This window comes from Pistacia vera, unplaced genomic scaffold, assembly GCF_008641045.1.
Source record: "Pistacia vera cultivar Batoury unplaced genomic scaffold, PisVer_v2 Contig160, whole genome shotgun sequence".
Classification (NCBI taxonomy): Eukaryota; Viridiplantae; Streptophyta; class Magnoliopsida; order Sapindales; family Anacardiaceae; genus Pistacia; species Pistacia vera.
The window spans coordinates 1,048,599-1,120,687 of record NW_022195685.1 but is presented as its reverse complement, the minus strand read 5'-3'; the positions used below and the strand labels follow the sequence as shown (position 1 = coordinate 1,120,687).

The following is a 72,089-nucleotide window of genomic DNA, read 5'->3' as shown; positions in this document are numbered from 1 at the left end:
TTTAATTTTGCAGTAGTATAACATGCACCAATAAGGCTAAGAACATCATTATTTGATTCAGAGACACTCTCACTAGTATCAGTACTTGAAACAGAAACTGCAGCAACTTTATTCAATTCTTCAGCAGCATTACATACAGTAGTAGACTAACAACTAGCCACATTTGAATCTAGAGCAGCTTTATTATTATCAACAATTTCTGATGAGGACAGAAACACAGCAGCAGTAGAACCAGTGAATTGTGGAGTAGAGGTGATAGCATGAGAAAGTTCAAATTGATACAGTCTATCTTTAACAGTGCCATGAAGCAATATCATTCTACTACTTTTGTCCTTTACCAAACAACAATCGGCATGAAATTCCACAATAACATTATTGTCTCTAGTTATTTGTGAGATGCTTAGCAAGTTCTTTGCAATTTTGGGAACACATAGAATGTCTCTAAGATGAATCAATCTATAAGTATCAAAAAAGGGAATCAATAACATACTTGTTTGTGTAATTGGAATAGCTTCCCCATTACCTACTTGCACCTTGGAATTTCCAGGATAATTGGACTTAACCATCAAGTTGGATCCATCAGCTACCATGTGATTGGAAGCTCCAGAGTCCATATACCATGACTGATCACGTAGTGTTTGTGAAGTAGCTATAGGCTGCAGATGAGAAGCTGAACCAGAGAAAATATCTTTGACATTTTGCGATGGCAGATTACCAGAGGCATCAAGGTTGATGTTATGATAAGTAGGTACAGCCGAGAATTGATTTCCTATAGTTGATGGATAGAAACCTACAGAATTGTTCTGTATTGGTGGACCTCCAGATGCAGATTGATCATGAAACAAACCAAAAAAGGAAGGATTCTGCACTTGTGGATTATTGGATGTGTAACCAGGAAAGTTGACATGATTGGATGCATTTGCAAACAAAGCCTGAGCTGGAGTATTAAAACCTTCATTAGAGACATTTGAAGGAGGAACAGATGAAGTGTAGCCAATTGGTTGTGGTTGAGAACCATAGTTTGGTTGAGAACCATAGTTTGGACCAACAAACCCCTAATACTCTTGATCAAACAGGTGATAGCATTGTACGACAGAGTGTCCTGTTTTCCCACACACTTGACACATTAATTTTCATTTGAAAAACCCTCTACCTCTACCTCTTCCCCTTATTGGATTGTTATTCAGTTGAGCACCTCTAGTAAAGAACTGTTGTGCATTAGGGAAGTGGTAAGGTCTACCAAAAACTTGATGGTTATGAGGACTATTATTCCTAAACTCAACACCTGTTCCTATAGAATAACTCGGTGCTCCTACTGTAGTGCGATTATTAGTACCAGACTAATAACTATAGCTTGATATTTGAGGATAGTTGGATGGCAGTGGCTTAAGTTCAGGTGTTGTACTCATTACAAGATTAGATATAGGTGCACGTGAGTTACTGGATTCTTGTCTAGCAGTAAATAAAGCATATGTCATTTGTTCATGAAAATTGGTCAGACTATTGTGCTGTCGTTCCAGTCTTATCTCATGCTTCTGAAGCATAAATTGAGCCTCTTGAATACTTGCTGTACTACTGTTGTAAGTCAAGTTAGCAACCACTGCATCATACTCTGGACCAAGACCGTCTAGAATATACAACAAAAGCTCCTCATCACTGAGATTAACACCACTAGCTACCAGCTCATCTCCTAACTCTTTCATTTTCAAGACATACTCGTTGATGCTAGATGAATCTTTCTTAGTAGTTTGTAACAAGTTTCTTAGATGTAGAGTCCTAGCCTTTGAGATAAACTGAAAATCTAACTCCAAGGTGTTCCAAATTTCATAAGAGCTCACACACTTTGCTACATGTCTAAACATAGCTTCAGATATTGACGAAAACAACCAGCTTACGAAACATTGATCAGTTCGTTTCCAATTAAAATACTTAGGGTTTGGCCGTTTTATAATATCTTCAGAATTATTAGACTTTTCAATAACAAGCATAGGTGGACATATTTTCTCAACAGTTATAAATCCATCAAGATTATGAGATGCAAGTGCTGGAAGACTTGGAGAACGCGAGTGACTGTAATTCTTTTCCCCAAGCTTTACTGAAACCGTAGGAAGCGATGACTGTATACTGGAATTGACTCCTGTTCCAGCACATGTTTGTTCTATCTCTGATTTTGAAGTGACATTAGAGGATTCAGGAATCACTTGAGCCATTGACGTTTACCTATAGCTCTGATACCATGAAAGTTTTTATCAAGAAAACAAGAAAGGTCTGGAAAAACAAGAAATGAAAACAGAGAAAAAAAGGCGGGTTAACGATTCACAAGAACCACGTGAATGTATATTATGTTTTTGTTAATTTGTTACAGAGGAGAACGATGACTTATATAATAGATATTCTGTTATATTACACAAGCCTAAAACTTCATCGTTTCTTTATTATCCTTTTACTTTGTTTTACAAACACAACTCTTCTATATTTCCAATATTACAAACTCAACCATGCGTACAGCAGCTATCAGTATATTGAACTTCAACAAGTTGTCTTCTATACTGATAAGAAGAGATTGATGACTCTGTCTTTACTCTCATGGTTGAGCTTAAGGTTCTTGATCTTTCTCATTGTTATAGTATCAGAAATCTGCCAAATTCTCTTTCTGGCTTGGTAAAACTCACTGCATTGTTGCTCAAGGGTTGTGAGGGTCTACAACATGTGCCTTCTTAATTTGGCAAAACTTGGGGCTTCGAAGAAGTTGGATCTTGGTGGGACGGGTATTACAGCCATTCCTGATGGACTAGAGATGTTGGTACATCTCAGACATCTTGATCTTAATACACGCTTCATGAAAGAGATGCCTGCTGGAATTTATATTAATGGTTCTTTGTTTAATTAGATATTAAGTTTGAAATAAATTAAGGGCCTCTCTTAATAACAACTTTGGCTTAACATTTATGGTCCATCAACGGACAAAAAACAATTAAGAGCAATTTATGACAAGTCTTTAGAAGTGTAAGAATCTTTGCAGGATTATTACTTACTGAATTAATGTCTATCGTAGCTATCTGTAATGCACAGAGAGAATGTAAATTATGCAACCATTATTCTAGACAGTGTCACGAACACTTAAAAGTAAGTTTTCTTTCACTTTCACTTTGCGTCTCTTATTATTATTATTATTATTATTATTATTATTATTATTGTACTACGAAGAAACAAATGTGTGAAGGTTTTACCATTGAAAGTGTTTGGAGGAGTCAAAATGCAATAGCAAAAGATGGTCAAACGAATACAAACAACATTTAATCCAACAACACAGCTTGCACCAAGAAAATCAATACAAATTACGACAAATCAAATAAAAAAAGGGGAATGAAAGATGAAACTTAATTTTGTAAGAAAGCATATCAACTCTCATTTGGCAAAACAAGGCAATCTTGACCTTGAATTAGCTTTGCAGATCGAATCACATCCCTAGTTTTTTTCCGTAGTTAAATTTATCTCACTACTGTCGTGTATCTATGTATCAAAATACCAAAAAATTGAAATAAATGAAATTATAAAACTTGTGGCTTTTGATATAAACATATTAAAAGTTAAGGATGTTATCTAGAACTGATAATTGACCTTCATTGATAGATAACCCCCCCTAAGCCAGCTCACAGAAGTAGTAAATAAAAATATATGTCATAAGTCGAATAGATGAAAATCCAACAGAATAGATAGAGAAAAAGAAAACATAATGTTAAGACAGAGTTTATGATACAATTAATGAGACCCAGTTGACGCATGGCCGTCAATTTCAAGACTAAACTGGATCTGTTTCTCTAACTTGGAATTTGGAGAGAAATCGGCTTAAATACCAGGTGATTAGGTGGATGATTTGGTGTTAATGCAATACATCGTTCTTAGTTTCAGATCATACAATGGACGGTGGAATTGATGTATTGAATCCATATATTCACGGCTTATTATTGGTTCTGGTACATGAGGTTGTAGATTATGAACCTATGTTATTGTGTATAGGATTATTGTTCGTTTGGTTTTCAATGATGATTTGAGAATCTGGGGATGAGAAATGAAGTCCACATAAGAAAGACAGATTTACAAGATTAAAAAAACATATATGAAAATCCGTTGACTTGATAGTTGATAGGAGGTAAAACGGAACCGTTTCATCAGTAGGCAGTAGGCTTAAAAAAAACATAAATAAATTTGCTTTTTAATGTTAATTATTAATTCAGTTCGGTTTGCAATAGAAGTTTTATCAAATGGTTGCTTAGAATTAACTTCAGTTTTTTTTTTTTTTTTCCTTTGATATGATAAATAAATCAATAATCAAATTTCAATTACCATAATTTTTAAAATTAAAGAAGTTCAGTGAAAAAAAGACTGGATAATTGATTGACTGAATCTCGAAGAGTGAGGCCCATCTCATCAGCTATATTCTGTTGGGAGAAGAAGCCCCAGGTCATGAGAAATGGGTCCCATTTAATCTAGAAGAGACAATTAAAGCCCATTAGAGATCCACATGTTGAAGGATTGAGGGCCCATGGGCTGGCCCACGAACTCCGTGAGAAAGACAGCTACATATATTAAATATCTGTGGTTGGTCAATAATAATAACAACATAATCTAGTAACTTGTAAACCGTTCAAAATTTTATGGCCATAATTGAAACAAGAAGAAGCGATCAGTAAATATTTTTGTTTGTATATGGAAATAGGCAAGAAAATTTGGAATTTTTTCTTTAATGGGTCAATTTGAAATATGGAACTTGCTGTAAATGCTATCTAATTTATTTCTAGTTAGTTCTTCGTACGTCTATAAATATTTATATAAGAAATGTGTCATTTTAAATTGAAAAACATTTTTTTTAATCCTCAAGAGAGGTTATCACATACAACCTACCGCCACAACCCCCAAAGTAAATCATAGATAAAGATAATACATTGTAGGAAATCTAACCTAGAATTGTGGGTTGAGCTCATGTGCAACCCCATTGGTTCACCCTTATCATTGGGCTACCAATGGATGGGTTTTTAAACAGTTTTAGGAAACTTATATTTTTCTTTTCTTATTTTTAATATGAATTGATAAAATGGCTTGTAATTGCTCATTTAAATTGATATATTTGTTTATGTGAAAGGGTTTGTTTTCTAATTTTGAGTCTAAAGCTAAAGTTTTCTTCGTAATCTTTTTAATTGAATTAATAAAAATATGTTATTTCTAATAATAAAAAAATATTATTAGGTAAATCAAGCTACCCATCAATTTACCTAAAATAAGAAAGAATGTTGTCGAACATTAGATTATCCGAATAAAGCAAAATGTGCAAACCTAAGTTTCTAATCAGTAGCAAACAACACAAGTAAATAACATAAAATAAAAGACATAAGAGAAGCTATACACAAGGAATTATAGTGATTCGGTAATCAATTCAATTACCTACATCCACTCTTCAGGGCAGTAAAAAAAATTTCATTATGAGAAAATGAAACCTTACAGAGATTGCAGCTTTCTCTCTTTACATAAAGAATCCCAAGAAAAACCCTCTATAATACACCCGAAAAATCCAGATGTTCCTCACCTCTTATACATATCAAAAACCATAAGTTAATGGACATTTTTATACACAGAGAGAAAGGAATCTGAAAAACAATCTAAACCTACCAACATCGTTTGATCCCATCAACGATCTTCAAGGTTCCAACTCAACCATTTGTAACAAACTTTCTCTCTCTGTAACCAAGAGAGAAAGATCGAGAATGGAGCACACCCACAATCAACCAAACCAATTTAGGTTAGTTTACATAAAAATCCCAATCGGGAAATTCCTCAAATGCCCCTTTGCTTTTAACAATATAACTTTGACCACCCAAGTTATAATTATGACTTCCACTAAGGCATAAATCAATGCCACATCACAACAAATCTCCACCTTGGTATTTGATTTTTGTCATTCTTCACTGCCCTGGAAATCTGTCTCTAACTTTCTTCAATATGCAATAGGCTCTTAAAGAGCCTTAACTTGTCCAAAGAAACAGCCTTGGTGAACATATTTGCTGGGTTTTCTTTTCCAGGAATCTTCTCCACCTTGATGACTTTGTCTTCAATCAAATTCCTGATAAAATGGAGTCTAACATCGATGTGTTTTGACTTCTCATTAAAGACTTGATTTTTGCACAAGAAAATTGCACTTTGACTGTCACTTTTAAATGGACCTTGCTGCTGATTTAGTCTCATCTCATCAAGCATTCCCTTGAGCCACACTGATTCTTTTATTGCCTTTGTAATTTCAACATATTCTGCCTCTGTAGTTGATAAAGTAACTATAGCCTATAAGTTAGCCTTCCAGCAAACCAAATTATCCCATATAGAAAAACAGAAACCAGTCATGGATTTTCTATTGTCTACATTTCTAGCATAATCAGCATCAACACACCCTACAATAAGATTCACCTAATTTTGCCCTCTACTGTAAATAATACCAATGGACAGTGTACCCCTAACATATGATAATTCATTTAACAGCTTCCCAATGACTCTTTCCAAGGTTACTCATAAATCTACTTACAGAACTGACTGCAAAGGCCAAATCTGGTCTTGTACAGATCATCAGATACATCAGGCTCCTTATTGCATTTGCATAAGGAATGCAGGCCATTTCCCTCTTTTCTTCTTCTATTTCTGGACACTAGACTGCACTTAGTTTAAAATGCTGACCTAAAGGTGTTTTAACAGGTTTACAATCATACATGTTAAACTTCCTTATGATTTTTTTTTAGCATATTCTTTCTGAGATAACACAAGTCTTCCAGTTCTCCTATCCATTTCAATATTCATACCTAGGATCTTTGTAGCTTGCCCCAAATCTTTCATTTCAAACTGCCTACTCATTTCTCCTTTAAATCTAACAATTTCAGAAGAATCTTTATAGGCTAGAAGCATATCATCCACATACAAAGTCAGGTAGATATAACATTCACCTTACAAACATTTGAAATAGAAACAACCATCAAAGCTACTTCTAACAAAACCAGCACTTACCATAAAATTATCAAACTTTTTATACCACTGCCAAGTGATTGTTTTAACCCATACAAGGATTTTTTTTAGAAGACAGACTTGGTTTTTGGACCCCTTTTCAAACATCTCAGGCTGCTCAATCAAAATTTTCTCTTCTAAATCACCATTTAAGAATGATTTTTTGACATCTAATTGCTCTAATTCCAAACCAAACTGAGCTATCAAGGGTAAAAGGATTCTAATAGTTGTATATCTCACAATTGGTGAGAAAATCTCATTATAGTCAACCCCTTCAACCTGTGTGAAGCCTTTTGTCATTAACCTAGCTTTAAACCTAGGTGCTTCTACCTTTGGCATACCTTTCTTCCTTTTGAAAACCCATTTACATTTAACAACCCTACTACTTTCAGGTTTGTAAATTAGAACCCAAGTCTGATTTTTTATTAAGGAATCATACTCTTCCTGCATGGCCAGTTTCCACTGTCTAAAATCTCTACTATTCATGGCTTCCTTAACTATTCTAGGTTCCTCATCAATCTCTTCAGCAACTTGAAGGGCAAAGGCAACCATATCAGCATGTAAGTATCTACGGGTAGTCTGATTTGCCTTCTTTCTCTATCTCTCTAGCTAATTTATAATTTTGCAAATCATTTTCATCAACCTCATTATCATCTAAGCTATGTTCATCCACCTGAGTTTGAGAGTTTTCTTGTTGAAAATCTGAATGAGGATTATTAAGGTTTGAAACTTCTCCACCTAGGTCCAGGTTAATCACCTATGTCCTACTTGTACAATCACTCTCTTTTTTACTCAAACCACCCAGTTCATCCTCATTAAATTTAACATCTCTGCTGACAATGCACCTTTTTTCTACTGTATCCCAACATTTGTACCCATTTATTACATTAGGATAACCTAGAAAAATGCACCTAATAGCCCATGGTTGTAACTTATCAGATTTTTCATGCACAAACATAGTACAGCCAAAAACTCTTAGGTTACTATAATTGGCAGAATGTCCAGACCATTTCTCTATTGGTGTTTTGAAATCAATGGCTGAGGAAGGTATTCTATTTATTAAATAAACAGCAGTGTGGGCAGCCTCTACCCAGAATCTGGTGGGTAGTTTAGCACAAGATAATAGGCTTTTGACTTTCTCTAAAATAGTCTTATTCATTCTTTCTGCTAGGCCATTTTGCTAGGGTGTGTGCCTTACTGTTTTATGCCTCAGAATTCCATTTTCCCTGCACAAACTATCAAACTCTTCATTGATAAATTCTAACCCATCATCTGTTCTCGGTTTCTTAATTTTCTTCCCAGTTTGATTTTCTATCGTAACCTTTCATTCTTTGAATTTCCTAAAGACCTCTCCTTTATTCTTCAAGAAATAGATCTGGACTTTCCTAGAAAAGTCATCAATAATAGTAATGAAGAATCTATAGCCTCCCAAAGAAGGATACTTTGTAGGCCCCCACACATCAGAGTGAATATAATCCAAAATAGATTTAGAACAATGTTTTCCAACATTAAATCTAATTCTACTCATTTTTCCATAAACACAATGATCACAGAAGTACGGTTTCTCTATTTTATCCCCTCCTAAGACATTGTGCTTACTCAACTCTATCAAGCCTCTCTTACTAATGTGTGCCAATCTTTTGTACCATATAGAAGTCTTATTTGGCTTCTGTGAAGTCACTGTTGTTGTTCCAGTAACAATTGATCCACTTAGAACATATAAACCATTCTTTTTCTCTCATTTCATTACTACTAGAGATCCTTTAGTAACCTTAAGGACTCCACCTTGAGCCTTATAACTAAACCCATTTGAGTCTAAGTTGCCTAAGGAGATTAAGTTCCTCTTCAACTCAGGTATAAACCTAACTTCTGTAAGAACTCTTGAACTGCCATCATGAAGGTTTAACTTAACATCTTCAATGCCTAAGACATTACATACTGCATTATTCTCCATTAGAACCTTGCCTGATTCTAACTTCTTATAATTCATCAGAATACTCCTATTTGGAGTCATGTAAAAGGTACATCCAGAAGCTAAAATCCACTCAAAGTCAGATTCTCTATCAGAAGCTATCATGACATTAGAACTTTCATATCCATCAGAGGCTATATCTACATTGTCATTAGCCTTTTTTTCTCTTAACCTCTTCTTTCTATCTAGACAATCTTTCTTGAAATACCCTTCCTTATGACTATGGAAGCACTTCCTCACAAACTTAGATTTGGACTAGATCTACCCCTAGAGTGATCTTTCTTAAACACCTTCTTCTCATATCTACCTCTGATATTAAGCCCTTATCTATCTAGCTTACCCTTTTTTTTGAACTCAACATCCTTAGCACTAATGGCTACTACTACTTCATCTAGATTGAGAGTTTGACTACCATATTTAAGTATGTGAACGAAATTTAAAAACATTTTGGGTAGTGAATTAATAAGTATCACAACTTGATCCTCATCTTCAACTTTAACACTAAGACCTTCTAGATCTTATAATAACTTCATGAATTCATTCATATTTTCTCCTAATGATTTGTTTTCATCCATTTTAAAACTAAAAAATTTTTGTTTTAAAACTAGTCTATTAGGAGAAGACTTTGACAGGTATAAAGAGTCTAGTTTCTCCTAAATCCCTACTAGTGTGGTCATTTTCTTAACCTCTCTTAGGACTTTATCCCCCATACCTAGAATTAGAGTACTATGAGCTTTATCTAAAAAATATTTTTTCTCCTTCTCGGATAGAGACTCTGGTAAGCTATCATCACCCTCCAAAGTAGCAGACAACCCATCCTTAATTAAGACAACCCTTATCTTCATCTTCCATAACCCGTAATTGTTACCCCTGTGAATGTTTCTACCTCAAACTTAGACATGTCTAGATTCCTAAACCTCACAGTTACTAGAGTGTGAAAGCCCCAAACTACTCAAACTTGGAGAAACCCTGATCAAGAAATCGCAACTATAATTTCATATCTAAACCCTAGACAACCACAAATTCGAAAAATAATCTCACAACCTAGAATAAACCTAGCTCTGATACCACTTGTTGAACATGAGATTATCTGCATAAACAAAATGTGCAAACCTAAGTTTCTAATCAGTAGCAAACACACAAGTAAATAACTAAAATAAAAGACAGAAGAGAAGCTGTATACAAGGAATTATAGTGGTTCGGTAATCATCGATTACCTACATCCACTCTTCAAGGCAATAAGAAAAATTTCACTATGAGAAAAGGAACCTTATAGAGATTGCACCTCTCTCTTTACAAGAATCCTGAGAAAACCCCTATGTAATACACCCGAAGACCTAGATGTTCTCACCTCTCATACATATCAAAAACCAGAAGTTAATGGACATTTTTATACACAAAGAGAAGGAATCAGAAAAACAAACTAAACCTACCAACACCTTTTGATCCCATCAACGATCTTCAAGTTCCAGTTCACCATTTGTAACAAACTTTCTCTCTCTGTAACCAAGAGAGAAAGATCGAGAATGGAGCACACCCTCAATCGACCAACCAATTTAGGTTAGATTCAATAAAAACCCAATCTAGAAATTCCTCAAATGCCCCTTTGCTTTTAACAATATAACTTCGACCACCCAAGTTATAATTCTGACTTCACTAAGGTATAAATCAATGCCACATCACAACAAATTTGATTTTTGGAATGCTTTGCTTATTGGAGTTGGGATATTATGATGCAACCGGAACACTTAAAAACTTTAGAATGTTCACACCTAAATGATTGTATATCAAACATATTGCACAAAATATTCACCAATACACTAACTATTGAAGTTATTACGATGTAGGGAATCGTCAATGGCCTCGAGGAAACTATCGAAGTTATAAACTGCATAGCTCCTCCCATTTGTAGATACTGGAAATATCGTATGAAATTATTTAAATAAAAGTATTTATGTTGAGAGGATTACTTTTAAAAAACTTTGGTTTACTTACTAGGTTAATTTTAGCAATAATGCTAAACGTATAAAGAAAATTATAAAAATTTCCTATACAAAGTGATGTGGTAGGAAATAAACGAAAGAGTTAATACAAAGTCAAACTCACATATTCATTCTTTCGTTCATTTCCTATCACATCAATCTTTGTAAATTTCTTTGTACATCTAACATTTCCCTGATTTTAGTGATTCACAACAATTATTATAGACAATGCCATGAACACCTAAATAAGTTTCTTCTCCTTTACTTTCACTTACAACTCTTTTTCATCATTTGATGCTTCTTTTATTTTCTACCATATGTATTACCATCATTTGCATGTTAATGTAAAGTTTGTTTGATGATGTAATTTGCTTTAAATATATATATATATAATGGGAAGGTTTTACCCATAAAAAATGTATCAAGCTGGAATGCAATAGCAACATTTAATCTAACAACACAACTTGCACCAACAAGATCAATACAAATTCAACAATAAATAAAAAACAAAATGGAATGGAGATGAAGACATTCACTCTTATTTGGAAAAACAAGGTGATCCTGACTTTGAATTAGCTGTGTTATCATCAATCACATCCTTAGTTTTTTCTGTGGCAGAATTTCTCCCTATTATTGTGTATCTGTGTATCGAAATACCAAAAAACTTAAATAATGAAATATTAAAACTTGTGGCTTTTGATATAAACATGTTCAAGGTTAAGACGTTACCCAAACACTGAAAATTCCCTTCATCAAAAGATAGCCCCCCTAAGCCAACCTATGAAGAAGTAATAACAATATTGTCATACCTCAGATAGATGAAAATCCAAAGAATGGAGAGAGAGAAAAAAAAAAAAAAAAAAAAAAGAGAGCCTAACTATATTTGGGTTCTAATATTGGTTTAACAAACAATGCAATTACTCACATTTCTTCTATCATATAGATAGAAAAACTTATATGGCACTAAGTACTCGTTGGAGACTTCACTATGTGCCATAGCAATGGCTTCATAAACTGATAGTGGAGACTGGCAATCCCCACGAGTAAACGACTTTTTCCACCCAAAAATAGCTTAATGACACTTTCTCACCCTCAGACTTTTAAAATACCACTTTCCAACCCAAAACACAAATCTATTAGTAATTTTTGTTGTGAAGAAGGGCAAGATGGTCAAAGCTAGTTAAAAGGAGGGTAGAATGGTCATATTGTCGTTTTGGCCAAATACCTTTCCGAACCCTAACCGTCGATCAAGCCGTTTAGGCGATTTGGCATGATTCTAGTGCCGTTGATCAGCGCCAACTCCACCCTCAGCTCCCCATCCTTCACTCACAAAAACCCCTCATTTCCTACCACACGAGCAGGCCAATTGCCAGCTAGCACCGGTTTTTTGTTCGCGCAACCATTGAGGTTCCAAGCCAAATTTCGACCGATTTGGTTGTCAAAAATCCACTTGAAGCCACCTGTAGCATTAGCGACACCTCCTCTCTAAAAGGCCCCATCATCCTAACCTTGGTTTTCACTGTTCATCAGACGACGACCATTCAACGAAAGGATTGAACCACGATCGTCAACGATTGAGAGCTATCACGGTCCAAATTGTTAGAGCTATTAAAAGGGATGGTCGGTGATTTGCTTGGTGGTAGAGGGTCAAATTTTAGTGGTTGAGTCGACCAGAATCGCGCAAAAGTTTAATTTGTGCGGCGGCGATTAGGGATTGAAATTGGTGGGGGTATTTTTGTCTTTGCAATCAATATTATTGTATTTAAAGGGAATTATCAACAGAATTTGTATTTTGGGTGGGAAAGTGGTATTTTAAAAGTTTGAGTCATTAAGCCATTTTTTGGGTAGGAAAAAGTCATTAATTTTTCCCCATCCTTTCAAACAAAAATAATAGATTGAGAATAGTTAATCTACAAAAAGATATAAGCAAATTCTAGCTAATAGATGATGCACTTGCACAGTTGTTGGTCTGTACAAGGGTTCAAATTGCCCAGATGGCATATTTCCAAAGGAACATATAACCGTTGTTCTTATCAAACCATTGTTCGTCAAAATGGCTTGTTCGGTGCCACTGAGTCTTGTCCCATCACATGCTCCATTAATCACCTGAAAATTTGTCAAATAGCTTTGTGTATTCTTCAAGAAGAGTGAAGTCCAATATATTCTAAGCTTTCCGTTCAAGGAAAAGAACGATAAAATTTCAAAAAACATCGTTTTTTAACCATGGTATTAGCAGGTCTATCAGAATTTCATGGAAAAGTTAAGCACTCAGAAGAAATCGATTTATTAATAGTCAAGAAAAGGATATAAGGCAATACAAAGCTTTGTTCTAAAATCTGATTACTTACCTAGTTATAATTACATGTAAGTTTAACTCTAAACCTAATTTTCTTTGTAATATTTTAATTGAATTGAAACTTGTAAATTATAAACAATTTTTAAATCCGAAAACTTTTGTCTTTTAGTATTAAACTTCTTAAATTGACTATATGCTTTACTTTATGGCATATATTATTCTTTTATAAATAAAAAGATTTATATTCTTTGCTTCGTCAACCCTCATCCTTGCTTTGTTGATTCTTAATATAATTATCTGACAATACCTTGCTTCAAATTATACTTTTCTTTTCAAAAGGAATTAGCATCTTACTACCTTTTCTGCATTTATTTATTTAAATGCAGAAAAACAATTAGCAGTTTATTTTCTATCATTCTCTATGTGTTCCATATATATATATGTATTCTTTCAATCCTCAAAATTATTTTGAAGCCAAAATTAAAATCCATCCAAAAAACATTCAACAGGGCATTAGTTAATGGATAGGCATTGATCAGGCTAAGGTACATTTTCTTTTAATTTTCTCTAAGAAAAGTAAATTAGCATTTTGATGGAATTTGCATCCTATTATAATTCTAATCTCGACGTTTTTCATCTTAAATCTTAGAATTATTGAAGACAAGCGTTGAACAAGCAGGCGACCTGTGTTAGATCTTCCCATTTATAAATTTACGTCTTAATTACTTGGAAATCAACAGGGAATTAATTGAGCGAGGTATGTTCCTTTTTTTTTTAACGAATTCCTAATTGTATATATGGTTCGCTATTATAATGTTTAATTCAAGTGTTACATATGGTTCGCTTCTCTTTACAATAATTCAATTATTAATCTCCAAAAAAAAAAAAAATATTATAATAGAGTGGTTTTAAGTGAATAATTATTACAAAATCATTTTAAAATTTTAATAACTTATTTATTTTTCTATACAAATTTCAGAATCTTCACATCACAAAGAAAAAATTGATTTGATTTATATACATAGTAATCAATCATGTGTGCGTTATATATATACACACACACACACTTAATTTGAGACACTAATTTCAAGTCATTGACAAATCACAATCCAACAGTTGAAAATGTAATAAAATGGCACATAAAATAGCTGTTTATAACTTTTCATTTATCAACCGTTAAATTATTTCAAATCAAAGACTAATATATATATATAAGGTGAAGTAGGACTGTAAACGAGCCGAACTTTTGGCTTATCGAGCTTGAGCCTGGAGAGCCTTAGAATTGAGACTTGAACTAGAGCTTGCAAGCCCCTATCGAGCTCGAGCTCGAGCTCGTTAAGGCTCGATCAAACCACCATTTCTTCAGGTCTTTTCGAGCCAATTTCCTCTTTTTTACAATAGTCTTCCTACGTACAACATTCCATCTTTACATCAAATGTTGAATTAACTATGACAGTTTTGAACTTTACAAAATGCCTATTACTTTACAAAATAAAAAACAGTTCCGAATATATACAAATAACATTCCAAGATATGAAAATACAGTCCACCAATCAAAATCACTATCCACCAGTAGTCTACAGTGGGCCTATCTTTGACCAAGACCACAATTTCCCCCTGTCTGTATAAAATGTTTAATTTAGTAAGTATTTTTTAAGGTAACTATGACAAGAGAAAAATATGTATAATCATGAAACAAAAGCAAAAAGAATAAAACTTTTACCTATGCATGCCTCTTACCATAGGCAAACCATGCACTGAATCCCAGGAACTTACGAGATAGGAAGGTTGATCTCCAACAGTTGATGCTCTTCCTAAAAATGACAAAGGAGGAGTAATTGAGGTTTAGTTAGTATAAATATAAAGTAATAACTAAATTTAATAAAAACAATATTCAATATAAGTATATAACCTACTTTATATCCTTTCTTCACCCCATTCAAAGTCCTGCTCCAATCACATCCACATAAGAGCATCTCCACCGTGTTGGGAGTCAACGACGATTGGTACGTGTCAATAACCCTACCGCCGGAGCTGAAAGCAGACTTAGAAGCAACCATAGTAATAGGAATGGCTAATATGTCACGAGCCATGGTAGACAAGATAGGGAACTTTGTTGAATTAGCCTTCCTCCACGTCAAAGCATCAAACGCTGTAGGGTCCCCGATACATTTATGGCATCCCTCTCTCAGGTAACAGTCTAACTCTGATTTTGTTGGCTCAACCGTCTCAACCACATCCAGAAACTGACTAAAATCATCCCAATCATCTGCCCTCTCTGCCGCTGCCCCCGACCCCTCACTAACAACCTCAACACTATCCACTGTAGATGCAGAAGCGCGGGCAGCAATCAATGCTTTATTGGCATCAACATATTCCCAATATACCTCATACAAGGCATCTCGAACAACATCAATATTTGCTCGAGCTTCACGCTCATGATACATCTTAGGGAACACCTATTGAATTATCCTCATCTTCAGTCTGAGATCCAAAATAGCAGCCACACCCATTAATAGATTACATTCTCCCCAATATTTGTTAAATTTTTCTTTCATTTTCCAAATCATGGACTGTATAAACTCATCTCCATCCTGACTCTTACTATCCTACATAATTTTGATTGTACAAACTTGTTTTAGAAACAAGTTTGATGTCGGATAATCACTCCCCGATATGAGATTCGATGCACCACTAAACACCTTTAAAATTGAACAAATTTTCTCAACTTTGTCCCAATCCGCCACCTTGGAATAATAATGATAACTCAAATCCCTCTCCTTCAAACAAGGAAAAACATGCCTAAATTTCATTGCCGTTGTCAACATATCATATGTTGAATTCCACTGCGTTTTGCAATCAAGAATAAGCTTGCGAAATGGCAATCTCCGCTACTGAACAATCTCTACAAACACCTTTAGTCTACTCTCCAATGAATTGATATATGCCACAGTATCACGGATGTCCTTAATAATGTGTCTAATATGATAAAGACCATCTTGAACAACCAGGTTCAAGATGTGTGCACAACACCTCACATGAAACATCATGCCCCCACATATGAGCTTCCTCGTAGCTTGGAAATTATCTTTCAACACTTTTACTACAACATCATTGCTTGAAGCATTATCCACTGAGATTGTGTGAACCTTAGCTTCAATTCCCCACTCCATTAAACACTTGAAAATTGCATCAACAATGGCAACACCAGAACGGGGAAGAGGGAAATGAATAAAGTTCAACACCCGTCTATTAAACTTCCAATTATCATCAATCAAATGCCCAGTCAAGACCATGTATTCCATCCTCTAGTTGCTGAATGCCATAGATTTATGGTCAGAGTTATCTTCCTAACACCCTTCAATAGGGTTAACAACTTTTGCCTCTCATTTTCAAACACTCTCATACAATAATTCTTACAAGTATTATGGGATATCGGAGTCCATTGAGGAATCCCGTACTTCATCATGTTGTTCAACTCCTTTTCTTTCACAATAGAAAACGGATGCTTATGCATCAACACCCAATGTGCAATAAGGTCCCTCATCTTCAGCATATTGAATTGGCCTCATAGAGTAGGTATGATAGTAGAGCCACCCTGAGAACTGGAAGGGGGAAATTTATTTGTTGTTGCCTCAAGTTAGCTGTTCTCTTCGCACACCTTTTCAAATGTCTATTGAATTGTGTTATGCTTCCAGTGGCAATCATTTTCAACTTTGTTTTACAATGAATGCACTCTCCCTTCCTTGTACCACCAGGGAGAACCACCTCCCTAAATTCTGATCACACAGCTGATGTCTTTGCTCACTTCTTCCTCTGTAGTGGCCTGTCATTGTCCTCTACATTTTCGGGGCTACTCACGCTTTGCTCCATACCACATGTGCTTCCATAAATGTTACGCCGATCGACTGTTCTTACCGTAACATAATCGTTGACGTCATCCAATGAAGGGGTGCTTGAGGAAATGTCTCTCGAGGCCATACCTACAATTGAAAAACAAGACACCATTACAGAGTAATCCATGTCAATGACAAAAATAAGACGCCATTACAGAGCAATCTTGATTATTGGATTGTAAACTAATAACCATTCAAACGTGTAACATGCATCACCTATTCTTATAGAATTCTCAAACAATCAATCTATTGAAAGCTAAAGAAAGATAAAGCACACACATCGCTTTACATCCAAATTTCAATTCAATTAGAATGTCAAAAATTCTTAATCCAAATTACATTTAACTACAGCTATTACATCACATGCTTTTGAAAGACACTTCAGGGGTTGTTTTATTTTTTATGCTCACTGGCTTTAACACATGTTATCTATTTCTTCTAATCTTGTCCCGTGCCTTTATGTGTTAGTGGACATTTGAAAATAAACTGAAAATTTTCATAGAGTGAGCAATTAATTACCACCTCAATGAATTCAAATAAAAGTCATAATTTGATTATAGGATCTAATGATCTCTTGGCATGTAGAAACTAAGAGAACTTTTAGCTTAATATAGTTTTCCATTTTTTATGGGTCTGGAGTTTTGAAAGAATGTTATATAACTTCTAGCACACATTGTTTCAAGGTGCAGTTAAATTCAACTAAAAATTTTCTAGTTAGTTGAACCTTCCAACAACTTTTTCTTTTTTTTTCGTTAGCCTTTTAAGTTTAAACTTATTGTTAACTAACTTGTGAACAATATTACATCTAATACTAAATAGAGAAACCTATAGCCCTTGTCACAAAAGCCAAACTCCTATATAAGTGAAGAAAACAAAAAGAGAGAGAGAGAGAGAAAGAGAAGAGAGAAATCCAACTTTAAAGTAACATTCTCGAGATTGTTGACAAGATAAGATTTTCCCAACAATTTTTAAAATTAGAACTCTCATCCATGCCGATAATTTGAAAACATTTCAACTATCTGCTTGTTTTGCAAGAAAAATTGAAACTGTCGTCGAGAAGTCAACAATTTGTTTAACACATTTGAAGCTCCATTCTTCTTTTATTTTTTCTTCCCCACAAAATTTTCAGTTTATGTTGGTTCTCGAGAAACCAAACTGTTGATTAGAAAAAGGTTTGCTTCATTCGTTTTTTCTTCCTCACAAAATTTTTTAACTTCTAGCACACATTGAAAGAAAATTGTTTGATGGAGGACAAAGGATAATGTTATTTGGGTAGTCAATGTTCAATAGACAAAGTAAAGTTTGGACTTTGGATCTGTCATATTCAATGCCAAAAATAAAACAACCCCAACAACAAAATTCAAATCACATTAAAAACAAATCATCAACAAAATCTAAATCTATGTGTACACTAATCAAGGCTTTTGTTCAGCAACTTATATCTCAAAGATTACAAGTTACAACAACGGCACCATGCCTAGTCCCTGCCTGGTAGTTTCACGGTGGTGGTTGTCAGTTTCACGGTGGTGGCTGTCAGTTTCATAGTGGTGGCTAGTGCGATTGGGCGATTTCGGGCAGTCAATTTCACAGTGGTGGGCAATGGGTTGCTGGTTGGTGCAATTTCGCGATTTGGGGGTTTGTGTGACTCTTTTTCCAATTGTCGAGATCGGAGACGGTGACAGAGATGACTGATTTCATAGTGATGATTGGTGTCTGGTTCGCGGGTTAGGGTTTTTTGTTTGCGGTTTGGGAATTAGGGCAAGTGGGCAACTGAAATTGATTTGGGGATAATCGTGTATTCGTGTTATATGATTTTGCACTTTGGGGGAGAATTGTCATTTTTCTAAGTTTTCTCACTGAAAACTATCGGTTTAATACCTCATGGTTTAAAAAATCACCAAAGCACCCTACGTAAGTGCACAGTGTATACGCGAGCCAAACAGGGCTGGCTAGCCCATGAGCTGAGCTTCACTATGTTCAAACTCGACTCGGTTAATAAACCGAGTTTGAGTCAAATCGACTAGATAATTGTCGAGTTGAGCTTCAGACGAGCTCTAGATGAGTCGAGCCGACCCGACTCGTGAGCTGGTCGACTCGTCTGACAGTCCTAAGGTGAAAGGACTCCCTCTTTTGTAAGGTGATGTGTTACCTTTAAAAGGGAATACCATAGTGTTGATTCCTTCTTTCTTGCTCTGATACTAGTTGTCACAACTTTATTTGGATTGCATAGCCTTACAGCTTAAATTATAGCGGTTGGCTCTAAGTAAGCCTAAAAACACATACACAAAGAACATGATATTTAACGTGGTTTGACATAACCCACCTACATCCACGAATGGGAGAAATCCACTATAGTTTTAGGAACAATAGTACACAACACTATAAACACTTATATCCAATACCCTGTGTTCTTACATCTTCTTATAACTTAAATCGGTTCTTACCCCTATATTTATTAGGTAGTACATGGGATATTCAATTTCTAATATGATTCATATTTCAATTCCTAATAAGAGTCTCCTAATTACATTCCTAATGGGATTCACATTCTTATAACAATTGTATTCCTTATTAAATTAACTTCCCAAAGAAATAATAATTTTACAAGGAAACAATTAGGAAAACTAGCCACATATACTAACGATCTTCACCTTGCCGCTCTTGTCATGACGTTGCGGAATAAAGTTGTGACACTCTTCCACACCCACTTGTATGCACGCCCTTGTGCATATCATTCTTGTGAATGCCAGCAAGACAATCATTAAAGTTTTCAGCTCGTGGCACTACCCAATGGCTTAAGGGATGCTAGTTACCTTTAAGCAAGACTCTGCCTCGTGTTGACCCATTATGACACATCGAAAGATACATGCTTCCACCTATGGCACATGAGACCACTACTCACTTCCATGCTAGGCTGTTGTCGGTGCCCATTTGCACGTGCAACATGCGTCTCATGCATGCTTCTTCGACTTCACACGTTGTTGGCTCCCAGTATCACTTGTTATACACCATCGCGTCAACTTTCCACTCCTCATAGTGTTTAACATGCGTCTTAGCGACCCCGACGTTTTCCACACAAACTCATAGGAGACCTCTTCGGCCAGGATCGTTTTGAAGGGAACACCATGGTGTTGATGCCTTCTTTCCTACTTTGATATCAACTATCATGACTTTATTTGGATCATGCGGCCTTAGAGCTTAAACAATGGTAGTCGGTTCTAAGTAAGCCTGAAGACTCACACACAAAGAACACAATATCTAACGTGGTTTGATATAACCCGTCTACATCCATAGATGAGAGAAATCCACTATAGTTTCATGAACACGACATAAAATATTACACAACACCATAAACCCTTATATTCAATATCCCATGTTCTCACATCCTCTCATAACCTTGAATTGGTTCTCAAACCTATATTTATACGTAGTATTTGAGATATTCTATTTCTTATAAGATTCATGTTTCAATTCCTAATATGACTCTTCTAATTATATTCTTAATAGGATTCACATCTTTATAACGATTGTATTCCTCTTTAAATTAACTTCCGAAGCAAGGTGGTAGTGCTTAGGGAGGGTAATGATGAAACTAGAGAGATGAGAGTGTATGGAAGGAGAGGTAAAGGAGCTGGCATAAGATAAAAGGGAGTTGGTAGAAAAGTTCCTATTGTAAAAAGGTGTTAAAGAATGTGTTAGGTTGTGACAGATGGCATTTCTTGGTTGACCATGAGGGAAATTTGATTATTGAGAGAGAATAAGTTGGAGAATAAAAAGAAGAAAAGAAAGGGACTATTTCACCAAGAAGGATATTAGGCAAATGGGGAGGAGTTGGCCCTCGAAGTCCAGCATTGTTTGGGTTTTTTTTTTTTTTTTTTTTTTTTGAGTTTTGGTTGTTCATTTGATTGTGTAGTTGGTAGTTTTTGCTAGTTCATTTGTTTGTGTAGTTTGTTTGCTGGAATATCAATACAAGTGACTATTACTTTCTAGGTTTTGGCTATTGTTTACTGATATTTTACTGGGTTTATCTTGATTGTTGTGTGTTGTTTTTATTGTGGTTGGTTGAGTTGGGAGAAGATCCTAACAAATTTTGTCAACCTGTCTCTTTCCCCTCGTTTGACTTCATCTTCATCTTTCCTTCTCATCCATGTTTGCATGTCAACCAAACACTCCCTGACGGTACCAATATCCACCCCAAGCTTTGATATCTCTCTTTCGACATTCTCTACTCTTGCCTCCATCCTCATACCAACCATCCCACATTCGAACCACTAATAATTGAATGGACTTGCATAAAGAGAGAAACTAAACGTGAAGGCTTGGGTGACACCAGTGTGGTGTCTGCCGTAGGCATTTCGATGCCTAAGTCAGCATCATTGAAGGTATTTTACTGAGGATTGAGAGTGAAAAAAGGGTTTATTATAATGTGGCTAGGGCTAGACTAACACAAAGTGGTTGGAGCACAACTTTGCGGTGGCTGAAAGTGGTAAAGTTAGTAAAAAATAAGCTTTACGATAGGGAAAACGGAGATTGTTGGGAGCAAAAATTTAGGAGTTAAAGCTATAGGTGATTTCTGAATAAATAATGAACCAAGAAGGTGAGAGTCCTAGGAGGACTCTCAGTCTTACTTGGTGAAGAAGTTCGAATTAGGAAGGAAGTCTTGTGACTTGCCTTTATCAGATTAGGACTACCAATTTGGGTAGGATCTTGGATCTTAACTGAAGTGGAAAGTAAATAGGATTCTGATTCCTATTTTGGGATGAATGTGGGCTAATGGGCTAGAGCCCGATTTAGCTTAACTTGTAGGAAAGCCTAACTCATGGAGTGGTCAATTTAAAAGGTAGATTTAAACATAGACCCAACTGGAATTGGGTTAAGACACTAGATCGTAGTACGTTTATTTTGTAATTGGACCTCGTTAGGCCCAATATGACTTTTGGCCCATAGACTTAGTATATGAGATATTTTATTTCTAATAAGATTCATATTTCAATTCCTAATTACATTCCTAATAGGATTCGTATCCTTCTAACAATTGTATTCCTCTTTAAATTACTTCCATAAGCAATAACAAATTTACAAGGAATTAATTAGGAAAACGAGCCACATATCCCAACAATCTCCACCTTGACACTTCTTGTCATGGGTTGAAAGTTTCACATCTAAAATGCTAACCTACTAGAAGGAAAAGTTTTACACCCAAAAGGCTAACCTACTAGGAGGAAGAGTTTCACACCCCACTAATAAGCCCAAGATTTCTCCAATGCACTTTCGATGTCCCTCGTCATAGGTGGGCCCCCCTACCTACTCGTCTACCTAACTCTCGAGTGGATCCACCACTATCACACATGGACGCCCCTCTGNCCCATTACGACACCTCGAAAGAATATGCTTTTGCCTATGGCACACGAGACCACTACTCACTTCCATGCTACGTTGTTGTCGATGCTCACATGTTGCATGCCCAACATGCATCTCACGCATGCTTCTTCGACATGACAATTTGCCTGCTCTCGGTATCACTTGTTGTACATCACCATGTCAACTTTCCACTCCTCACATTGGTTAACGTGGATTTTAGCAGCTACAACATTATCTACACAAGCTCACCGTAGACCTCTTCAGCCAATCTCGTTTAGAAGGGTACACCAAAGTGTTGACACCTTCTTTCCTGCTCTAATACCAACTGTCACGACCGTATTTGGATCGCACGCCCTTAGAGCTTAAACAATGGTGGTTGGCTCTAAGTAAGCCTGAAAACACACACACAAAGAACATGATATTTAATGTGATTCGGCATAACCTGTTTACATCCATGGATAAGAGAAATATGTTATAGTTTACAAGAGTACACAACACCATAAACCCTTATATCCAATACCATGTCTTCTCACATCCTCTCATAACCTTAAATTGATTCTAACTCCTATATTTATAGGTAGTATATGGGATATTCTATTTCTAATAAGATACATATTTCAATTCTTAATAGGACTATTCTAATTACATTCCTAATAGGATTCATATCCTTATAACAATTGTATCCCTTTTTAAATTAACTTCCCAAACAAGGTGATATTGCTTGGGGAGGGTAATGATGAAACTAGAGAGATAAGGGTGTATGGAAGGAGACATAAAAGAGTTGGCAGAAGATAAAAGGGAGTTGGCAGGAAAAATCCTATTGTAAAAAGGTGTTAAGGAGTGTGTGGGGTTGGGATAGATGGTATTTCTTGGTTCGTCAAAAGGGAAATTTGGTTATTGAGAGAGAATAAGCTAGAGAATAAAAATAAAAAATAAAGGGATTTTTTCATCAAGAAGGATATTAGGAAAATGGGGAGGGGCTGGCCCTCGAAGTCCAACACTATCTGGGTTTCTTTTGTTTGAGTTTTGGTTGTTCATTTGATTGTGTAGTTGATAGTTTTTACTAGTTCATTTGACTGTGTAGTTTGTTTGCTCAGACTATTGTTTTGATATTTTCTGGGTTTTTCTGATTGTTGGTTTGTGTGTTTTATTGTGGTTGGTTGAGTTGGAGAAGATCCTAACAAATTTTGTCACTCTTCTCTTTCCCTCGTTTGACTTCCTCTCCTTTCTTCTCATCATGTTTGCATTTAACCAAACACTCCCTGAGGTACCATATCCACCCCAAGCTTTGATATCTCTCTTCGACACTCTCTCGCCTCTCCTACAACCTCCCACGGTCGACTGATCTGTTACAAATTTGTTAGGATTCTCTCCAACTCAACCAACCACAATAAAACAACAAACAACAATCAAGATAAACCAGAAAATATCAGCAACATAGCCAAAACCCAAAATAAAGTCACTTGTATGTATTCCAGCAAAAATACACAAAAAAATGAACTAGCAAACTACCCACTACTTCGCAAGGGATATTTATTTCTAAATATTCATATTCAATTCCCATAGGACTTCCTAATACATTCTAATAGGATTCACATCTTATAACAATTGTATTCCTCTTTAAATTAACTTCCCTAGAATACCAATTTTACAAGAACAATAGGAAATGAGACAATCCAAGAATCTCCACCATGACACTCTTGTCACACTCCGAAGTTTCGAAATATATAAAGGTTATGAACACTTATTGTCATGGGTCAGGAGTTCATACCTAAAGGCTAACTATTAGGTGGAGAGTTTCACACCAAAAGGACGGACCCCCTCTTATAAGCCAAGGACCTACCCAATGTGCTTTTGATGTCTCTCATCCACAGTGGGCTCCTTTCCTATTCGTCACCTTACTCCGAGCGGATCCATATACACATGGACACTCTGCGTGGGTACTTGGTGAATATCACTAAAGACGGATCAGGTCAACTCTAATACAAGTCATGGGTCGAGAGTTTCACACCCAAAAATGTTAAACTTATTAGGTAGAGAGAGAGACATCCGACACCCCAGTGTTTTCGTGTGGATCATGACATATATTATATATAAAGAGAGATGATAGAGAGAGTAGAGAAGAGAGATAAAATAATAATCCAATTTATTAGACAACCATATTTGATCATTTTATTTAATAACAAAAATTTTGTACTATAAACTTGCATTCAAAATTCGAGTATAAGACAAATTTATTCAATTTTTTTTTTTTTTAGCTCTCTCAAAATAAATTTTGGTTTTGGCCCTAAATGAAGTTAACAGCATTATGAGAGTAAAGGTAACTACTTGGTAAACATGGAAAGTACGTACTTTGAAGCTTGAAAACAGAATCATTGTTTGATTTTGTTTATAAAATAAGATTTTGAAAGTATGTTCTAAAATTTGTCATGTTGTGATGTTAGTTATTGTTTTTAATTAGTATGATTTGTAAATTTCATCTACCCAAATTGACTAAGTCATGTCCGGTTAATTCTTTTTTTAAATTCGTTCATTTTGACTGTCTTAATACTTCATTTAGATTGGATAGATATAGAAGATAAAAATTATAGCTTATAAATGATGTGATATTTAAAACTTTTTTGGTATGCTACTAAACATAAATTCTTATCACCATTTATATAATACAATGCTGGGGAATTGTCAATGGATCCTGCGCCAATTATTGAAGTTATAAAATGGATAGCTCCTCCCGTTTGTGGATACTGCAAGAACCATAGAAAGTTTAATGAAATCCTGAGTTCTCTGCGAAGCAGGAGAGAGGATCTTAGTTTCCGCATGGGAGATATAGAACAAAGTTTGACAAGTCAGCTTCGTTATAATAAAGTACCAAAAAAAGAAGTGGAAAGTTGGTTGAGAAAAGCGAAAAACGTCATCGAGGAGACACAGAGAATTGAAGATAAATTCAGTAAAGGCAACTATTTTTTGCGTAGTTGGCGAGGAAAACTTCTTGATGAAAAGATTCAAGAAGTGAAAGGAGTTTATGATCAAGGTGTTTTTCCTGTTGATTTGGTAATTGATGCTCTTGATGATATTGGATTGTCATTACCAACTTCAGAAATGGTAGGTGAAGCTAGTGTAAAAGAAAAAATTTGGAAATACTTGATTGGGGATAAGGTATGCAAGATAGGTGTTTGTGGGATGGGAGGGGTTGGTAAAACAACCATCATGAAGCACATTCATAATCAGCTCTTGGAAGAAAGAAATAAGTTTGATAAAGTAATTTGGGCAACCGTATCCAAGGAGTATGATGTTGTTAAATTGCAACAAGACATTGCAACTGCACTGCGGGAAGATTTGTCCAAACATAGTGATATAACCATGCGGGCTGCAGTGTTACGAGAGACGTTGAAAGGAAAAAAGAGATATGTGCTAATTTTAGATGATGCGTGGAAGAAAATATCTCTAGAGGAAGTTGGAATCCCCGAGCCAACTGTAATGGATGGATGTAAATTAGTTTTAACAACCCGTTCCATAGAGGTGGTTCGATCCATGGGTTGTGAGGAAATCAAAGTTGAGCCACTTTCAGAAACGGAGGCATTCGATTTATTCTTGAGCAAAGTTGGATCTGAGCTTCTGGATATTCCCACTTTAAAATCAATTTTGAAACTAATTGTGCAGTAATGTGGTGGTTTGCCTCTAGCAATTGTTACGCTGGCCAGCAGCATGAAAGGAGAGCGAGATGTTCGTATATGGGAGAGTGCATTAAATGATTTGAAAGCACGTATAGGAAGTGTTGAGGATATGGTAGATAAGGTACTTGAACGTTTGAAATTTAGTTACGATCGTTTGAGAGATCCAAAAATCAAATATTGCTTCTTATATTGTGCTTTATATCCTGAAGATTTTGCAATTGACAAGGAGGAGTTGATAGAATATTGGATTGTTGAAGGATTTATTGATGAATTGGAGAGTAGAGAAACTATGTATAACAAAGGCCATGCTAATTTGAAGAGACTAGAAGAAAATTGTTTATTAGAAAGCGCGGATGATGGGGATTCTGTGAAGATGCATGATCTCGTGAGAGACATGGCAGTGCACATTACTAGTCAGAGTCATCGATATCCTAGTCAGAGTCCTCGATATCTGGTAAAAGCTGGGATGCAATTGAGAGAGCAACCAACTGAGCATGAATGGACTGTAGATCTTCAGAAGGTTTCTTTAATGCGCAACGACATTTCAAAATTTCGCTTAGATATGACACTTACTAAGTTTACAGCACTCTCGACCCTGCTTTTGCAAGATAATGAATATTTAACAGAGATTGATGACTCTGTCTTTACGCTCATGATTGAGCTGAAGGTTCTTGATCTTTCTGGTTGTTGGATCAGCAATCTGCCAAATTCTATTTCTGGCTTGGTAAAACTCACTGCATTGTTGCTTAACGGGTGTACTTTACTAGCACATGTGCCTTCTTTGGCAAAACTTGGGGCTCTGAAGAAGTTGGATCTTGGTGGGACGGGTGTTACAGCCATTCCTGATGGACTAGAGATGTTGGTACATCTCAGATATCTTGATCTTTATGCAGACGGTATAAGAGAGATGCCTGGTGGAATATTACCAAAACTTCTCCGTCTTCAATACTTGAGGTTAGATGAGGCAGTTGCAGAAGCAGAAGAAGTTTCAAGATTGAGCAAGTTGGAATGCTTGGGTATTCGTTTCAGAAATCTGCAAGAATACCACATCTACTTTTCTCTAAAACAACAAAGATGCCTCAATTACTATTCTTTTAATGCTGTAGGATTCGACTATTCTTTTCTAGGAGGAAGAAAGGGGAAAAGCGGTAGGAATTGGTGGATTGACAAACTTTGGAGACTCCATTAAGATACCGACTGACATTCAGAGGCTACTCATTCAACACTGTGATGATCTGAGAAGGGTAAGCGATATTTCTTCTTTAAACGATGCAACTGACTGGAGGACCTGCTGGATTTATTCATGCAAACAGATAGAGTGCTTCTATTATTTGTCCTTTTACACAACTGCAGTTCAGACCCTTGAGGATCTGGTTCTTCAGTATTTGGATAATTTAATTGCAATTCTTGGAGAAGAAATAGACGGAGCTAAATCCACATTACCAACACCAATAACACCTGGAATCTTCTCGTCTTAAAACTGTTCAGATAGTCAGTTGTCCAAAATTGAAGAGACTGTTCCCGCCTAAGTTGCTGCGAAACCTACAAAACTTAGAAGATATTGAAGTTTGGAATTGCTCAGGACTTGTGGAAATAGTAGAAGCATCAAGTGATGAAGAAGAAGAAGATAAGGAAGCAAGTAATAATTCTATCAAACTCTCTCTTCCAAATTGATAGATCTCTTCCAAATTTAAGATCTATCAATTTGCAATATCTACCGGAATTAAGGAGCTTCTGTAAGAGTTGTTATGCAATCCATTGTGATTCCCTTAGAAGCATTGGTATAGAGGAATGTCCAAAGCTGAAGACGATCTCTCCCTTGTTTCCGCAACCTGACAATGGGCAGCCATTTCCTCCCGCCTCCCTTGTAAGTCTCGGTGTTTTTCCAGAAGAATGCTGGAATTCACTGGAATGGGACCATCCCAACACGAAGAATGTGCTTGAACGCTTCCTTCTTCGGTCAAGTTAAAATAAGTTGATTACAAGGTCAGTTAAAATTAAGTTTTTATTTTCTCTCTTGATAACAATGATTTAAATGGGTTTTTTAAGACTTTGCTTATTCATGCCTTCTTCATTGAATTTATAAAATTTACATTAAGATAATAAGTTTTCAATGAATTAAGTTACTTAATAACAACTTCGTCTTAACATTTTTACAGTTCATCAATAAACAAAGAACAATTAAGAGCAATTTATGAAAAGTCTTTAGAAGTGTAAGAATTTCTGCATGATTATTTTTATTGTAGCTATTTGTGATTCACTGAGAAATTGTGGCCATTATTCTAGACAGTGTCACAAACACTTAGAAAGTAAGTTTTCTTTCACTTTCACTTTGTATCTCTTATTTATTTTTTATTTTTTTGTTCTTCATCATCTAATGCTTATTTTATTTTTCTTATTTAAATTTTCCTAGGCAGGGCTAGCTGACTAGTTATTCCTTGCGCAGAGTCTTTTTCTTCTATATTTGTTACCATCTTTTGTAATGTAAAGTTTGTTTATGGATGTGTTTTCCTTAATTCATTGTACTATGAAGAAACAAATATGTGAAGGTTTTACCATTGAAAGTGTTTGGAGTCAGATTGCAATAGCAAAAGATGGTCAACGAATACAAACAACATTTAATCTAACAACACAGCTTGCACCAAGAAAATCAATGCAAATTAAAAAAAAAAAAATCAAATAAAAAAACAAAAATGGAATGGAAGATGAAACTTAATTTTGTAAGAGAACATATCAACTCTCATTTGACAAAACAAGGCAATCTTGACTTTGAATCAACTTTACGGATTGAATCACATCCCTTGTTTTTATCTGTGGCAGAATGTCTCTCCCCACTGTCGTGCATCTGTGTATCAAAATAGGACACAAGACAAGCATAAATATTCTTCAATACCAAAAAATTGAAATAAAAACTTGCGGCATTTTATATAAACATATTAAAGATGTTACCCAAAAACTAAAAATTGCCCTTCATCGAAAGATAGCCCCCCTAAACCAGCCTACAGAAGAAGTAAATAACAATATAAGTCGTAATAATGATAAGACAGAGTGTATGATACAATTAATAAAATTAGGGTTCTATTCACCATCTTCATTTTGTAGTAAAAATAAAAAATAAAAAAAAGACTTCACTATGTGCCATAGCAACGACTTCATAAATTGATAGTGGAAGAACAGGCAATTCCCCATCCTTTCAAGCAAAAATAATAGACTGAGAATAGTTAATGTCGAAAAGATATTAACCAAATTCTAGCTACAATAGATGATGCACCTGCACACTTAAGGTTGTTTTGTACAAGGGTTCAAATTGCCCAGATGGCTTTATTTCCAAGGGAACACTATAACCGCTGTCCTTTTCAAGATCGTTATACGTCAGATGGCTTGTTCAGTGCAACTGAGTCTTGTCCCGTCATATGCTCCATCAATCACCTGAAAATTCGTCAAATAGCTTTGCCTATTCTATCAAAAAGAGAATGTATAATCCAATAAATCTAAGCTTTCCATTCAAGGAAAAGAACAATAAAATTTCAAAAATCATCATTTTTTTCAACCATGGTATTAGCAGGACTATCAGAATTCCATGGAAAATTTCAACGCATTAGAAGAAATGCATTGATTAATTTTCAACAAAAAGATCCAAGTCAATAACAAAGCTTTGTTCTGAGAATTTGATTACTTACCTAGTTATAATTACATGTAAGTTTTTGGAGAAGGTAAAGGAGGAAATGAAATGACGCGCCAACAAATTTCATTTTCTTTCACTGTTTTTGAGCAATTTGTATTCTTTGAAAAATTGGTCTTGTGTAGTTAATGAGTCAAAGCATTTTATTCATTGTTTAGTTAGATCAACTGCAATTGTAAATTTCCTCTATATTCATTATTATGATGCACCGTTTAATTATAACAAGGACAAAAATAGAACGTATAGGATAAAGGATGAAAAATCAAGATGACATAATTCATTTACAGAAAGCATAATGAGGCGAAGGCGAGGTTCAACTACCTTACCAGTTTTGTGATATTCCCAGCCGTTAGTGGTAATGAATATCCATCTAGAACAACCTGAATCCATTAATTAATTATTAGCCAAAATTTATATTGCACCTAATAACATTCATATAACTACATACAAGTGCAACCCATTTAGAGTGATACGTGATTGGTCTAGTCATTGTGTTTAGCCATCACTCAAGAGATGATCTTGATGGTAAAAGAAAGAGTCAAAGTCTGAAAAGAGAACAGTAATCAAGATATTGGTCCGTAGGTAACCATTACCATCCAACCACAATGAATTTGAGCGACAACCCATAACTGATGCAACTAGCAATCAACAGAGTTAGTGTGTGACAATAGATGAAGTATGTCCGTGCTTAAGAGAGAGAGAGAGAGAGAGAAACTGGGACAGAGTGAGAAACAGTTTCTGGTGTTGTAAAACATATTATTCACACAGCCCGCCGCTAGAATCATAACAAAAAAGAAGAAGTTAATAAGACTCAACAAACTCGATTTAGCATACCTGGATTGTGGCGGTTTTCCTACTGTTCACCCCCAGCTTCTGGGGAAAATGATGAACCATTTCCTTTCTCAATGGTGAGTTCAACAGTTCCTTGCCCTGTTAGCCTACAAATCTCAGGACAGATGATAAAAACAAAAGGTCTACTTATCTTTCACAACAAAGTTCATCACGTTTCAATCAAATAAGTCAATTTTTTATCACAGAGCAGTTAAAGAAACAAATTAGAATTCTAGCACTGAAAGGAATGGTAATTTAAAAGGGTTCCAGTATAGGAATAAATAGTTACAATAACATCAGTTTCCATAATATGCATATAGCAATGCTAATTGAAATAGAGACTTAAAAATAAACCAATCATTCTTGGAGGTTACTGACCTTAGATATTTCAAAAGTATTGCTCAGGCAACAAAAAGGACAACCCAGGAGCCTGTTGTAAACAATATTCTGTGAGATATTTAACATGCTCACATAGTCCTAATTAAATTTCTACTTGCTATTACTGAATTTATTGGCAAATTTATCGCAGGTAAATATTATTAATGAACTGGTTAAAATTTAAAGAAATTATGACAATTCATCTATCAAATATATATGCTGTTCATGCATCGGAAATGTAATATGCTATTAGCAGAACAACTGCACTTGCCTGTGGCAACTCCAATTCTGCAACAGTATCAGAGATGCCGCAAGGCCAACAGTATCTTTATCTGGGTCTTGATCCTTGATACTTTTTAGGAGTGCTCTCAATCCACCCTATTGAAAAAAGAAAACTGAAATATCATTCCAGTGGGTTCAGCAATGACCCTGTAAAATGAAAATTTTGTAGGATAGATTTTCAAGACATTATTCCCAGGCAGACTAAAATTGCTCTTCCTCGAAAGATAGCCCCCTTAAGCCAGCCTATAGAAGAAGTAAATAACAATATATGTTTTAACTTAAATAGATGAAAATCCAAGAGGATGGAGAAAAAGGAGGACACTGTTAACACAGAGTGTATGATACAATTAATAAAATTAGACTTTTATTTTATTTTTTTCATATGAATTGAGATATTTCTAGTAATAGCTCTTTTTGATTGATATGTTTGCTTATGTGAAGGGTTTATTTTATAATTTTAACTCTAAACCTTATTTCCTTGATAATATTTTTAATTGAATTTTTAAATCCGAAAACTTTTGTCTTTTCGTATTAAACTTCTTGAGGTTCGCACGTGAAATTGACTTAATTTTTTAATTGATCGCATATATTAATTCTCTTATATATATATATATAAAATCAAAAAGCCAACCTATTACGTCGAGAAACTCCTTTCTTTATAAGTCCAAGACCTTCTTAACATGCTTTCATGAGTTTTCTTTAGAAGGGTACACCGTAGTATTAATGCCTACTTTTCTACTTTGATACCAATTGTCAAGACTTTATTTGGACCGTGCAACCTTAGAGCTTCAATAATGGTGGTTGGCTCTAGGTAAGCTTGAAAACACACACACAAAGAACACAATATCTAACATGGTTCGGCATAACTCATCCACATCTACGGACGATAGAAATCTATTATAATTTCATGAACATAACGTACTAGAGTGCACAACATTATAAACACTTATATCCAATACCTTGTGTTCTCACATCCGCTCATAACCGTGAATCGATTATCACCCCTATGTTGGTATGTGAGATATTTTATTTTTAATAGGATTCATATTTCCTAATTACATTCATAATAGAATTCACATCTCAGGCCCGGCTCAAGGGGTAGGCAGGTGCCTCCCCAAAAAAAGGGGCCCAAATTTTTTATAATTTTTTTAATATATTACAAAAATAAAAATGGTGTATGATTTTTTATCCAGGCCAAGGAAAAAAAAGAAGCCAAAAAGGCCCAAATTTATTATAAATTTTTTACATATATTCCCATCCGAAGTTTGATAAAATAGTAAGTTTGTACCTCTAGTTTCATATATTCTAATTTACAACCCTAAATTAACACATTAAATTTCTTTTAACAATAAAAGGCTAAAGTAGTCATTTACATGTCTCAAATTACTCAACCCCAATTCCATCCCAAATTTGGACATTCACATAATTTATCTCCACCCCTCTTTCGTCGCCAGCCATTTGGAGCTGATTCCATCAATTTTCTCACCAAAATTGATTGGAATAATCACTTTATCATTTTCCCAAGTGTTTTTCCAGTCTTGATAGCCCTCGATTTGACCGATTTTTTACGAATCTCATAACCCAACTCCACTGTGCACAACAACCATTTTCGACCTTTTCAGCATGTACTTGGCGTTGTTGGCCTTTCCTGATACCACCATCTTCCTCCCCTCAACCCTCTCACCAAAATCCCTATCATACCTTATTCGTTTACTCCATCAAATCGCAGGCCATCGATACCTTTTGGGTTGCGACTTCTCAAGCCTTTTCTGGCCAATCCAGGTATTGAAAATTACCTATTTCACCACCCATCACTTCTCCAACATCTGCTCTCCAAAACCCCCCACCAACCTGACCTAGTTAGCCTACCGATCACCGTCCACCTCCCCTACTAATTTTGCATCTCAAAAAGCAAGAAAATAAATTTGAAATATTTTTTTTATTATATGCTTATATTATTAGAAGGTCCCAAAGTAATTCTTAACTAAGGTCACAAATATTCTTGAGACGCTCTGTCACATCCTTATATCAGTTGTACTCCTTATTAAATTAACTTTCCAAAGATACATGCTTCCGCCTATGGTACACGAGACCATTCACAGTGTTTAACGTGCGTCTTAGTGGCTCGAGAATTTCCTACACAAGCTCACGGGAGAACTCTTCGGCCAAGGTCATTTAGAAGGGAACACCACAGTGTTGACACCTTTCCTGCTTTGGTTCCAACCGTTCAGACCTTATTTGGGTCGAGCTGTAATACTCGGTATTTTTTTCGGAATTTTAACAAATTTTATTTTGTGATTTTTGGGGGTATAGTGTAAGAAATTGAAACTTTTATGGGGGTAATATTGCAATATCCTAAACGATAGGGGACTGAAGAATTTTTCAGATATTTTGATGAACAGTGTCGCTCAAAATAAGTGGGGGACAAGCAGAGAAAAGGAAAGAAAAAGGAGAACAAGAAGAGAAAGAAAAAAGGGGAGAGAAAAGAAAAGAAAGAAAAAGGAGAAAGGAAAGAGAAAGAAAAGAAGAAGGGAGTTTGGCCGAGAGGAAGAGTGGGAGAAAGAAAGAAAGAAGAAGAATTAGTGAGGTGAGTGGATCAAACTGAATCCTCCCCCAAAAGCTTAAATCTATGTTTTGCATGTTAAGTTGTGATTTTTAATTTAATGTTATGATGAAATTTGAGTAAATTTTGAAGTTGTTTAAAATTGTCTTTTTTTTATGCTTGGGTTAAACTTTAGAAGTGTGTGATTTGTGTTTTAAGTGAGATGTTTTGCATGTTTCGGCTGAGTTGAGTTTAGGGAAAGTTTTGTTATTTGTCTTTGTTTTGATGGGTTTATTTTGCTTCTCTTTCTTATATACATGAAGTTAATGTCTTGGACATGTATATATATATGCATATAAAGTTTGGCATGTTACATGTAGTGTTAATTGATGAATAAAGGACGTGAGTTATTGAAGTTGTATTGTGTTTTAAGAAGGGAAATAAGAATCGGTTGATTAAAGAATGGAATTGGAAAGAATGGGTGAAAGAAAAATGTTTGGCTTGTTCATAAATTCCCAAGTTGACTCCTCTTGTCGGTGGAATTGTTATAAATAAAGAAAGTTCTTTTATTTATATATTGCATATGCATTTTATATGTTTATGGATTCCACAAATTGATGGATATTGAAGGATATAAGACTTGGGTTTTGGATTTAATTAAATTGGTGTTTGGGTTCAATGGAAGAATTTGGGTCCAATGGTGTTTCAATTTAATTGATATAATCGGGCTTAATGGTGTTTGGATTTAAGTAAATGGGCTTAATGGTGTTTGGTTAATTGAAATAGTTGGGCTGTTGGGTTTTCTTGTTAAGAAGGGCCGGCTGTTTTATTCAGGCTAGGTGATTGTTGGGCTATTGGGTTTTTTATTAAGTTGTGGGCTTAATTTAATGGGTGGATTTAATTATATTAATGGGCTAACTGAATTAAGGGGGTTTAATTGTTAAGTGGGCTGACTTATTGTTGATAAGGCTCAAAATTATGTTGATTGGGTTTTTGGGTCTTGTTCTCTAGTGGGCTGATCTATAAGTAATGTTGTTTTCTTTAAATGCTTTCATTTGCGAACATTGTTTTCCCTTATGTGAATTCTTCCGGTTTGGGGAGTTTGCATAGTGAATAAAGTTTATGTTTGTTCTTATAGATGTTGTTATTATTATTATTCCGAATGGTTTATTGAATGACAATGATAAGAAGATTATTATTTATAATTGGTGGAGTTTTAGGTGTTTGGTGTTGACTTAGTGCTAGACCTAGCAAAACAGTGTGGGTTGGATACGGGTAGGGCCCAAACGGATACAGATCCAATGGATCGATCTAAATGGGCCCAAAATATTAGATTCACAACCTACCCCTACCCTATGTAGGTATGGGTGGACCCGCAGGTAGACCCCCACAATTTCTGTAGTTTTAATATTTTATAGTTACATCCTGATAATCAAATACTCCAAATTCAATTAAATTCACCACAAAAGTTCACAAGATACTCAATTTCTCATCAATTTAAGACTAGCAAACATATAGGAAACAAATACACGAATACAAATACAAACACTCAACCAACAATTGACTTATATCTTACTTACAAATGTTTATTAAATAAAATACACTCAACCAATCTTCAAAAGTTTCATATAGCAGCACTACCAAAGTAATGCCCCTTTCTAACTTATTTCAATCCGTATTTCAGCTTTCATTTTTTAAATATTCGTAATTATGATTTATGTCATTTAATCGCTGAGATTGTTTCATGGAGATAAATGAAATAAAAGTGATGTATTTAGTAACATCTCAACAAGTATTAAAAGTAAAAAACTGATTTGAAAAATATTTTCGGGTTTTAAATATGGAAGAATTAGTCCACACTACTCACTAAGTCACTATATGATATTTTGTGTAAACAAACTTGGAAATATAACATAAACCCTAAAAATAAAATACCAGAAAATTGAGGAAAAAAAAACAGTTCAAGTCATCATTTCTATGCATTCTTGAATATCAATATGTTATTTAGTCTACATTAAAAAAATAAATAATAATAAAATTGTAATAAAAACATACATTGAAATTACTATGTTCAAATAATAAAACCATGAATGTTGCATGATATCTCAACGAATACTTGCTTCCTTCACAATTCATGAAGTTTATACTATAAAGGTGCCATTATATGTCCAGTAATCTACTCAACCTTTCACTATATTCTACTAACACATTATACTATACAACATTAATTAACAAAATATAAATATAGACACCATCGCTTAAGCTCAACTGCCCTTAAACTACTTTTCTCACATCCACAACAAACAGTAACACATAGAGATAGAGGGAATAAAATTCAATCAAACCAAAATTACAACTTAAAAGTAGACCACATGCAATTAACCAATTACTGGGAAAAAAGTAGCTTTAACAACAGATAAAAAGCAAAAGAAACAAACAAAACGAAGTTGCATACAATGGGAAAAGAAGTATTAATAAAAAGCTGCAATAGACAACTAAAAACCCAGTTCTATTATGCTGTAAACCCAGTTTTCATTTCCCAAATACCTTGGTTTCTAGAGTGCGAGAAAATGCAAGAAGGAGACCGGCTGACCGCGGAAGCGAGGAACAACTGACGACTCGTAATCGTAACTCTCAGTCTCACCAAAACGAAATCTTTAAATCCCTAAATCGTAATCGTAGCTCTCAGACTCCGTAGAGACAATAGAGTGTTAAGTGTTTTAGGAAATTTTTTTCTTTTAATTTATGTGCGTACTTGTAGGTTAAGCCGGCCCACCTACCAGAAAAACAGGTAGGGTCGGGTACGGGTCTATTTTAAACGGGCCTATAAAGGAGGATCTGTACCCTATTTTTTTGCACGGGTATGGGTCGACCCATGAGTATGAACCAGTTTTGCTAGATTTAGTTGGTAAATATTCAATACTGGCCTTTGTAGACTTTGCAGGCTGTTATTGGTTGTTTGTCCAAATCAGAATTGTTTCAATCTAATTGGAATTAAGATGCATTGATGTTTTACCAAATTATCTGTTCACATGTGAATTAATTATTTTAGTCCCTAGGGTGTTTAGTCTACTTAGTCAAGGATATTTTTAATTTTTACAAACAAAAACGTCCTTAAACTTAACAACGTTAGTCTAATACTAACAAACAAAGGGTAAATGTACCTTTTCATAAAAAATAAAAACCTTTAATATATAAAGATAAAAGAATAATTTATTTTCTACAAAACTAATATCAACAGCCCCTTAAAATAATAATCCATATATTATTAGACAACTATTATTTGTATTATTCTTATTTAATTAACAAAATATTTTCGTACTATTAAACTTGCATTCAAAATTCGAGTATAAGACAATACTATTTCAATTTTTTTTTTCATCTCTCTCAGAAATAAATTATTGGTTTTGGCTAGAGCTGGGCATTTGGGACCTGGCCCAAAAGCCCAGCTCCAAAAACCGATCACCCGGTCCTAGGAGGCCTGGTCCCAAAACGGGACCAAGCCTAAGGAGGAGGGCCCGGGCCCTCCACCGGGCCCTCCTCCAAGGCCCGGGCCTGGGCCCAAAAGTTTTTTGTCTTTTATCAATTTAATCCTTTATAAAATTACATTAAACCCCCTAAAATAAGTATAAATTCAAGGATTAAAATGAAATTTTACAAAATTTATTAAAAAAAAAAAAAAATAACCGTTGGCTGCCAACGGTTATATTTTAATTTATAACCGTTGGCAGCCAACGGTAACTGCCAAGTGCCAACGGTTACATTTATTATTTATATAATATAAGTTTTTTTTTCATTTCCCCCCCCACAACCACACCATAAATAACCCTAAAACCTTTTATTTTTTTCACACCAATCTCTCAATCTCTCATTCTTTCATTCTCTCAAGTCTCAATCTCTCTACTCCAAATGTCCAATCAATTTCTCATTCAATTTATATTTATAATATTATATATTCAAATTTTTTCTATTTTTCAATATCACATAATTTCATATTATTATTTAATTTCTTTTCATTTTAATTATTTATTATTTTATCATAAATTATAAGTCTTCCCCATATGAGTTTTACGTTCCATCCACCGAAGAAATTGAAGCCTTCAATCCATTTTCACCATTTCTCCAGAGGAGCAACTGTAACTCACACACCACATTCGGCCGGGACGAGGTGTAGCCAAACACATGTGAGCTGCGAGTCAACGGGCACGGACATAGCCCAACCCCCCGACCGTCAAAGAGGGTGTGTCCGATGTCTGACGATACTTCACCAAATCAAAACGGCCAAGACAAATGGGGAGGGGGAAGAATCGTGTGGGATATGTAATTTATGTGGAACCATTATTGGGGCTGAGAAGGGGACTTCGACGAGCGACGACACGTAGAGAAGAAGCATCCCTAAATAAATGCATCTTCAAGCGGATCAGGTAGACAAATCGAACTCAACTTAATTTTAATCCACAATCCTCAACTCTCTCAACATGGCATAAAATACACATGTTACACGAGAGGAATAGCAAGATAATAGTTGCTACAGACTCTCCCATTTGTTATCTGAAAATCCTTTTTTTGTTATGGGAAAACTGCATTTGTCCAGCATACCCCTGTAGTAGAACTACAAGTAGAAGAGATATACTAAACTTTATAACCAAATAAATAATAAACTTAAAAACGAATTTCAAAATTTAAGAATTATCTATTGCATTACATCAGACATAGGGCTTGGAGACAAAAACCGATTTTTTAAGTTACAGTACATTCTTAGATCATAATGGGGTTACAACAAAAATTGATAGGTTTTAAACCATTATATGAAAACATAGTGCTAAACTATATTTACGATTCTTGAAGTTTTGCAAGAATATTATTAACTGATAGAGTTGTAGCGCTAACGCTTGATAATGCAGCTGCAACACCGCGGCAATATCTTTATTGAAAAGAAATTGGTCCGCTTGGTGAAGGCAAATTTTATCACCAGAGATGTGCTTGTCTATCATCAATTTGATAGTTAAAGCAGGTTTAGATGCTATACATTCAAGGATTGAGAGGGTGCGTAGACGATCGGATTTATTGTCGGGTAGCAATAAAGATGGCAGGAGTACGTCAATATTGTAAGCAAGAGGACCCACCGGTTCGACCTTTGAAGTTATGTACAAACATGCCTATCCGTTGGAACTCTACCTATTGATGTTGGAAAAAGCTTTGCCAAACGCGAAACAAATTACAGATTTCGTCAACGGAAGACCTTCCAGAGGAAGTTGTCGATTATGATGATTGGGGGGTTGTGAACTTTTTTATTCATTTCTTAAAATTTTTATGATGCTACTAATACATAAGTAGTATTTATATCCAACTACTAATTTAGTGTTAGATATTTTAGTTCAAATTGCTAAAACTTTTTATCAATATAGATAGATAACATTTTTAGTGAAATTGTTTCAAGTATGGAAGAAAAATATAGAGATATTGGTTAGATATTCCATTTATATGGATTAGGCCTTTTTCTAGATCCTAGGTTTAAATTATCCGTAGTTAACGGTGTAATTACTGAGTTAGGCCATTATTTAGGATATGATTATACGTCTTATTTGAATGACTTTAAAACAATTTGGATAGACTTTTTCTTTATATGAGAACAGATACAATGCAAGTAGAAGTGGAAGTGGAACATCTGGGAGAGGCGATCAGGACCTTGATGTAGCCCCCCTCAATTGTGACCAAGTGGGCGTATGTGGGACGTAGCGGAGCTCCAGCTCTAGCTCCAGCTGTACATAACATAGACCAAATGAGACGACTCACTACCTACAGGTGGACTTGACCTTATAAGATGAAGGAGCAACTTGACATGGATATTCTTCAATGGTGGAACCAACAAGAAAGTCAATTCCCATTATATCCAAATGGCACGTGACATTTATTGTGCCGGTTTCTACAATTGCATCCGATCAACATTTCAAGAGTGGTCGGATTGTTGAAGACAGAAGAGGTTCTTTAACCGATGAGATGATTGAAGTGATAACGTGTTTACGGGATTGGACTCATGGAGAAAGAGACTACAACAGCACCTGAAGATCCCGAACTACTCGAACTCTTTAGGAATACAGATTTGAATAATGAAATAGTGTTGACGATGAAATTGAAGATGAATATTTAATAAAAAAATTATTTAATTGTTTATGTGAAGCGTGAATGTGTGAAATGTGAATATAATTTATGTTAAAAATTAAAATTAACTATATTTATTATTTTTAAAATTAATTAATTTTTTAGAAACTTCTAATCAACCCTTAAAAATACTAAAAACCCCTATAAAATTTTGTTTTGCCCCAAAATATAAAAAAATTGAGGGGGGAAAATAAAAATTTTCAAACCCTATGGAACCAGTCCTAGGAGGTCTGGGCCCATGGGACCAGTCCGGACCAGGCCTTAGGCCTGGTCCGGGTCCTGATTTTTCTCATGGGCCTGGGACGGTCCCAGGCCCATGAGAGAATGGTCCCATTTGGGACCAGTCCCAACGGGCCCAGGCCTGGGCCCGCAAGGGACCGGTCCCTTGCCAGGTATAGTTTTGGCCCTAAACATGACAAGTTAATAGCATTATGAGAGTATAAAGGTTTAACTACTCGGGTAAACATGACAAGTCACCAGTACTTGAAGCTTGAAACAAATTCATTGTTTGATTTTGTTTTATAAAATAAGATTTTGGAAAGTGTGTTCTAAAATTTTGTCATTGTTGGAGCTTTTTTTTTTTTTCCCCCTTATAGATTTGTAAATTCATCTTCAAAATTGCCTAAGTCATTGTCGGTCAATTTCCTTTTAATTTATAATTTAATTCTTTGTTCATTTTGACTGTCTTAGACATTCATTAGATGGATAGATAAAGAAGATAAAAATTATGCTTATAAATGATGTGATATTTAAACTTTTTGGTCTGCTACTAAACATAAAATTATCTTCATTATATAATACAATGCAGGGGAATTGTCAATGATCTGAGACAATTATTGAAGTTATAAAGTGGATAGCTCCCCTGGTTGTAGATACTGGAAGTACCACAGAAAGTTTAATGAATTCTGAGTTCTCTGGAAAGAGAGGACAGGATCTTAGTTCCGCATGGAAACTATACAACAAAGATTGAATGGGAGCTTCGTTATCATAAAGTAACAAACAAAGAGTGGAAAGTGGTTGGGAAAAGCAAAAAGATCAACGAGGAGACACAGAGAATTGAAGATAAATTCAAAAAAGGCAACTATTTTTTGCGTGGTTGGCGGGGAAAACTTGTTGATGAAAAGATTCAAGAGTGGAAATGAGTTTATGCTTTTCCTGCTGGTTTGGTAATTGATGCTCCTGATGACATTGGATTGCCATTACCAACGTCAGAAATGGTAGGTGAAGATAGTGTAAAAGAAAAAATTTTGAAACTCTTGATTGGTGATAGGGTAGCAAGATAGGTGTTGTGGGATGGGAGGGGTTGGTAAAACAACCATCTGAAGCACATTCATAACAGCTCTTGAAAGAGAGAATAAGGGTTGATAAAGTAATTTGGGCAACCGTATCCAAGGAGTATGCTGTTGTTAAATTGCAACAAGACATTGCAACTGCACTGCGGGAAGATTTGTCGAAACATAATGATATAACCATGCGGGCTGCAGTGTTACAAGAGATGTTGTAAGGAATAAAGAGATATGTGCTAATTTTAGATGATGTGTGGAAGCAAATATCTTTAGAGGAAGTTGGAATCCCCGAACCAACTGTAATGGATGGATGCAAATTGGTTTTAACAACCCGTTCCACAGAGGTGGTTCGATCCATGGGTTGTGAGGAAATCAAAGTTGAGCCACTTTCAGAAATGGGGGCATTTGATTTATTCTTGAGCAAAGTTGGATCTGAGCTTTTGGATATTCCCACTTTACAATCAACTTTGAAACAAATTGTGAAGCAATGTGATGGTTTGCCTCTAGCAATTGTTACGTTGGCTAGCAGCATGAATGGAGAGCGTGATGTTCGTATATGGGAGAATGCATTAAATGAATTGAAAGCACGTATCGGAAGTGAGGATATGATAGATAAGGTACTTGAACGTTTGAAATTTAGTTACGACCGTTTGAGAGATCCAAAAATCAAACATTGCTTCTTATATTGTGCTTTATATCCTGAAGATTTTGCAATTGACAAGGATGAGTTGATAGAATATTGGATTGTTGAAGGATTTATTGAGGAATTGGAGAGTAGAGAAGCTATGTATAACAAAGGCCATGCTAATTATAAGAGACTAGAAGAAAATTGTTTATTAGAAAGCGCGGATCATGGGAATTGTGTGAAGATGCATGATCTGGTGAGAGACATGGCATTGTACATTACTAGTCAGAGTCCTCGATATCTGGTAAAAGCTGGGATGCAATTGAGAGAGCTACCAACTGAGCATGAATGGATTGAAGATCTTCAGAAGGTTTCTTTAATGCACAACAACATTTCAAAATTTCACTTAGATATGACACTTCCTAAGTTTACAGCACTCTCGACCTTGCTTTTGCAATATAATTCATCTTTAAAAGAGATTGATGACTCTGTCTTTACGCTCATGACTGAGCTTAAGGTTCTTGATCTTTCTCGTTGTTATAGTATCAGAAATCTGCCCAATTCTATTTCTGGCTTGGTAAAACTCACTGCATTGTTGCTTAACGGTTGTGGTTATCTAGAACATGTGCCTTCTTTGGCAAAACTTGGGGCTCTGAAGAAGTTGGATCTTGGTTGGACGGGTATTACAGCCATTCCTGATGGACTAGAGATGTTGGTACATCTAAGATATCTTGATCTTTATGCATACCGTATAAAAGAGATGCCTGGTGGAATATTACCAAAACTCTTCCGTCTTCAATACTTGAGGTTAGATTATGCAGTTGCTGAAGCAGAAGAAGTTTCAAGATTGAGCAAGTTGGAATCCTTGGGTATTTGTTTCAGAAATCTGCAAGAATACCACATCTACTTTTCTCTAAAACAACAAAGATGCCTCAATTACTATTATTTTAATTCTGTAGGATTGGGAGATTATTTTCCAGGAGGAAGAAGGGGAAAAGCGGTAGGAATTGGTGGATTGGCAAACTTTGAAGACTCCATTAAGATACCGACTGACATTCGGAGGCTAGTCATTGCAGGCTGTGATGATTTGGGAAGGGTAAGCGATATTTCTTCTTTAAAAGATGCAAATGACTGGAGGACCTGCTGGATTTATTCGTGCAAACAGATGGAGTGCTTCTATTATTTGTCCTCTTACACAACTGCACTTCAGACCCTTGAGTATCTGTTTCTTGAGTATTTGGATAATTTAATTGCAATTCTTGTAGAAGAAATAGACGGAGCTAAATCCACATTACCAACACCAATAACACCAGGAATCTTCTCTTGTCTTAAAACTGTTCAGATAGTCAGTTGTCCAAAATTGAAGAGACTGTTCCCGCCTAAGTTGCTGCGAAACCTACAAAACTTAGAAAAAATTGATGTTTCGTGGTGCTCAGGACTTGTGGAAATAGTAGCAGCATCAAGTGATGAAGAAGAAGAAGATAAGGAAGCAAGTAAGAATTCTATCAAACTCTCTCTTCCAAATTTAAGATCTATCGATTTGCAATTTCTACCGGAATTAAGGAGCTTCTGTAAGATTTGCAATCCATTGTGATTCCCTTAGAAGTATTATTATAAACGGATGTCCAAAGCTGAAGACGATCTCTCCCTTGTTTCCGCAACCTGACAATGGGCAGCCATTTCCTCCCGCCTCCCTTGAAAGGCTCATAGTTGATCCAAAAGAATGGTGGAATTCACTGGAATGGGACCATCCCAACACGAAGAATGTCCTTGAACGCTTCCTCCAGTAGTCAAGTTAAAATTAGTTGATTGCAAGGTCAGTTAAAATTAGTTGATTGCAAGGTCAGTTAAAATTAAGTTTTAATTTTCTCTCTTTATAACAATGATTTAAATGGGTTTTTTAAGACTGCTTATTCATGCCTTCTTCATTGAACTTATAAAATTTACATTAGGATAATTAGTTTTCAATGAATTAAGTTACTTAATAACAACTTCGTCTTAACATTTTTATAGTTCATCAATAAACAAAGAACAATTAAGAGCAATTTATGAGAATTCTTTAGAAGTGTAATAATTTCTGCATGATTATTTTTGAACAACTTTGGTTTACTTACTGAACTAATGTTTATTGTAGTTATTTGTTATTCACTGATAAATTGTGGCCATTATTCTAGACAATGTCACGAACACTTAAAAAGTAGGTTTTCTTTGACTTTCACTTTGTATCTCTCATTTTTTTGTTCTTCATCATCTAATGCTTATTTTATTTTCCTTATTTAAATTTTCCTAGGCAGGGCTAGCTGGCTAGTTATTCCTTGCGCAAAGTCTTTTTCTTCTATATTTATTACCATCTTTTGTAATGTAAAGTTTGTTTATCGATGTGTTTTCCTTAATTCGCTGTACTATGAAGAAACAAGTATGCCTGTTTTAGATAATTCACTGTACTATCAAGAAACAAAAATGTGAAGGTTTTACCATTGAAAGTGTTTGGAGCCAGAATGCAATAGCAAAAGATGGTCAAAGAACACAAAGTTACAAACAACATTTAATCTAACAACACAGCTTGCACCAAAAAATTGAAATAAAAACTTGTGGCATTTTATATCCCTTGAATCAGCTTTGCGGATCGAATCATATCCCTTGTTTTTATCTGCGGCAGAATTTCTCACCCCACTGTCGTGTAAATGTGTATCAAAATAGGACACAAAGACAAGCATAAATATTCTTCCACACCAAAAAATTGAAATAAAAACTTGTGGCATTTTATATAAACATATTAAAGATGTTCTATCCACCATCTTCATTCTGTAGTAGTAAAAAAAAAAAAAAAAAAAAAAAACCTGGGTTCTAATACTGGTTTTAACAAAGAGCTGCAATCACTCACATTTCTTTTATTATATAGATAGAAGAAAAACTGATATGGCACCGAGTACTCCTCAAAGACTTCACCATGTGCCATAGCAACGGCTTCATAAACTGATAGTGGAAGAACTGGCAATTCCCCATAAATTGAGAACAGTAAATGTAGAAAAGATATTAAGCAAATTCTAGCTATGATAGATGATGCACTTGCACACTTAAGGTTGTTTTGTACAAGGGTTCAAATCGCCCAGATGGCTTTATTTCCAAAGGAACACTACAACCGCTGTTCTTTTCAAGACCGCTGTCCGTTAGAATGGCTTGTTCAGTGCAACTTAGTCTTGTCCCATCATATGCTCCATCAATCATCTGAAAATTTGCCTATTCTATCAAGAGAGAATGTATTGTCCAATAATTCTAAGCTTTCCTTGCTAGGAAAAGAACTCAAAAAACATTGTCTTTTAACCATGGTATTAGCAGGACTATCAGAATTCCATGGAAAAGTTCAGCACATTAGAAGAAATCCATTGACTAATCCTCAACAAAAAGATCCAAGTCAATAACAAAGCCTTTTTTTTGAGAATTTGATTTCGTACCTAGTTATAATTACACGTAAGTTTTTGGAGAAGGTAAAGGAAGAAATGAAATGATGCGCAAACATACCTGGATTGTGGCGGTTTTCCTCTGTTCACCCCCAGCTTCTGGGGAAAATGATGAACCATCTCCTTTCTCAATGGTAAGTTCAACAGTTCCTTGCCCTGTTAGCCTACAAATGAAAGAGCATCAGTTTCAAATTTTAGGACAGATGATAAAAACAAAAGGTCTACTTATCTTTCACAACAAAGTTCATCACGTTTCAATCAAATAAGTCAATTTTTTATCACAGAGCAGTTAAAGAAACAAATTAGAATTCTAGCACTGAAAGGGATGGTAATTTGAAAGGGTTCCAGTATAGGAATAAATAGTTATAATAACATCAGTTTCCATAATATGCATATAGCAATGCTCATTGAAATAGAGACTTAAAAATAAACCAATCATTCTTGGAGATGACTGACCTTGGATATTTCAAAAGTATTGCTCAGGCAACAAAAAGGACAACCCAGGAGCCTGTTGTAAGCAATGTTCGGTGAGATATTTAACATGCTCACATAGTCCTAATTAAATTTCTACTTGCTATTACTGAATTTATCGCAGATAAATATTATCAATGAAGTGGCTAAAATTTTAAGAAATGATGACAATTCATTTATCAAATATATATGCTGTTGATGCATCGGAAATGTCATATGCTATTAGCAGAACAACTGCACTTGCCTGTAGCAAATCCAATTCTGCAACAGTATCCAGAGATGCCGCAAGGCCAACAGATACTTTATCTGGGTCCTGATCCTTAATACATTTTAGGAGTGCTTGCAATCCACCCTATTGAAAAAAGAAAACTGAAATATCATTCCAGTGGGTTCAGCAATGACCCTGTAAAATGAAGATTTTGTGGGGACTTATATTAGATTTTCAAGACATTATTACCAGGCAGACTAAAGCCTGTAATGAGATGCATTAGAATAAAGAAGAAATAAGAAAGTTTTCATTCTTCAGTGACAGGTTGCTGATTTCAGGTCATGCACCTATGAATTAGTCCAACTGCATATCTGGAAGGGATACCAAGTAGACTTGACCCCCAAAAATGCATATCAAAACGAGTAGAAGGGAACTCTAAAATGCTTGTATGGTCAAACTAAGGTCTTCGTATAATATAATATTATCTCAGTCAATCCAGCACTAGCAGTAGTAAGTGTATATGACTTATGAGTCATGGCAAATAAAAGAAGATATAATATGAACCCGGTTGTTTTTCTTTTCTAATTTCAATATCTTCTTTCAAATTAAAGTCGTATACCTACCCATCAATGAGAGATGCATGCATTTCAGAACCCTTTTCCTTTAGATCCGTTGGGATACTAGCGAGTATAGAATCCTTTTCATCCGTTGCTATCTGAATTCAGAAGAATGAAAATTATCCTTTCGGAATCATGATATCTGATGTACAAAGGGAGAATAGAACAGAGCAGAAATGTATTAAAATAAAAAGAACAACATGAAAAATAAAATCTGGCATGAATGAAGAGAAGAGCTTAAGGTTTCAGAAGTAAATGAATTTGACAAGATAATACTTCCAATTATGTATGGTTTCTGAGAAAACAATACCAACGGAGAAAACTTTTCTAATTCAAATAGCAATCTGCATTAGCAGGAAATAACAGAAGAGGTACAGTAATTGGCGGCAAAAACAACAAAATGGTGAATCCACAGGACAGTCTGGAAGGAGAAACTCCGGAACTAAAATTGAAACACAAAAAATTGCAATATCCCTCGGTCAAGAATCTTCTGAATTGCATTAGACTGGGAAGTCTCTATTATCACCACTCCTTTATTTGAAATCCCTTCTCATTTTAATAAGTTATTTTGAAAAATAAATGAATACCTTTAGAGCTTTCTTCACATTACCCTCCATGGTTCCATAAGGTTTTCTCTGAGCAATCCTTAGCAAAAATGATGTCCTCCATGTTAAACAATCCAAAAAAATAAGAAAAAGAGGAGGCTAAGGTTTCATTGATGCTGCACAATGCAATTGAATACAAAAAGAATGATTCAATCTAAATACAAAGAGATTATATATAGGCTAAATAAAGGAAATAATGAAAAGACAGATCTACCCTCAATAAACAATAAAACATAATAACCCTATATTTCTTAACATCTCCCCTCAAACTCACGATGCGGCGGCTACAAGCATCGAGAGTTTGCCAAATAGAAAACGAAAACGGGAAATAGAATGCATAGGAGTTGTGAGCAATCTGAATAGAACTCTGGTTGTCACAATACATAAGAGTGGGATGAGAAAGAGAAACTCCCATATCTGCAAGTAACCAACGTAACCAAACAATCTCTTTAGTAGTAGATGCCATAGCACGATATTCTACTTCGGTTGAAGATTGGGAAACAATGGATTGTTTCTTGCTCTTCTCAGAAATAAGAGAATCACCCAAAAAGATACAGAAACCAGTAACAGACTTGCGATCTTTGGGATCACTGTCATGATCAGCATCAGAGTATGCACGCAGCTCCAAGGAAGAGGTGGATGGAAGTAAAAGACTCTAAAAGACTGTACCCCAAAGATACCACAAAATACGAAGAACAGCTGCCCGATGAACTGTAGTAGGAGAAGCAACAAACTGACTAACAACATGAACAGCATGTGCAATATCTGGACGAGTAATAGTGGGATATACCAAGCTCCCAACAATAGTACGATATAACGTAGCATCTGACAAAGGTGAACCATCAGAAGAAGAATACTTTGCGTTAACCTCAATCGAAGTATCTACAGTCTTATTTAGGGTTATTTTGTTTTGACAAGAGCTCGAATGGCTGTATATATCTCAAAGAATTCAGAATGATGTTTCATTAAATAAACCCAACAATAACGAGTATGATCATCAATAAAAGAAACATAATATCGAGACCCTCTTTTTGTGACAACAAGAGAAGGTCCCCATACATCAGAATGAATCAAATCAAATGGAGAAGAAGAAACAGAAATACTTCGATTAAAAGGGAAAGCTAAAAATTTTGCCAATTTACATCCACTATAATCAAAAATATCACAAGTTTGCAAATTTCCTAAAGCCTTTGTGGACGAAAAAAATCTCAAACGAAAAGACGAAACATGACCTAAACGAGAATGCCATAAATAAAAACTAGAAGAAGAATGACTCAAATGAAAAGAAGACAAATCAACACTAATAGCAGCAGCATCAACACTAGTAGCAGCAGCAAATGGCACTTTTAACTCATCCAAAATATATAGTCCCCCCTTCCTACGGCTTGTCCCAATCAGCTTCCGAGATTGCAGATCCTGCACATAACAAGAATAAGAAGAAAATGTGACTAAATTACCAGAATCACATAACTGACCAACAGAAGCAAGATTTAATGTAAGTTTCGGAATATGATAAACATTAGAGAGAGACAAGTGAGGTGTGACAACAGAACCAACGCTTGTTAAAGGCATAGGAGTGCCATCAACAGTCATGACAGGAATAGAAGACGAAGGAGACACAGAAGCAAAACATGAAGAATCTGGAGACATATGATGTGAAGCACCATAATCCAAGACCCATACAGAATGTGACATACCTAAAGAACTATGAGGGAACTGACCTACGGAAGAAGAAGCAGACATAGCTTGTGGCTGTAAGGAGAGAAACTTCTAAAATTGCTTAGCCAGAGTACTAGGATCGGTGAAAGGACCTGATGAAACTACTGCTGCAGTATTAGACCGTGGTGGTTTGTAACCTTGAGGTGGTCTATGAGCATTAGATTGTGACTGGTTGCTAGGTTTCCAAGCTTGAGATTGCTGCTGCGATTGATTTTGCCGTCTCAATTTAGGACACTAAGCCTTCCAATGACCCTTTTGCTTACAGAAACTGCACTCGTCGAAGGAAACCCTTGTGTAAGGCTTATTCTGATTATTAAATAGTGGTTTAGAAGGTACTGCTAACACATAAGGATTAGAAGTAGACAAAATTCCCTTTTTAGAATAAGACTTAAGACGTATTTCTTCAACCAATAACTCACTGATAACTAAGTCAACAGAAGGAAGTGGAGAACGATGCAAAATTAAACCTCTAAGTCCTTCAAAATACTACGAAGTGGTGTTAAAAACTGTACCAACCGTTGCTGCTCTCTACGAGCAGTATAGGCACCACATGCCTTTAATTCTACAGATTTTGTAAGAGCCAATTGATCCCAAAGATCTGTCATAGCAGAATAAAACTCATGAACACTCATATTCTTCTGCTAAAAAGCTCGTATGCCATTCTCCAATTGATACCGCTTTGCAAAATTTGATTGAGTAAATAACCTTTGTTGATGATCCCAAACCTCATTTGTTGTCTCATACTTCGCCAACTGTATGCCTATGGAATGCTCGACAGAATTGTTAATCCAAGTAATAATTTTTGCATTGTTTGCTTCCCAAGCATCTATCAAAGCAGCATAACCCTCATCAATATTCTTAGGTTTCACAGAAGTTCCACTAACATATTCCCATATCTTTTCACCCTTAAGAAAATTTCTCATCACGTAACTTCAATACGAATAATTCTTCTCACACTCACAGACTGATTGTCTCTTTCAGTAGCCATAATAAAAAAACAAAGAAGACCAGAATGCAAAAGAAAGGAAAACGAAATACCAGATTGCAGAAACTGAACAAATACCCTCACGAAATTGTACGGTCACTCCAAAAAAAATTAAGCGTAAGCTGTGTTTAAGATTAAACCTCATCCCATGAAACCTTGCTCTGATACCATGTTAAACAATCCAAAGAAATAAGAAAAAAAAGAGGCTAGGGTTTCATTGATACTGCATAATGCAATTGAATACAAAAAGAATGATTTAACTTAAATATAAAGAGACTATATATAAGCTAAATAAAGGAAATAATGAAAAGATAGATCTACTCTTAATAAACAATAAAACAAAATAACCTTATATTTCTTAAAACTCCAAAGAATCCTAAAAAAAAAAATTGATGGATATTGATTTATATTCAAGTTAGAGAGTATGAGTAACACAATGTAATTATTATATATCTACCTGTATTGCCTTCATGTTCGTGTTTGCAGGGATTGCTCTTCTTAAAGCAAGTTCTCCAGTTCTCGGGAATTTGGTGTCAGGAGAATAAAGCACTGCCTTTGCAGGAGAAACAGACCAAAGTTCCCAGCCAATCATACACAACGGAGATGAAATTTGGACAAAAATGAAGATAGCGGCAATCAGAGTCTTAGCTGTCTTCATCCCATTTCCAAAAGCTGATATGCACAATTTGGTCGGGATACTATGCCAATACTCCAGCTCCTACATAACTATAAATGCAATTTAGATACTGTGATTAACTCAAGAGGAATATAATTTCCTCAATTATTCTGGTCCAACACTATGAAGGTCTAATCGCTATGAAGGAAACAGAGAACTGAAAAACAGAAAACCACCGAGCAGTGTACAACTTTATTAAAAGGATCCATGCCGGTAGAACACAATTTATATCTTGACAGCAAAATGCAGCTAGCAGGAAAGGAAAACGTAAGCGAAGCGCACAGCCACCATAAAAGAGCCATCACAGGTTTCAGACGGAACCCCACCACACTTAATAATAATGAATAATAAACTAAAATTATTTACAACAATATGGCATTTCCAAATGTCTGTCAATTTTTCCTTATATCCTTAAATATATTCAACATTTTTTCCACACAACTTTAAATTTACAAGGAATTCACCCCCAATCCAAGAAATATGTCAAAAACTATGCTTCACTAAGCGAAGAGAAATTATTGATTTGCCGAATCTAATAAGTAATAATATTGCCATCGGTACGACAGCCACCACCCTGACTAAAAAGTGCAAGTAAAAAATCTTATAAATCTACCTTCATTACATTGCTCTAGCAAATAATTTACCTCAATTTCATAAAAATGTGCAAATAAATGCAGTCTAACTAGCATGAGCAGCCCACATTTTTCAATACATCAAAAATATGCGCCAGTGAAAGCTAAAACACACTAAAAGAACCAACCCCACAAGCTATAATCATGAATAGAACATAGAATTAAAGTAAAATTAGAAGACCAACCGTTGTATCATCTTGTTTAGACTTGCATTGAACCTTGAGGAGGCCAAATCTTGCAGATTGTTTTCTGCTGAGAGGAAACGTGAAACGGACAGAGAGGATATTACGATTTGGTGTCTGTGGAGAAAGTGAAAGACAGGTTGTGGGAGAAAGTGAGAGTGGGAGAAGATAAAGAGAAGGCCATGAACGAATGGAAGTTGTTTGGCCGTTGAAGATGGAAAGGATTTTGGCGGGTCTAATCTACGAGGAAGAAACTTAAGCTTATCTGGAAACTTTTAATTAGCTTTGTATTATTTGGGAGTGAAATTACTGCCATGTTCGCAGATTAAACCTTTGTTTCCTATTATTTTTAGGGTTTTAATTAAAATAACCAAAACTTGGGGGCTATACAAATATGACCAAAATCCTAAGCGCTATGCCCATATGGCCACCAAATAAAAATGCCCCCATATATAAGCCAAGTTTTCCATCATTTTCAACCATTTCAAAAAAAAATTCTTTGGAGCCTATTTTCACTTTTGAGTTTTCAATCAATTATTGGTGAATAATCAACAACTGATTTGTTGAACTAACTTTAGGGAATTGACTTTCAACAATTTTGTGCAAATTTTTGGTGGTGAGAACGAAATTAATGGCGACATTACGATCGCAGGTTTACGGTTAATTGGAAATTGGTTGAGATGGGTAAAAAAGCTAGTTTCTTGGCTCTTTTTTTGCCGATTCAGTATCACTGTTAGGTTTATGTTAACTTTTTAAAGTTTATGTTAAATGTCACGGTTTAAGGTTTTAGTTTTTTTTTTTTAATATAATTTAAACATTATTTTAATCGTGTTAATGTTGTGCATTTTGTTGTTTTTAATCGTGATAAAGGAAGTATATACGGCATCCAAGCACTTTAGAGAAACTTGACGGACACTGAACAAGAAGCAAAAAGCCATGTTCAAAAACACTTGTTTGGGGCCATACTTAGAGCTGGACGCCTTTAGATTCAGCGGAGTACTTACACATTCAGTACTCTTACGAGAGATTACAAGGGGAGAACCTAAGGAAGAGTTTTGGTTATGTATCAACTGTGTGGACATTCGCTTCAGTCAGTACGAGTTCGCACTGGTGACTAGGCTGAGATTTAATCAACTCACAAACATTAACAAATATATTCCATCGACTGTAGGTCGCAGGATACGAGGTCTATATTCCCCTAAAAACCGAAATAAGTAGCGTATAGTATCCTTACAAAAGTTTTTAAGGATACGAGGTCTATATGCAAACTTGACAAGGACGCAATGAAGAGGGCGGCATTGTTTTGTCTACATGTCGATTTAATGGGCGCAGAGAATAGGATGATCATTAAGACAGAGGTTATGTAGTTAGTCCACTACCTTTCATTGTTTAACAAAGAACCTTAGGGGATTGACGTTTGGAAAATAACGTTTGACTCTATGAAAAATGCGATCCCAAGCCGGTATGAGCAGGTCGTCAATCGGAAGACACAAAAGATTACTAAGTATATCCAGTCTCAGTTGTGTAATACCGATTAACCCGTTGGTAGAAATCCAAAAGGCATAGAATCCTTGCAATTACAGCTATGTGTGCACACGGTATCTGCTACAACTGGAACTTCCTACATGTACACGTTTGTTCCTACAGATTGACCATCCCGTGTTTTTGATTCCCACCCTGGACCTAGTATAGATGATTACTAATCGGGTGGACGATCATGTTCACCGATTTCCTTACATGGTTGGCAACCATATTTGTAGTCTGGGGAGTTAGATGTTTATCCCATTCAACTGTAATAAGTGAAAACAAAATAATGGTCAGTATAGTATGTATCGAGAACTAGGAATTAGTAGTTTAATAAACATTTTATACTTATATGTCATGTTTCGTTTCTCATAAAACCATCTCTGTAGTATCCCCCAAATGAATTCAGTGAGCATAGTGATTGACAAACCACGAGCATGTCATACCAACACGTTGAAGGACTCACCTATATTTGTTATCATTATGGTATATTGAAGTCCATTAAAATGAGACCTTGCCTATCTCTAATATCCTATTCCCTATAAGTATGCACCGACACCAAGGTTCATTGCATAAATAGCTGCCATGTGTGCTCAAAAATCAAACATTAGATACGCCTTAGCCATTTTCCAATACAATCCCTCAATGACCTTGACTTTTCTGTACTCAACTTTTATGTTCATCTTCAGTTGATGACAACAGGAGTCATGATGTGCATTTGGAAAAATGGTACGCATTACAGCCTCGATGGCAGCATGACCACCCAATATCACTACTAAAGATTCAACCTCACCAATACAATCTCGTATTCGGTTCATCTATGTGTGTGCGCGCATGTGTGTGTACGCATGTGTGTACGTGCATGTGTGCGTATGCATGTGTGCGTGTGCGTGCATGAGTGCATGTGCGTGTGCATGTGCATGTGTGTGTGTGCGTGTGCTTGTGCTTGTGTGCACAGACGTGTGTGTGTGTATATGTGCGCGTGTGCTTGTGCTTGTGTGCGCAGACGTACGTACGTGTGTGTGTGTGTGTGTGGNGGGGGGGGGGGGGGGGGGGGGGGGGGGGGGGGGGGGGGGGGGGGGGGGGGGGGGGGGGGGGGGGGGGGGGGGGGGGGGGGGGGGGGGGGGGGGGGGGGGGGGGGGGGGGGGGGGGGGGGGGGGGGGGGGGGGGGGGGGGGGGGGGGGGGGGGGGGGGGGGGGGGGGGGGGGGGGGGGGGGGGGGGGGGGGGGGGGGGGGGGGGGGGGGGGGGGGGGGGGGGGGGGGGGGGGGGGGGGGGGGGGGGGGGGGGAGATAGGTCTTCGGTTCGTGAACCAAATGTAATTTTTAGTCTTTGATTTGAAATAATTTTACGATTGTTGAATGAAAAGTTACAAATAGCTATTTTATGTGCCATTTTATTACATTTTCAATAGTTGGATTGTGATTTATCAATGACTATAAATTAGTATCTCAAATTAAGTTATATATATTAGGCTATCCTATTAGGTAGAGGAAGTCTCTCATTTATAAGCCCAACACCTCCCTAAAGCGCTTTTAATGTGGTCCTTTATAAGCTCGAGACCTTCCCAATGCACTTTCAATGGGTTACCTTTAGAAGGGAACACCGTAGCATTGACGTCTTCTATTCTGCTCTGATACCACTTGTTACGACCTTATTGGGATTGCACAACCTTAGAGCTTAAACTATAGTGATTGGCTCTAAGTAAGCCTGAAAACACACACACAGAGAACACAATATTTAATGTGGTTCGACATAACCTGCCTACATCCATGGATGAGAAAAATCCACTATATTTTCATGAACAAGACATACAAGAGTAAATAACACCACAATATCCAATACCCTGTATACTCACATCCTCTTGTAACTTTGAATTGGTTCTCACTCCTATATATATAGGTAGTATATGTGATATTCTATTTCTAATAGAATTCATATTTCAATTTCTAATAGGACCCTCCTAATTACATTTCTAATATGATTCACATTCTTATAACAATTGTATTCCTTATTAAATTAACTTCCCAATGAAATAACAATTTTACAAGAAAACAATTAGGAAAATGAGCCACTTATCCCAATAATCTCCACCTTGCCGCTCTTGTCACGACGTTGCGAAATAAGGTCCTGACACTCTACCTTCTACACCCATTTGTATGCACGTCCTCGTGCATATTATTCTTGCAAATGCCCGCAAGACAGTCGTCAAAGTTTTTAGTTTGTGGCACTACTTGATGGCTTAAGGGACGCCAGTTACCTTTAGGCGTGACTCTGCATCATGTCAACCCATTACGACACCTTGGAAGATACATGGTTCTGCCTATGGCACACGATACCACTACTCACTTCCATGCTGCACTATTGTCAATGCCCACATGTTGCACGCCCAACATGTGTCTCACACATGCTTCTTCGACTTCTCAAGTTGCCTGCTCTCAGTATCACTTGTTATACATCACTATGTCAACTTTCCACTCTCACAGTGTTTAACATGCGTCTTAGGGACCCCATCATTTTCTACACAAGCTTACAAGAGACATCTTTGGCCAAGGTCGTTTAGAAGGGAATACCATAGTGTCGATGCCTTCTTTCTTGCTCTTATACCAACTGTCACGACCTTATTTGGATCGCGTTGTAATACTTTGTATTTTTACGGAATTTTATCAAATTTTAGTTTTTGATTTTTGGGGGTAAAGTATAACAAATTGAAGCTTTTATGGGGGTGTAGTGCAATAGATGAAACGAGGGGCTGAGAAAATTTGCCAAATATTTTGATGAACGGTGTTCGTTCAAAATAAGTGGGGGACAAGAAGAGAAAGAAAAAGGGAAGAGAACAGAAAAGAAGGAAAAAGGACAACAAGAAGAGAAAGAAAAGTGGGAGAGAAAAGAAAAGAAAATAGAAGGAGAAGAGAAGAGAAGGAAAAGAAGAAGGGAGTTCGGCCGAGAGGAAGAGTGGGAGAAAGAAAGAAGAAGACTTAGCGAGGTGAGTGGATCAAACTGAATCTTCCCCTAAAAGCTTAAATCTCTATTTTGCATGTTAAGTTATGATTTTTAATTTAATGTTCTGATGAAATTTGAGAAAATTGTGAAGTAGTTTAAAATTGTCTTTTCTTTATGCTTCGGTTCGACTTTAGAAGTGTGGGGTTTGTGTTCTGAGTGAGATGTTTTCCATGTTTTGGCTGAGTTGAGCTTTAGTTTGGGGAAAGTTGTTATCTAAAAAATGCTTGTTATTTGTCTTTATTTTGATGGGTTTATTTTGGTTCTCTTTCTTATATATATGGAGTTAAATTGGTATGTATATATAAGTATTTATATATCTTGTTAAATTCTTATGTACGTAGTTGGAACAGCACACAACCAGTCAGATCCGACCGATTGTACGCCGATTTGACCGTTTTTGGCCAGATCTATCATGGACTTAGTTGAAAATGGCCAGATCTACGGCCAGAATTTTGATTGTGGGATTATTTCGCTAAATTAAAAAATGTAGGGGTTAAAACAATAATCTTAAATATTTTCAAAAAATGTATCAAACAACTATTTTATTTTAAAAATATATATCAAACAACTATTTAGCATTTTATCAAACTCTGAGTTACCTTTCAAATATTTTATCATTTTCATAATATGATCTAAATCGATTTAATTCAACTTAACTCAACTTAAAATACTTTTTCAGAATAACATTTTTCAGATAATGTATCGAACACCCATTCTGTTTTGAGTGGGAAATAAGAATTGGTTAATTAAAGAATGGAAAGCTTGCTTGTTGGGTGAAATTTTTGGGCGTTGGTCTGCTGTGGTTGTCTTTATGGAACTGGAAAGAATGGGTGAGAGACAAATGTTTGGCTTGTTTATAAATTCCCAAGTTGACTCCTTTGTTGGTGGAATTGTTATAATAAAGAAAGTTCTTTTATTTATATATGTATTTTAATATGTTTATGGACTCCATGAATGGATGGATATTGAAGGATATAAGACTTGCGATTTAGATTTAATTAAATTGGTGTTTGGGTTCGATAGAAGTAATTGGGTCCAATGGTGTTTGGATTTAATTGAAATAATCGTCCTTAATGGTGTTTGGATTTAAGTAAATGGACTTAACGGTGTTTGGTTAATTAAAATAGTTGGGTTGTTGAGTTTTATGGTTTAAAAGGGCCGGCTGTTTTATTGAGGCCCAGTTGATTGTTGTGTTATTCGGTTTTGTTTATTAATTGGTAGGCTTAATTGAATTGGTGGATTTATATTGATGGGCTAACTGAGTGAAGGGGTTTTAATTGTTAAGTGGACTGACTTATTATTGATTAGGCTCAAAATTATGTTGATATGGTTTTTTGGTCTTATTCTATAATGGGCTGATCTATAAGTAATGTGGCCCAGATTGTATGATTGGGGTTTTCTTTAAATGCTTTCATTTGCGAACATCGTTTTCCTTTATGTGAATTCTTCCTGTTTGGGGAGTTTGCATAGTGAATAAAGTTTATGTTTGTTCTTATAGATGTTATTATTATTATTCCAAATGGTTTTTTGAATAACAATGATAAGAAGATTATTATTTATAATTGGTGGAGTTTTAGGTGTTCGTTGTTGAGTTAGTACTAGACCTAGCAAAACGGTGTGGGCTAGATACGGTTCGGGTCCAAACGGATACAGATCCAATGGGTTGATCTAAAAAGGCCCAAAATATTGGACCCACATCCTACCAACCCCACAATTTTTACAGTTTTAATATTTTACAGTTACACCACCACAATCAAATACTCCAAATTCAATACACTCAACCAATCTTCAAAAGTTTCATATAGCAGCACTACCAAAGTAATGCCCCTTTCTAACTTATTTCAACCTGTATTTCAGCTTTCATTTTTTAAATATTCATAATTATGATTTATGTCATTTAATCACTGAGATTGTTTCATAGAGATAAATGAAATAAAAGTGATGTATTTAGTCACATTCTCAACAATTATTAAAAGTAAAAAATTGATCTGAAAAATATTTTCAGGTTTAAATATGGAAGAATTAGTCCACACTACTCACTAAGTAACTATATGATTTTTTTTGTGTAAATAAACTTGGAAATATAACATAAACCTTAAAAATAAAATACCAGAAAATTGAGGGGGAAAAAAAACAGTTCTAAGTCATCATTTCTATGCATTCTTGAATACCAGTATGTTATTTAGTCTACATTAAAAAAATAAATAATAATAAAATTGTAATATCAACATACATTGAAATTATTATGTTGAAATAATAAAAGCATGAATGTTGCATGATATCTCAACGAATACTTGCTTCCTTCACAATTGATGAAGTTTATACTATTGTGCTAAATTAATTGATAATTATTAATATTACTTCTTGAAAAATCTTAGATACAATAAAGGTGCCATTATATGTCCAGTAATCTACTCACCCCTTCACTATATTCTAATAACTCACTATACTATACAACATCAATTAACAAAATATAAATATAGACACCATCACTTAAGCTCAACTGCCCTTAAACTACTTTTCTCACATCCACAACAAACAGTAACATATAGAGATAGTGGGAATAAAATTCAATCAAACCAAAATTACAACTTAAAAGTAGTTGATAATACATTGAAAACAAACAAATTTCAGAAGAACAAAAACAAAGCATAAGGAGCTCCAACCAGTTAATTAAATAAGAATGATACAAATAATGGTTGTCTAATAATATATGGATTATTATTTTAAGAGGTTGTTGATCTTGTTCTCTCTCATATATTATTAGACAACCATTATTTGTATCATTAATTAACAAAATATTTTCGTACTATTAAACTTACATTCAAAATTCGAGTATAAGACAATATTATTTCAATCATTTTTTTCAGCTCTCTCAAAAATAAATTATTGGTTTTGGCCCTAAACATGACAAGTTAACAGCATTATGAGAGGATAAAGGTATAACTAGTTTGGTAAACATGACAAGTCACCAGTACTTGAAACTTGAAAACAGAATTCATTGTTTGATTTTGTTTTATAAAATAAGATTTTGGAAAGTAATGCTCTAAAATTTTGTCATTGTTGGAGCTTATTTCTTTATTATTATTATTTTTTCCTATAGATTTGTAAATTCATATACAAAATTGCCTAAGTCATTGTCTGGTCAATTTCTTTTTTTAATTTATTTATATTTAATTTCTTTGTTCATTTTGATTGTCTTAAGACTTCATTTAGATTGGATAGATAAAGAAGATAAAAATTATAGCTTATAAATGATGTGATAATTAAAAATTTTTTGGTCTGCTGCTAAACATAAATCCTTATCACCATTTATATAATACAATGCAGGGGAATTGTCAACGGATCCTGCGGCAATTATTGAAGTTATAAACTGGATAGCTCCTCCCGGTTGTAGATACTGGAAGTACCATAGAAAGTTTAATGAATTCTTGAGTACTCTGGAAAGGGAGAGACAGGATCTTAGTAACCGCATGGAAACTATACAACAAAGATTGAATGGGGAGCTTCGTTATCATAAAGTAACAAACAAAGAAGTGGAAAGTTGGTTGAGAAAAGCAGAAAAGATCTTCTAGGAGACAAAGAGAATTGAAGATAAATTCAGAAAAGGCAACTATTTTTTGCGTGGTTGGCGAGGAAAACATGTTGATGAAAAGATTCAAGAAGTGAAAAGAGTTTATGATCAAGGTGTTTTTCCTGCTGGTTTGGTAATTGATGCTCCTGATGACATTGGATTGCCATTACCAACATTAGAAATGGTAGGTGAAGATAGTGTAAAAGAATTTTTTTTGAAACACTTGATGGGTGATAAGGTACGCAAGATAGGTGTTTGTGGGATGGTAGGGGTTGGTAAAACAACCATCACGAAGCACATTCATAATCAGCTCTTGAAAGAAAGAAATAAGTTTGGTAAAGTAATTTGGGCAACCGTATCCAAGGAGTATGTTATTGTTAAATTGCAACAAGACATTGCAACTGCACTGGGGGAAGATTTGTCGAAACATAATGATATAACAATGAGGGCTGCAGTGTTACAAGAGATGTTGAAAGGAAAAAAGAAATACATGCTAATTTTAGATGATGTGTGGAAGCCAATATCTCTAGAGCAAGTTGGAATCCCCGAACCAACTCTAATGGATGGAATAAGAGAGATGCCTGATGGAATATTACCAAAACTTCTCCGTCTTCAATACTTGAGGTTAGATAATGCAGTTGCAGAAGCAGAAGAAGTTTCAAGATTGAGCAAGTTAGAATGCTTGGGTATTCGTTTCAGAAATCTGCAAGAATTACTATTCTTTTAATTCTCTAGGACTCAACTATTCTTTTATTAAAGGAAGAAGGGGAAAAGTGGTAGGAATTGGTGGACTGACAAACTGGAATCTTCTCTTCTTAAAAAAGTTTCGATAGATGGTTGTCCAAAATTGAAGAGACTGTTCCCACCTAAGTTGCTGCGAAACCTACAAAACTTAGAAGAAATTGAAGTTTCGTGGTGCTCAGGACTTGTGGAAATAGTAGAAGCATCAAGTGATGAAGAAGAAGAAGATAAGGAAGCAAGTAAGAATTCTTTCAAACCCTCTCTTCCAAATTTAAGATCTATCACTTTGTGTGATCTACCGGACTTAAGGAGCTTCTGTAAGAGTTGTTACGCAATCCATTGTGATTCCCTTAGAAGCATTTGTATAGTCCGATGTCCTAAGCTGAAGACGATCTCTCCCTTATTTCCGCAACCTGACAATGGGCAGCCATTTCCTCCCGCCTCCCTTGAAAATCTCACAGTTTATCCAATAGAATGCTGGAATTCACTGGAATGGGACCATCCCAACACGAAGAATGTCCTTGAACGCTTCCCCCAGTAGTCAAGTTAAAATAAGTTGATTACAAGGTCAGTTAAAATTAAGTTTTAATTTTCTCTCTTTATAACAATGATTTAAATGGGTTTTTTTAAGACTTTGCTTCTTCATGCCTTCTTCATTGAATTTGTAAAATTTACATTAAGATAATAAGTTTTTAATGAATTAAGTTACTTAATAACAAATTTGTCTTAACATTTTTACAGTTCATCAATAAACAAAGAACAATTAAGAGTAATTTATGAAAAGTCTTTAGAAGTGTAAGAATTTTTGCATGATTATTTTTGAACAACTTTGGTTTACTTACTGAATTAATGTTTATTGTAGCTATTTGTAATTCACTGAGAAATTGTGGCCATTATTCTAGACAGTACTATAAAGAAACAAGTATGCGTGTTTTCCTTAATTCACTGTATTATCAAGAAACAAAAAGTAATACTACATTTATACCACTCTTTTATATCATGATGTGACATTGAAAGTGTGAAGGTTTTATCATTGAAAGTGTTTGGAGTCATATTGCAATAGCAAAAGATGGTCACCGAATACAAATAACGTTTAATCTAACAACACAGCTGGCACCAAGAATATCAATACAAATTTAAAAAAAAAAAAACCAAAAAAAAAAAAACAAAAAAACAAAAATGGAATGGAAGATGAAACTTAATTTTGTCACAGAACATATCAACTCTCATTTGACAAAACAAGGCAATCTTGACCTTGAATCAGCTTTGCCGAGTGAATCACATCCCTTATTTTTATCTGTGGTAGAATTTCTCTCTCAACTATTGTGTATCTGTGTATCAAAATAGGACACAAGACAAGCATAAATATTCTTCCATACCAAAATATTGAAATAAAAACTTATGGCATTCTAGATAAACATATTAAAGATGTTACCGAAAGACTGAAAATTGCCCCTCATCAAAAGATAGCCCCCCTAAGCCAGCCTACAGAAGAAGTAAACAACAATATAAGTCAGAACTTGGATAGATGGAAATCCAAGAGCATGGAAAAAAAGAAGGATAATTATAAGACAAAGTGTATGATACAATTAATAAAATTAGGCTTCTATTCACCAATTTCATTCTGCATTAACAAAAAAAATAAAAAAAATAAAAAATAAAAAATAAAATAAAAATTGAGTGCTAATACGGGTTTTAACAAAGAGCTGCAATCACTCACATTTCTTTTATCATATAGATAGAAGAAAAACTGATATGGTGCCGAGTACTCCTTAGAGACCTATGTGCCATAGCAACAGCTCCATAAACTGATAGTGGAAGAACAGGCAATTCCCCATCCTTTCAAGCAAAAATAATCGATTGAGAACAGTTAATGTAGAAAAGTTATTAAGCAAATTCTAGCTATAATAGATGATGCACCTGCACACTTAAGGTTGTTTTGTACAAGGGTTCAAATTGCCCAGATGACTTTATTTCCAAAGGAACACTATAACCGCTGTTCTTTTCAAGACTGCTGTCCGTCAGAATGGCTTGTTCAGTGCAATTGAGTCTTGTCCAGTCATATGCTCCATCAATCACCTGAAAATTTGTCAAATAGCTTTGCCTATTCTATCAAGAGAGAACGTATAATCCAATAATCCTAAGCTTTCCATTCAAGGAAAAGAACAATAAAATTTCAAAAAACATTGTTTTTTCAACCATGGTATTAGCAGGACTATCAGAATTCCAAGGAAAATTTCGGCGCATTAGAAGAAATCCATTGATTAATTTTCAACAAAAAGATCCAAGTCAACAACAACGCTTTGTTATGAGAATTTGATTACTTACCTAGTTATAATTACATGTAAGTTTTTGGAGAAAGTAAAGGAAGAAATGCAATGACGCGCCAACAAATTTCATTTTCTTTCACTGTTTTTGAGCAATTAGTATTCTTTGAAAATTTGCCAATTTGGTCTTGTGTAGTTAACGAGTCAAAGCATTTTATCCATTGTTTATCAGATCAACTGCAATTGTAAATTTCCTCTATGTGCCTTCTTTGGCAAAACTTGGGGCTCTGAAGAAGTTGGATCTTGGTCAGACGAGTATTACAGCCATTCCTGACGGACTAGAGATGTTGGTACATCTCAGATATCTTGATCTTTATGCAAACGGTATAAAAGAGATGCCTGGTGGAATATTACCAAAACTCTTCCGTCTTCAATACTTGAGGTTAGATAATGCAGTTGCAGAAGTAGAAGAAGTTTCAAGATTGAGCAAGTTGGAATGCTTGGGTATTCGTTTCAGAAATCTGCAAGAATACCACATCTACTTTTCTCTAAAACAACAAAGATGCCTCAATTACTATTCTTTTAATTCTGTAGGAATGGGAGATTATATTCTAGAAGGAAGAAGGGAAAAAGCGGTAGGAATTCGTGGATTGACAAACTTTGGAGACTCCATTAAGATACCGACGGACATTAAGAAGCTAGTCATTCAACGCTGTGATGATTTGAGAAGGGTAAGCGATATTTCTTCTTTAAAAGATGCAACTGACTGGAGGACCTGCTGGATTCATTCGTGCAAACAGATAGAGTGCTTCTATTATTTGTCCTCTTACAGAACTGCTCTTCAGACCCTTCAGTATCTAGCCCTTCATAAATTGGATAATTTAATTTCAATTCTTGGAGAAGAAATAGACGGAGCTAGATCCGCATTACCAACACCAATAACACCTGGAATCTTCTTTTGTCTTAAAAAAGTTTCGATAGAGGGTTGTCCAAAATTGAAGAGACTGTTCCCGCCTAAGTTGCTGCGAAACCTACAAAACTTGGAAGATATTCATGTTACGCAGTGCTTAGGACTTGTGGAAATAGTAATAGCATCAAGTGATGAAGAAGAAGGTAAGGAAGCAAGTAAGAATTCTATCAAACTCTCTCTTCCAAATTTAAGATCTATCTTTTTGCAATATCTACCGGAATTAAGGAGCTTCTGTAAGAGTTGTTACGCAATCCATTGTGATTCCCTTAGAAGCATTTATATAGAGGGATGTCCAAAGCTGAAGACGATCTCTCCCTTATTTCCGCAACCTGACAATGGACAGCCATTTCGACCCGCTTCCCTCGAAAGGCTCATAGTTGGTCCAAAAGAACGCTGGAATTCACTGGAATGGGACCATCCCAACACGAAGAATGTCCTTGAACCCTTCCTTTGGAAGTAAAGTTAAAATAAGTTGATTACGAGGTTAGTTAAAATTAAGTTTTATTTTCTCTCTTTATAACAATGATATAAATTGGTTTTTTAAGACTTTCCTTATTCATCTCTTCTTCATCAAATTTATAAAATTTACATTAATCGTTCTTTTCTTAATTAGATAATAAGTTTTAAATGAATAAAGTTTAAATTGGCCCACTTAATAACAACTTCGCTTAACATTTACAGTCCATCAATGAACAAAGAACAATTGAGAGCAATTTATGAAAAGTCTTTAAAAGTGTAAGAATTTTTTCAAGATTAGTTTCTAACAACTTTGGTTTACTTAATTAATGTTTATTGTAGGTATTTGTAATTTACTGAGAGAATGTGGCAGTTACTCTAGACGGTGTCACGAACACTTAAAAGTAAGTTATCTTTCACTTTCACTTTGCATCTTTTTTTTTTTTTTTTTTCTTCATCATCTGATGCTTATTTTATTTTTCTTATTTAAAATTTCCCAGGTAGGGCCAGTTGACTAGTTATTCCTTGGGCAAAGTCTTTTTCATATATATTTATTACCATCTTTTGTAATGTAAAGTTTGTTTAACGATATGTTTTCTTTAATTCACTGGACTATGAGTATGTGAAGAAACAAATATGTGTGTTTTCCTTAATTGACTATTATGAAAAAACAAATATGCGAAGGTTTTACTATTGAAAGTGTTTGGAGTCAGTATACAATCGCCAAAGATGGTCAAACGGATACAAACAACATTTAATCTAGCAACACAGCTTACACCAAGAAAATCAATACAAATTACAACAAACCAAATAAAAGAACAAAACAAAAATGGAATGAAAGATGAAACTTAATTCTGTAAAAGAACATATCAACTCTGATTTGGCAAAACAAGGCAATTTTGACCTTGAATTAGTTTTGCGGATCGAATTACATCCATAGTTTTTATCTGTGGCAGAATTTTTCTCCCTACTGTTGTGTATCTGTATATCAAAATACCACAAAATTGAAATAAATGAAATTATAAAACTTATGGCTTTTGATATAAACATATTAAAGGTTAAGGATGTTATCTAGAACTGATAATTGCCCTTCATTGAAATATAATCCCCCTAAGCCAACTTAGAGAAGAAGTATATAAAAAGATGTCATAAGCTCTGTTTTAAAAACCGGACCGGACTGGCCGGTCGGACCGGTTGGACCGGGAATCGACAGCTTCTCCGGTCTGGTTTAGGTCTCAGGGGGTTTTTGAAAAATTTTAAAATTATGAGGGTTACTTGTAATTTTATAGGGGTATTTTGGAGATATATCAAAAATTTAGGGATTAATTGGTAACTTTATTGGGCCATTTTTGAAATAAATAAAAATTTTAGGCACTAATTTAAACTTTTTTAGGGGAATTTTTATAATATATTGAAATTTAAGGGGTTAATATGTAATTTTTTAAAAATAAAATATTGCTGACATCATCAGTCCAACCGACCGGTCCAACCGGTTGGACTGGTTGACCCGTGACCTGGACAGCAAAATGTTTGCCTTCCGATCCAGGTTTTAAAACAATGGTCATAAATCGAATAGATAAAAATCCAATAGAATAGATAGAGAAAAAGAAAACATAATGTTAAGACAGAGTGATACAATTAATGAGACCGAGTTGCCGCGGAGTCCTCAATTTCAAGACTAAACTGGAACTGTTTCTCCAAGTTGGAATTTGGAGAGATATCTGCTTGAATACCAGGTGATTAGGTGGATGATTTGGTGTTAATGAAGTACATCGCTCTTAGTTTCAGATCATATAATGGATGGTGGAATTGATGTATTGAATCCATAGATTCATAACACGGCTTATTATTGGTTCTGATACATGGGGTTGTAGATTTTGAAGTTATGTTATTGCGTAAAGGATCATTGTTCTGGCGTTCAATGATGATTTGGGAGTCTGGGGATGAGAAATGAAGTCCACGTAAGAAAGGCCGATTTACAAGATTAAAAAATTGTACATGAAAATCCGTTGACTTGACAGTTGATAGGCAGTAAAACGGTACCGTTTTTATCAGTAGGCAGTGGGCTTACAAATGAAACATAGATAAATCATAAATGGTTGCTTTTTAATGTTAATTATCAATTCAGTTCTGTTTGCAATAGAAGTTTTATCAAATGGTTGCTTAGAATTAACGTCAATTTTTTTTTTTTTTCATTTGATATAATAAATAAATCAATAATCAAATTTCAATTACCAAAATTTTTAAAATTAAAAAAGTAAGTAAAAAACGAGTCGATAATTGATTGACTGAATCATGAAGAGTGAGGCCATCTCATGAGGCAAATTCCGTGGGGAGAAGAAGCCCTCCCATTTAATCTAGAAGAGACAATTGGAGGCCATTAGAGATCCACATGTTGAAGGTTGAGGACCCATGGGCTGCCCCACGAACTCCGTGAGAAAGAAAGCTACATTTCTTAAATATCTGTGGTTGGTCAATAATAATAACATAATTTTATGGCCATAATTGAAACAAGAAGAAGCGATCAATAGATATTTTTGTTTGTATATGGAAATAGGCAAGACAATTTTGATTTTTTTTTTTAATGGTGCCAATTTGAAATATAGAACTTGCCATAACGCTACTTAATTTATTTCAAGTCAATTCTTTGTATGTTTATAAATATTTGTATAGAAAATGTGTAATTTTAAATTAAAAAACAGTTTTTTTTTTTTTTTTTTATTCCTCAGGAAAAGATATCACACAGCAACCCACCCTTGTAGCCTCCCAAATATTTTATGAGCAAAGGTAGTACCTTTGTGGTCAATGAGAAATCAAACCTAGAATTGTTGGTTGAACTCATGTGTAATCTTATTGGTTCATCCTTACTGCTTGTAATTACTCATTTAAATTGATATATTTGTTTATGTGGAAGGGTTTTTTTATATTTTTGAGTCTAAACCTAAAGTTTTCTTCATAATCTTTTTAATTGAATTAATAAAAATATTTTATTTCTAATAAAAATTATAATATTATTAGGTAAATCAATTTACCCATCCATTTACCTAACATAAGAAAGAATTTGATTTTTGGAATTGCTTTGCATTATTGGAGTTGGGATATTATTGATGCAACCGGAACACTTTAAAAACTTTAGAATGTTCACACCTAAATTGATTGTATATCAAACATATTGCACAAAATATTCACCAATACACTAACTATTGAAGTTATAATACGATGTAGGGGAATCGTCAATGGCCTCGAGGAAACTTATCGAAGTTATAAACTGCATAGCTCCTCCCATTTGTAGATACTGGAAATATCGTATGAAATTATTTAAATAAAAGTATTTATGTTGAGAGGATTACTTTTAAAAAACGTTGGTTTACTTATTAGGTTAATTTTAACAATAATGCTAGATATATAAAAAAATTTATAAAAATTTCTTTTACAAAATGATGTGGCAAGAAATAAATGAAAGAGTGAATACAAAAAATCAAACTCATCATATTCACTCTTTTATCCATTTTCTGTCTCATCGCTTTGTGCATTAAAATCTTTGTAAATTTCTTTATATATCTAACATTACTCTAATTTTAATGATTCACAACAATTATAGTAGACAGTGTCATGAACACCTAAAATAAGTTTCTTCTCCTTTTACTTTCACTTTGCAACTCTTTTTTCATCATTTGATGCTTCTTTTATTTTTCTTACCATATGTATTACCATCTTTTGCCTGTTAGATGTAAAATTTGTTTGATGATATAATTTGCTTGAAAAAACAAATATGGGAAGGTTTTACTTAAAAAAAATGTATCAAGTTGGACTGCAATAGCAACATTTAATCTAACAACACAACTTGCACCAAAAAAAAAATCAATACAAATTACAACAAATCAAATCAAATAAAAAAACAAAAATGGAATGGAATGGAAGTTAAAGACAATATATCAACTCTTATTTGGCAAAACCAGACGATCTTGACCTTGAATTAGCTTTACAGATCAAGTCACATCCTTAGTTTTTATCTGTGGCAAAATTTTCTCTCCCTACTGCCGTGTATTTGTGTATCAAAATACCAAAAAATTGAAATAAATGAAATAGTAAAACTTGTGGCTTTTGATATAAACATATTCAAGGTTAAGGACATTACCCAAAACTGAAAATTGCCCTTCATCAAAAGATAGCCCCCCTAAGCCAGCCTACAAAAGAAGTAAATAACAATATATGTCATAAGTTGGATAGACAAAAATCCAAGAGGATGAAAAAATAAAAAAACAAAAAAAACAAAAACAAAAACAAGAGCCTAACTATATTTGGGTTCTAATACTAATTTTAACAAATAGCTACAATCACTCACATTTCTTTTATCATATGGATAGAAGAAAAACTTAAATGGCACTGAGTACTCCTCGGAGACTTCACTATGTGCCATAGCAACGGCTTCATAAATTGATAGTGGAAGAACTAGCAATTCCCCATCAAGTAAACGACTTTTTCCCAACCAAAAAATAGCTTAATGAAACTTTCCCACTCTCAAACTTTTTAAAATACCACTTTCCCACCCAAAACACAAATCTGTTAGTAATTTTTGTTGTGAAGAAGGGCAAGATGGTCATAAGATAATTAAAAGGAAGGGTAGAATGGTCATGTTGTCATTTTGTCCGAATACCTTTCTGAACCTAACCACCAATTTAGGCGGTTTGGCATGATTTCGATGTCGTTGACCAGTGCCTACTCTGCCCTCAACTTCCCCATCATTCACACACAAAAACCCCTCACTTTCCCACCATACCCAGCACGCCAATCATTGGCCACCACTAGTTTTTTGTTTGCATGACCGTTGAGCTTCCAAGTCAAATTCCGACCAATTTGGTTGTCGAAAATTCCACCTGAAGCCACCTGTAGCATTAGCGACACCTCATCCCTAAAAGCGCCATCATCCTATTATCCTAGACCTTGGTTGTTCACCGTTCATCGGACATCGACCATTCAACGAAAGGACTAAACCAAAGTCGTCGGCGATCGCAGAGCTATCACGTTCCAGATTATTAGGGCTATTGAAGAGGGATGGCTAGTGATTTGTTTGGTGGTAGAGGGTCAGATTGTGGTCATTGGAGTCGACCAAAATCGTGAGCAGAAATTTAATTTGCGGTGTCTAGCGATTAGGATTGAAATTTGGTTGGGGTATTTTTGTCTTTGCAATCAATGTTATTGTATTTAAAGGGAATTATCAATAGAATTTGTGTTTTGGATGGGAAAGTGGTATTTTAAAAGTCTGAGACTGGGAAAATGTAGTTTAGCCATTTTTTAGGTAGGAAAAAGTCATTAACTCTTCCCAATCCTTTCAAGCAAAAAATAATAGACTGAGAATACTTAATTTACAAAAGATATTAAGCAAATTCAAGCTATAATAGATGATGCACCTGTTAGAGTCATGAAATTGACTCTATTTTGTTGATAAAAAGATCTCATATGTAATTGAATTGAAGTTATATTGAGCCAATTAAGAGAAATTATGAATTTATGTATAAAAATCATATTTTGAGTTTTTCTTACTAATTTAGCATATTTGGGATGAATTTGGAAATGGTGTGAGTTGATATTAGGTTGTGGTTTATGGATTAGGGGTGATTTTGTTTCATTTATGCTGTTCAGGGGGTCAAATTGTCATGTTTTAAGGGGCTGATTTTGTCATGTTTCAATCATGTAGGGACCAAATGAAAATTTGCCATATTTTGTATAAAAGTGCAGTGCAAAGAAGCAAATTGGGTGGCTGCCGCCCACCAAAACCCTTCACCTTCTCTGATCAAGCTCCGGCGACCCTTCATCTCCTTTTCTGGTGACCTTTCGGCTTCCCCTTGCTTCGGTCACCATCATCCTATCATCACCACCGTGATAACACATCTCCACCGCAAATCACGCTGCGTTTTCTGACAATGCTTCGCATTCCAGTCATGTTGGGCCATTTTTTGACGGTGTTTCAGCTCCCCAAGACTTGATCTTCCTTCCCCACGTCCGGATCTACCCATTTCTAGCTTCAACCGCCGCAAAAAACATCGGAATCCGCCAAATAGCCGCCACACCTCTTCATCTTCCAACCGAGATCTTGCTCATTTCCGACGACCTTTCACCTCCACAAGACCTAATATGAACTCCCTATCACCAGAGCTTTCCATCGGTACCTTCGGATCCCATTTCCGCCACCATTTTTCGTAAGACCCGTCGAAAAATTAACATTTTGCGACGAGTGTGACTGTTCGTATTCTGGGCTGTCTGTTGGTCGTTTTTGCCCCTTCTTTGCATCATATCGCTGTTGGTTACCTCCTCTCTGCCATGATCAACTTCGTTTCCACCGTTTCAGCCTCCGTCATCGCCACCATGAGCGGCTGAGTTCCTGGTTGTCTGTTACGGTGTAAGCAAGATCGAGATTGACTCCATTGATCTCCTCATCAGCTCTCGACTAGTTGGATGAGCCCAAATGTTGGACATTTGGTTAAGTTTCTTGTATTCATATTATATTTGTTTTCGTTTCAGTTTGTTTACGATGCTTTAATATTATTCTGATGTTCGCCATGTTGAATTGATAATATCCATTAAGAACGTTTATTGATATATAACTTTTCGCATAATTGAATGTCGATTTGAGATTATTGAATCTTGATTATGACTTTAAATTACTTCGGTACTGATTGCAATCAAGTTGTAGTAGCGTTTAATATCATTTCTACTAGGAATACAGTTGTTGTGTAATTAGTTGATTGGATGATACAGGTTGATAGGTTGTACTTGTTAATGTTGTACCAACTAGTGGTGTTTAAGGGTTTAGCATTTTTTGGTTAGTCGATGATAGTCTTTAACCAATCGATCTGTAACTAAGACGACGGGGAGACATGATAGATTATACCAAGCTTGTCGAAAGCCATTTTATTGATTTGCCTAGCATTGTAGGATTAGGAAATTGAAGAGCGAGGAGAGGAATTGTGAGAGCTGGTCTTGAGTCAAACCAAACCTGTAGTGACAACGCTTTTAATATTGTGTTTTATTTAGCAATTTATTTGATGCTTTTAATTTCCTGCAATTAATTAGTTTCCTTAGTTTTAATCAATCATTTTGCCAATTTCTCTTTCGTTAACTCAAATATACATTAGGTCATTAGTCTTGCTCTTTGTAGATTCGACCCTACTTACCGCTAACTACGGTATTTAGATTTAATTTTGTGACCTTGACGACTGGTTCAACAAAATTTTGGCCCCATTGCCAGGGAGCAATGTGCTTTTGACTTTGTGCGTATTTGGGTTTGTAAATACTTTAAGTCTAATTTTTCTACGTTCTTTAATTTTTATTAGGACAATTTCATTCGTGTTTTATTTTATTTTGCAGGAAGATCGCAATTGGGGAAACGTTGCAGTGTGTCATGTGCATCAAAGTTTAAGTGTGACCCGATTGTGATATTTTCTAATCTTTTTAGCTTTAGTTCTTTTTAGTGCTTGTTAATCATTTGTGTGATATTTGCATGTTTCGTGTTCATTTAGTTTGCATGTTTGTATTAGTTTGCATATTTTTTTTTTATTCATAGGATTTAGTTTTTGATTTAGTAATAATTTCTTTTTGTTTGACTGTTAGTTTTAGTTTGTTTATTGTGTGGATTTGTTTTAGGGTGTTATCATATTTAGCTTTATTTTTCTTTATGTGTGGTTTTTGAATTTGCTTTTAGTTCTTTTTCTTTCTCTTTTTCCTTTAATTTTGATGTTGTGAATTGTTGGTGGAACCTTTGGTGCACTTGTGATGAATGCTTGGTAGATAATCGTATCAATCAATTTTAGTACCCTTGGATTTGAAAATAGAAAACACGTAGGATGGATGATAATCTGTATCCCATGCACAACCATCTAGCTTCTAGGATTCCTATCATAGGGCAGCCGCCTAGGAATGGTGGCATTTATGAGTTTTCTCCTTTGGACGATATAGACTCCAAGTTGGAGTCTTTAGCCTATCAATTTGA

The 72,089-nt window shown here is 35.2% G+C and overlaps 2 protein-coding genes and 1 pseudogene across 2 annotated transcripts; 2 read left to right on the top strand and 1 right to left on the bottom strand.

The window, feature by feature from the left end:
* The first annotated feature begins 25,233 nt into the window (after nt 1-25,233).
* On the top strand, nt 25,234-28,191 carry LOC116125098 (disease resistance protein At4g27190-like). Its single transcript, XM_031410823.1, is given in 5 exon segments — nt 25,234-27,207; nt 27,350-27,466; nt 27,536-27,595; nt 27,711-27,861; nt 28,010-28,191. Coding segments are annotated over 5 exon segments (2,484 nt in total).
* Nucleotides 28,192-28,955: 764 nt separating this feature from the next.
* Nucleotides 28,956-51,673, bottom strand: LOC116125182 (annotated as a pseudogene).
* A 7,378-nt stretch (nt 51,674-59,051) lies between these two features.
* LOC116125097 (probable disease resistance protein At4g27220) lies at nt 59,052-64,476 on the top strand. Its single transcript, XM_031410822.1, has 6 exons — nt 59,052-59,094; nt 59,422-59,648; nt 59,679-60,379; nt 60,425-60,943; nt 62,906-64,126; nt 64,442-64,476. The coding sequence occupies exons 1-5, from the start codon at nt 59,052-59,054 to the stop codon at nt 64,101-64,103; spliced, it is 2,688 nt and encodes an 895-aa protein (XP_031266682.1). The 3' UTR covers nt 64,104-64,126; nt 64,442-64,476.
* The last annotated feature ends 7,613 nt before the right edge of the window (nt 64,477-72,089 follow it).

Coding starts and splice junctions, on each gene's coding strand:
- LOC116125097 (XM_031410822.1), top strand. CDS start 59,052: ATGACAAGTCACCAGTACTTGAAACTTGAAAACAGAATTCATT. Junction 59,095..59,421: donor ACTTGAAAACAGAATTCATT/GTTTGATTTTGT, acceptor AATACAATGCAG/GGGAATTGTCAACGGATCCT. Junction 60,944..62,905: donor GTCCTTGAACGCTTCCCCCA/GTAGTCAAGTTA, acceptor ATTGTTTATCAG/ATCAACTGCAATTGTAAATT.